This window comes from Nerophis lumbriciformis, linkage group LG01 (assembly GCF_033978685.3).
Source record: "Nerophis lumbriciformis linkage group LG01, RoL_Nlum_v2.1, whole genome shotgun sequence".
Classification (NCBI taxonomy): Eukaryota; Metazoa; Chordata; class Actinopteri; order Syngnathiformes; family Syngnathidae; genus Nerophis; species Nerophis lumbriciformis.
This window is the reverse complement of record NC_084548.2, coordinates 55,676,340-55,748,428: the sequence shown is the minus strand read 5'-3', so window position 1 is coordinate 55,748,428 and position 72,089 is coordinate 55,676,340. Positions and strand designations below refer to the sequence as shown.

Here is a 72,089-nt window from a genome sequence, read left to right as displayed (position 1 = left end):
TTTTGCGTTATTTTTTATGTAGTATCGGCTAGAAACTGAGAAGATCTGAGTGTCGCTGCTGAAGAGGCGACAAAAAAGAGGCGCACCGCGCGCTATCTGTGTGTACGTGTGTGTGTGTGTGTGTGTGTGTGTGTGTGTGTGTGTGTGTGTGTGTGTGTGTGTGTGTGTGTGTGTGTGTGTGTGTGTGTGTGTGTGTGTGGGAGGGGGCGTGTCTGTGTCTACTATCAAGACGTCATGGCGAACCCCGAAGCCGAGTTTCTTAAAATGGAGATATTTTCAGTACGTTTCTTTTATCGACCACAAAGAAAAGAACATTTTAGCTGAATGTAAGTTTCAAATATGCTGAAACAGCGACAAAAACAACATGCTTCGACGAAGCTAGTAAAGAGACACACTCACCTCCACCTCCAACAGCGGCTGGATTTTAACGAGGCACTGCACACGTGAAGGTACACACACTCTGTCAATTCTCTTATATACTCTTTCATTTTAAACTTTTAGAGTGTTTGATTATCACATCACTCTAAATGTTTAGACTATAAAGTTCACAAACCTAGAGAGGGATACTAGTGGGCCAGGCTAATATTTCCTTTTCTCTAAACTAAGTGGGGAAATGTGTAGAGTGTTCTGGGCTTCAGACATGATTTTATTTCATAATTCCTTGAGAAAACGCCTGGTTAGGCTTTATGTATGTAGTGTGTGCCTTTCTTGTTTTACAGCTATGTTGTTATTATGCTGTTTGTTACTTATGTATGTTAAGTTGCAGCTATTTAAAATAGTTTTGTCAATTTGTTCTGGTCTGAAACAAATTGGCCCTTTAAAACATATCTTTGTCTTTGTGTGTTGTATGTAGAGCACATTGCTTAGCAGAGTTCAGTGATGCAAATGCATGTCAAGTTGAACAACAGATTGTATTATTCTCCAGTGCAATAACAGTACTAAAATGAAGGCTAAAAGGGCATTATGGGGCCTTAAAAAAATTAAAAAATATATATATAAGTAACTAAATAGTTACTTTTCACAGTAACGCATTACTTTTTGGTTTAAGTAACTGAGTTAGTAACTGAGTTACTTTTGAAATAAAGTAACTAGTAACTGTAACTAGTTACTGGTTTTCAGTAACTAACCCAACACTGTTGACTACTAAATTGGTTCAATCCCCACCTTCTACCATCCTAGTCACGTCCGTTGTGTCTTTGGGCAAGACACTTCACCCTTGCTCCTGATGGCTGCTGGTTAGCGCCTTGCATGTCAGCTCCCGCCATCAGTGTGTGAATGTGGGTTTGAATGGGTGAATGTGGAAATAGTGTCAAAGCGCTTTGAGTACCTTGAAGGTAGAAAAGCGCTATACAAGTACAACCCATTTATCATTTATCATTTATTTAAAAAGAACTTGATGTTGGAATGAATGCACCGGGTCTCTCTTTTTAACAGATGATATATAATAGTATTATAATAATCACCGTCTATATCAGGGGTCCCCAAACTACGGCCCGCCAGCGTCCAAAATCCGGCCCGCGGGAAGTCCCAAGTAAAAACAAAAAAAAATTGTTTTTTGTTTTTTTTGTATTATACAATTTTTTTAATTTGTCCTTACTAGCCCATTTTCTACCGTCTCCTAGCCACTCAGGCAAATCATATTGTCTAAAAATGCATTTTACCATCGATAACGTGACATGCAGCAAGTGCGCTCTTTAAGTCAATTAGTGCGCGAGGAATATATATATATGAATACATATATGTATATATATATATATATATATATATATATATACATACACATATATAGACACATATAGACACATATATACACATATACATATATATATACATATATACACATATATACACATATACATATATATATATATATATATATATATATATATATATATATATATATATATATATATATATATATATATATATATATATATATATATGTATATATATATATATATATATATATATATATATATACACATACATATATACACATAAAACATATATATATATCCATGGACATATACATATACACACACACACACACACACACACACACGCACACACACACACACACACACACACACACACACACGTACACACACACACACACACACACACACACACACGCACACACGTACATTTACATAATATATATATATATATATATAATATATATATATATATATATATATATATATATATATATATATATATATATATATATATATTTATGTAAATATATATATATATATGTATACATATATATATATATATATATATATATATATATATATATATATATATATATATATATATATATATATATATATATATATATATATATATATATATTTATATAAATATATATATATATATATATATATATATATATATATATATATATATATATATATATATATGTATACATGCATATATATATGTAGTGCGGCCCCCAGCCAAATTGTTTTACCCCAATGCGGCCCCGGAGTCAAAAAGTTTGGGGACCCCTGGTCTATATACACAGTATATGTTGGAATGGGAAACAAAGGGCATCCTTGGTTGCATTCATTCCAATATCAACATTCCAACATTATAATAGTATTTTAAAAAGTGTGTCTTGATATTCGGGCTCATTCCAGGTAACTTATTAATGTGTCCTGTCGTGACCACCAAATCCCATGTTTTCATCGCACCTGTGCCCCTTTGGCTCCCAGGAGTGTCTGACTCATCAGGGACGACATGAACGTCCTCCCATGTTGAGGTTTCCATATTTGTGCTATTTTTCTCAATCACCCGAGTCACAGAAAGAGATGCATCAAAATTCATGTCAGAGGTAAAGATAGATCAACAAGTAGAGGAACCTCTGTCCTCATGTGGAGTAATGTAAGCGTGTGATGAGACAAGCGTGGAGATATCTCACACACAGAGGGGTGGGAGTTAGACGTGGGGTGAATCCAGTGAGTGGAGGAGGTGGATAAAGAGAGGAGCCTGAGTTACTTCCCAGTCTGCTGACTTCTGGAGAGCTTCATGAGCAGCAGGGGTGCAAAGGATCCATCGTGAGGTAGAGGGAAGACCACTGTTGTCCTGTGCTGAGAGTGCTGCGGTTGCCCTGGGATACCGTCATGAGCTTCAGAGCAGTGCTGCTGTCCTTCGTCCTCATGTCTCTGAGCTGGTCCAACGCAGCTGTCATCACAGGAGTGAGTGACAACCTTCTGTTTATTCTAATAGCTGATTTTTTCAATATATTTTTAAAACATATTTTCAATGTTATTTGTGTTGGTCATTTTCGGGTATTTTAAAATAAGGTGATTGTAGCCCATTCAGAAAGGACCCGTGGGTCAAAAGTACCCCAAAAAATACCATAATTAGGAATATTTTGTCAGGATCTGTTTCTGGATTTTACTTCAGAAAAATCGCAATGAACCAACTGGCACACCTTTGACATACTACCTTCATTTTCCCTTGTCTGTATGAAAATTGAATAAATAAATAAATAAAAATATACATCAAATAAATACAAATTTATATCGATTTTATATCGGCTGTGTTGCATTTTTTGCAAATGGTTATATATTCTTGAAGCACATCTACCTGTTGATCATACACACTGTAAAAACAAAAAATACCAGGATTTCACAGGATTTAACACTATTTTTTCATAGTAAATTACTATAATCAAAATGTTATGTCGCATGACATCGAATGACTGTACAAATTACGACAGGCTCATATTTTAGAACAATTCACTTTTATTTCACAGTAAAATGCTGTAATGAGAGTCCTCTGTAATATCACAACAAATTACGGTACATTCAAACTGATTTGCCTCTTAAGGGGTTCCATAGACTAGGTCATACACTCTTATAGCGGGTATGCTGTTAAAACAAGAGAGTAATCAACAATATACCGTATTTTTCGGAGTATAAGTCGCTCCGGAGTATAAGTCGCACCAGCCGAAAATGCATAATAAAGAAGGAAAAAACATATATAAGTCACACTGGAGAATAAGTCGCATTTTTGGGAGAAATTGATTTGATAAAAGCCAACACCAAGAATAGACATTTGAAAGGCAATTTAAAATAAATAAAGAATAGTGAACAACAGGCTGAATAAGTGTACGTTATATGACGCATAAATAACCAACTGAGAACGTGCCTGGTATGTTAACGTAACATATTATGGTAAGAGTCATTCAAATAACTATAACATATAGAACATGCTATACGTTTACCAAACAATCTGTCACTCCTAATCGCTAAATCCCATGAAATCTTATACGTGTAGTCTCTTACGTGAATGAGCTAAATAATATTATTTGATATTTTACGGTAATGTGTTAATAATTTCACACATAAGTCGCTCCTGAGTATAAGTCGCACCCCCGGCCAAACTATGAAAAAAACTGTGACTTATAGTCCGAAAAATACGGTAATTACAATTTTTAAGTTACAGCATCCATCCATCCATTTTCTACCGCTTGTCTCTCTCGGGGTCGTGGGGGCGCTGGAGACTATCCCAGCTGCATTCGGGCGGAAGGCGGTGTACACCCTGGACAAGTCGCCACCTCATCACAGGGCCAACACAGATAGACAGACAACATTCACACTCACATTCACACATTAGGGCCAATTTAGTGTTGCCAATCAACTTATCCCCAGGTGCATGTCTTTGAAGGTGGGAGGAAGCCGGAGTACCCAGAGGGAACCCACGCAATCACGGGGAGAACATGCAAACTCCACACGGAAAGACCCCGAGCCCGGGAATATAGTTGTAATTTTATTATATTTAATTATAAAAGTGCAAATTTAAATTTGCAGCATTTAGTTGTAACTTTATTGTAACTAACTGTTAAATAACAGCTCTACAATTACAGTAAATTGCTTTAAAGATATTTCACAGTAGATTACTGTGAATGTTACACTGCAAAAAAGAGCTGACAAAATATAAGATAAAAAGACTAAACATTAGTAAGTAAGAAAATAGATTTTATTTATACAATTATTATTATTATATAAGTATTATTAGTATTATTATTTTTATTAGTGAAATGATCCGTCCATGCAGCCAGTTAATTTTACTTCATAAAACAGCTTAAATATATCTATACATTAGCAGGACTTTTAAGAAAGAAATACGTATTTTATTCTGAAAACAAGCAATATTCAACTTGCAATACTTAAATTAAGCATCCATGGGATTTTACAGAATCTTTAAACAAGATTTCTATGTGGGGAAAACCCAAATATTTTTATTTGAACAGTTTTTTTCTTAATTTTAACATGTTTAAACTAGAATAGACAACATTGAATTATTCATGCTAAAATGAAAATTATGATGACAAGTCATTGACTAAAAATAAGCAAATTGCTCTTAAAAATAGGGAAAAGTCTAGAAATTATTTTTTTTATCTTGACCAGTGGCAACTAATTTGCAGTGTACTGTGAAAGTAATGCAATTATTATCCAGCAATTTGCTGTGATTTAACAATGACATTGTTATATCGTATTCATGTGAGCTTCTGAGCTTCAGTATCAATACAATCAAACTGCATACACTTGAATGTGCAATAAATCCAAAGAGCACAGTCACTTTTCTTGATAAATGAAGTCAAATGTAATTACACATGACAGCATGAAGACCACATCCTAATCCTCCTCCTCCTCATTCACGTCCACTGGAAACACAAGTGGAAATTATATCATTCCTGTGATTGATACTCATTCATAAATAGATTAAGGAGATGACAGGACAATGACTTGACAGGGCAAATGTACGTGGGTGCATGGAAGCAAAAATACAATTCAACCAAAGCAGGTTATATGGTCATTTGTGTTAACACAGTACGGATTTATTGGCATCAATAACGTCTCATCTGACCGTTCTTTAAATCTGGTTGACTCTTTCTCCTGCAGGCTTGTCAGAGAGACATACAGTGTGATTTTGGTACGTGCTGTGCAGTCAGTCTATGGCTGAGGGGTCTGAGGATATGCGTCCCCAGAGGCATGGAAGGGGATGAATGCCATCCGCTGAGCCACAAGGTGCACAACAAATGAGATATTTAATCCTCACTGCATTACGCTGTATAATTCTCTCTGGCTAGTACTAGGAAGCTGACAGAAGTCTTTAAAAATGCTGCTGATAACGGCACAAGCTATTGATCTTCTGCACCGTGCAGCAGGGCCACACATCATTTAAATTTTAAATGAACCTCAAATATTTGCCCAGATTACGTCGACCTCTGAATCAGGATTTATTGGGCCCCATTCAGCAACCGTTCTTAAGAACACATTTTGTTCTTAGGCCCACTTACGAAGATTTTAAGGAGATTTTTGTATTCACCAATGTTTTCTTAGCTGGGATTTGTTCGTAGGTAAGAACAAAATCTACGAATGCTTCAGAGCACTCTTAGTGTGGCCTATTTGTTATTAAGTGTGACAAGTTCCCTTACTTCTATTGTCTAATGTTACATTAATATCATATATATATATATATATATATATATATATATATATATATATATATATATATATATATATATATATATATATATATATATATATATATATATATATAGATAGATAGATAGATAGATAGATAGATAGATATATGTATATATATATATATAGATAGATATATAGATAGACAGACAGACAGACAGACAGACAGACAGACAGACAGACAGACAGACAGACAGACAGACAGACAGATAGATAGATAGATAGATAGATAGATAGATAGATAGATAGATAGATAGATAGATAGATAGATAGATAGATAGATAGATAGATAGATAGATGGGTTTTGCCCGTGTGTTTGATGTTCGACTTTTTCGCCGGAATTGTGCCCTTATATGGGCGTTAACCTATGCAAATTACGGAATTAAGCGATTTTACATATGCATATTAGGGAAATAAGGGCGTGTTTATATGCAAATTATGATAGACACGCATGCGCTAACCATTTGGCATTCCGCAACTTAAGAACAGCAGGTGGGAACAATTTGGGCGTTTAAGAACACGTCATGAATTTGAATGGACTCCTCTGAGGAAATCACATAGGACGAAAGATAATAGAAAAAGTTAGGGCCCATTAAGAGCAGTTTTAATGAGTTGCATCTAAAGTGAAGAATGATGTCACACTGACCCCCCTCTTCTCACCACGTTCAGGTACCTTACGCGGGGAAGAGGCAGCACCACACCTGTCCCTGTCTGCCGCACTTGGTGTGCACCAGAGTCTCTGCAAACAAGTACAGATGCACTGAGGACTTCAAAAACATGGACTTCAAATAAACGGCCGTGCGTGCAAATCATGGCCGACATTTCACTGTAAAGACTTGCACAGTTCGCGTAGCAACAACACATGTTTCCTCTTGTATTCTTGTGTTTCCTCACGTAACTCAGTTGCACAATACTGTGTTGAATGTATTCACGCACCCATCAGGGAGAGATTAAGAAGTACAACAAACGAGCCATGGAGGACGTAACGCACTTTGTACTAAACAGGATGATTGTTTGATGATTTTGTGAACCATAAATGTATTTGCTGTTTGATTTCCATGCTCACTTTATCATTATTGCCAAGCAAATATGAAAAAACAGTAAAGTAGTCACGCTCATTTTATGTTGTATTATTAGTTACTATAAACAATCTTCCAACCTAAAAAATAGTCAGGTGTGGGGTCTATAACTCCCAAAATATTTGCTTATGTTTCTTGCACTAATTATCCGTTGGTGTGAAAGTCGAACAGTAGTGTTGTTTACACTAACTTAATAAATGCTGAATGAACCGTTTGCGCCTCACCTCTATCACAACATTGGTTCTGTTGCTGCTGTGTTGTGTAATATACTTGTTAATAAATTATCATTCTTTCAACTTTACCATGCACTCCAAATCTTTAAAGATCTTGTCATATATAATGAGTTGTCACATTCCCAAAAATACATCACCTTTCCAATTATCACCTGCTTTCTAGCTCTCTCTCTCTCAACATACATACATATATACAGTATATGCTGTACATATTATATATATATATATATATATATATATATATATATATATACATATATTAGAGATGACAAACGATCAACATTAATCACAGTTTGTTTATAGTTAACTCAAAATTAATAGTGATTAATCGCAGATAAACATAATTTTTCTTCATTAACAAGTGTACCCTACCCAGATCATTTTCTAATTTGCTGTATATCACAATAACCGTACAACTACTTTTCTTTAATGAAATGTTTTTTAAGCATTCTTCTTTTTTAAAAAGGTTAACACAAAAAGGATATAAACACACTTTAATGACAATTAAAAAAAAAAAAAACCTGCAGTGTGTTGGTGTCTTGTGAGATTTTGTATTTTGTAGGAAAACAGAATTAGTATTCCTGCTGTAGAAGTACTTGCATTCAGAGGAGAGGAGCTACACCATGTTTAATTACCAGTTTCACGCATTAATAATACAAAATGTGGATTGTTTCAAACCTGCTTTGATTGTCAAAGATGTTTGGTAATTTAATCGGTGATATTTCTACCTGAATAAATGCTTATGACATATTGTACATAACATGTTGCAAAGTTAATGGTATTCATATCTCTTCATTAATTTGTTTTTGCCATCTCTATTCATTAACAAAATCTAATATTCAGCCTGCTAAACATTCTGTAATTGCGGACTATCAATCAGAACAGATGCATTAACGCATCATGTAGTAACGGTAACTGAGTTACTGAATATAAAAAATAACGTGTTAGATTACTAGTTACCGCCGAAACTAATGGCGTTACAGTAACGCGTTATTGACATTCAAACGCGTTACTTTGTAACGCGTTAGTCCCAACACTGTTGACAGCATGTACTAGAAATGCCCACAAAAGTATTTCCACCTCATTGTGATGTCACAATTGCCCACTGTTAAAAAATGACTGCCAAACCCAGCCGTCAGAGGCATCCAAAACTGCGTGCAAGCTCCAGCCAAATGCATGAACCTTATTATTTGACACTGTGGCATTGTTTAACACAAATATCCAACATTGTAACAACAATTATAATTCAGAAAGAAATTATCTTAGGTCGCCTTTAATCAATATTTTTGTAGAAACTGTGATCAATTGTGATGAATCCAAATTCAAAAGTGATTCATCTGATTTTTGACAGCACTAATATATATCCACACATCCTAACACGTGGTAAAACAATCAGAAGTCATCCACCTCGGCATGACACTGCTGAGGTAACCAAAAATCCCAGAATAAGGAGCTAAGTCATGATGACTTTCCCCCTTGTCTGTTGAAATGAGACTGACATCTGCTTTACGTATGCAGGCTGCAAGTGTGCGCCGTTGGATTCAAAAGCCTCCTTTCATAGCTACCACCATGTGATGGTAACCTGCTGTTGGCCCTCCACTCCTGTCTGTGTCAATACTGCCAAGCTTGGATTGGTGTCATCATTAGTGCTCAAGGGAGAGATTTCTTCTCCCTTGAGGACTAATGATGAACACTAGAGATTGGTGTGTGTGTATGTGTTTCTGTTATTCACAACCTTATGGGGACACATTCACAAAGTCAAGTGTTGACTCCAAAAATCAATAAACTCGGTGCATTAGCCATTCTGAAGTTGCGGTATCTGTGATGGACGGTTTTGGTAATCTACAAAATCACCTGGTTCAGTCGGACTTTTGCACCCTGTAGGTCAGTGTTTTTCAACCTTTTCTGAGCCAAGGCACGTTTTTTTCATTGAAAAAATCACCACCAGCAGAAAACATTAAAAAATGAAACTCAGCAGCCGATATTGACAGTAAAAAGTCGTTCTCGCAATTGTTGGATATGAATTCAAACCATAACCAACCATGCATCACTATAGTTTTTGTCTCAAAGTAGGTGTACTCTCACGACCTGTCACATCATGCGGTGATTTATTTTGAGTTTTTTGGTGTTTTCCTGCGTGTAGTGTTTTAGTTCTTGTCTTGCGCTCCTATTTTGGTGTTGATTGTCATGGCATGTACGGATGTACTTTGTGAACGCCGTCTGCTCCACACGCTGTAAGTCTTTGCTGTCGTCCAGCATTCTGTTTTTGTTTACTTCGCAGCCAGTTCAGTTTTAGCTTCATTTTGCATTGCCATACCTAAGCTTCAATGCCTTTTCTAAGCGGCAGTTGCCTTTTGTTTATTTTTGGTTTAAGCGTTAGATACCTTTTTACCTGCAAACCATCGTCTCATTCCCGACATCTACAAAGCAAATAGCTACCTGCTGCCACCTAATGATATGGAAGAGTATTACACGGTTACTCTGTCGAGCTCTAGACGGCACATACACTCAACAACGGCACATTTGCGGGTTATAATTACTGGTTTACAAAAAATATTTTAACACAATTAGGTGAAATTACATAATCTCCCACGGCACACCAAACAATATCTCACAGTACACAGTGTTTGAAAAACACTGCTGTAGGTGAAAGACAGAGAAGCAGTACAATTGCAGCAACACCCAACAACAAACAAAATATATATTTTTTAAATATTGCGCAAAGTCTGCTGCAGCTGCTATGCCGCCATAAATGGTCCAAGTGTGGGCACCTTTGCTGCCTGCAAAGCCTTCATTGAGGCTGGATGGTTGGCCCAGCCAATGAAATCTACAATATAAACGCCTGGTTTGGAGGCTCAGCCAACCAGTACATAGAGGTGAGTCATGACCTCACTGCATTGCACATGGCGTGTATTTTCCCCTTATTCCGAACCCAGGGCAAACACAAGTAGACTTCTTTGACGTCAACCTCCCCCAAATAAAAGCAATGGGGCATGTTTACGTTAGCTGCAAACCTGTAAAACATACAATCTTCACAGGGCGTGTAAGATTATTTCTCCTACTGGCCCTGCATCTGCTTGTGTTTCACATTGGGAGGACTCCTGCAGCACTATAGCCTACAAAACAAATACACACTGGAAGATGTAAGGAATACTGAAGCCTCATCATACTGACAAGGGTTTCTAATATTTTTCTCAGTTGTTAATTAACTTAGTGACCATAAAAGAAGGGGAGACCCGTTGCATAAACATATTATGCGGCTGTTGATTATAGCGTAGGCCAGTGGTTCTCAAACCCTTTTCACCAAGTACCTCCTTAGGAAAAACATGGCTCTCCAAGTCCTATCATAATGACCGACAAAAAAATACAGTTGTGCAGTCAAATAACCTTGATTAAAGTTAGAAACAGAGCTAGTTTTTAAAGACAGTGGAGTCTTTACCCCGAGTAGAGGAACTATCCATCCATCCATCCATCCATCCATCCATTTTCTACCGCTTGTCCCTTTTGGGATCGCGGGGGGAGCTGTAGCCTGTCTTAGCTGCATTATTTATTAATTAAATTGTAAATGGGTATTTGGTAGGTAGATTTTGAAATGTATTGTATTGTACTGTACCATCCTATCTTGCTGATTGTATTGTACCATATGCATACTTGCCAACCCTCCCGGATTTTCCGGGAGACTCCCGAAATTCAGCGCCTCTCCCGAAAACCTTCTGGGACAAATTTTCTCCCGAAAATCTCCCGAAATTCAGTCGGAGCTGGAGGCCACACCCCCTCCAGCTCCATGCGGACCTGAGTCCGCTTTCTCACAATATAAACAGCGTGCCTGCCCAATCATTATAACTGTAGAATGATCGAGGGCGAGTTCTTGGTTTCTTATGTGGGTTTATTGTTAGGCAGTTTCATTAACGTCCTCCCAGCGCGGTAACCACACACAACAACAGCAGTCACATTTTCGTCTACCGTAAAGCAGTTCGTCTGCCGTAAACAGCAATGTTGTGACACTCTTAAACAGGACAATACTGCCATCTAGTGCATTTGATGAAAGCACTTTTGTGCGTGCCACACAGCAATGCATCATCAGAGAGGGCGTTCAGCATGGTTAGAAAAATAGTGACAGAGAATAGAAAAGGATGGACAATTCAACCCTTAACTCAACAATGAGTAGATGAGTGTTATGTGTGTGTATATGTGTAAATAAATGAACACTGAAATTCAAGTATTTCTTTTATTTATATATATATATATATATATATATATATATATATATATATATATATATATATATATATATATATATATAATAAAATAAATATATATTTTTAGCTAGAATTCACTGAAAGTCAAGTATTTCTTATATATATATATATATATATATATATATATATATATATATATATATATATATATATATATATATATATATATATCCATCCATCCATCCATCCATCCATTTTCTACCGCTTATTCCCTTTCGGGGTCGCGGGGATATATATATATATATATATATATATATATATATATATATATATATATATATATATATATATATATATATATATATATATATATATATATATATATATACCGCAACAGAGAGCTTTCTCTGTTGCGGGTCCCAAACTCTGGAACGATCTCCCTCTCCATGTGAGACAGGCCCCTTCTTTGGCTATTTTCAAGACCCTTCTTAAAACCCATTTTTATTCACTGGCTTTTAACCCAGCATGAGACTTTGAACTGTTTTTAGCTTTTAACTTTTTGAACTGTTTTTAACTTTTAAACTGTTTTTATCTAACAAACTGTTCTTAGGGTAATTTATATTTGCTTTTTAATTGTGTATTTTTATTTCTGTTTTAAATGTTATTTTTTAGTCTGTCCTTTGCCTCTATTTCTTTGTGGTGTACAGCCCTTTGTTTTTCAACTGTGCTTGTTTTTAAAGGGCTTTATAAATAAAGTTGGTATGGTATGGTATGGTATATATATATATATATATGAAATACTTGACTTGGTGAATTCTAGCTGTAAATATACTCCTCCCCTCTTAACCACGCCCCCCACCACGCCCCCCGCCCCCGCCCGCACCCCCCATCCCCCACCTCCCGAAATTGGAGGTCTCAAGGTTGGCAAGTATGACCATATGTCCCGGCAAGAAATCTGCGTTCAAAGAACTCCGGCTTATTAGCGATTCCCAGAGCCCAAAAAAAGTCTGCGGGCTATAGAGCGTTTTCTATTTGGGCTCCAGTACTATGGAATGCCCTCCCGGTAACAGTTAGAGGTGCTACCTCAGTAGAAGCATTTAAGTCCCATCTTAAAACTCATTTGTATACTCTAGCCTTTAAATAGACCCCCCTTTTAGACCAGTTGATCTGCCGTTTCTTTTCTGCTCTGCCCCCCTCTCCTTCTTGGAGGGGGGGGCACAGGTTCGGTGGCCACGGATGAAGCGCTGGCTGTCTAGGGTCGGGACCCAAGGTGGACCACTCGTCTGTGTATCGGTTGGGGACGTCTCTGTGCTGCTGACCTGTCTCCGCTCGGGATGGTCTCCTGCTGGCCCCACTATGGACTGGACTCTCACTATTATTTTAGATCCACTATGGACTAGACTCTCACAATATTATGCTAGATCCACTTGACGTCCATTGCACCGGTCGCCCAGGGGGTTTCTCATTGTTATCCCATTGGGTTGAGTTTTTTCTTGCCCTGATGTGGGATCTGAGCCGATGATGTCGTTGTGGCTTGTGCAGCCCTTTGAGACACTCGTGATTTAGGGCTATATAAGTAAACATTGATTGATTGATTGATTGATACTGTATTTTGTATATTATATGATGATGTGTATTTTAACTGTGGGTCCCTGTCCATAAGCTGTGTATGACCTTTTTGCAGAACGGACTCTGATATTAACAAAATAAACAATAATGAATAAACAAAACCATGTCTGTCTGTAAATAAATAAATAAAAACAAAAACGTCAAGGAAGACAGTGTACCCCCTGGACAAGTCACCACCTCATCACAGTGCCAACACAGACAGACAGACAACATTCACACTCACATTCACACACTAGGGCCAATTTAGTGTTGCCAATCAACCTATCCCCAGGTGCTTTGGAGGTGGGAGGAAGCCGGAGTGCCCGGAGGGAACCTACGCAGTCACGGGAAGAACATGCAAACTCCACACAGAAAAAACCTCCTGGGGGATCGAACCCAGGACTTTCGTATTGTGAGGCACATGCTTTAATCCCTGTGTCACCGTGCTGCCCGTAGATGAAGTAATAATTATAGTTATAATTGTGATGTATTATTATGATAACGATTATCCTCTAATGATAATCCTACAGGAATCAGCTAATATAATGTAATATTATTTTCAATACATTTCTTCATATGTTTAAGATTTTTTTTTATTGCATGTAGACATACTAAGTGTGTGTACTGTACGTAGTGTGGTGACGTTAAGTTTAGGGTGGGGTGGTGGCCCTTCAAAAGTCCAATGGTGAGTAGGTAGGTTTTTATTGTCATTGCACAAGTACAACAAAACTTTGTTTTCAGCACAAACCCGTTCAAGATTAGACAAACAAACAGTGTACAGGGTTACAGAACAGGAACGCCGATGCGTCGCCATAAGGCGCCCCGCAAAAGATGGGAAAAAGGTCAACGCTGGGGGAGGATGAGTAAAAAAATACAATCTAGACTGGGCTCCTAAGGGGGCCCAGTCTGGATTTGGAAAAAACCTCCATAGCAAAGCACATATACATATTGCAACATACATATCGAGACATGCAACAGAGGGGAGGGCGTGTAGGCAACGGTAGCAGGCTGCAGCTCTTCTGGCGCTGCCTAGCCGTCCATCACCCCTAAGGGATTCTCGTCAAGGGCGTTGGATAGTGGGTGGGGTATGTGTGTGTGACGTATATCTTTTGTGGATGCATGTGTGTGTGTAAACCTGCCGCGTGTCTCTGTTCCGTGGCTTTGATGTTCTTGCCAGTCAGTCCAAAGTCAACAACAAAAACATGTGTGTGTCCATGATAGACAAGAAGGGAGTTTGTTGTGTCTTCGCCGCACTGTCCTTCGGGAGAGTCTCGAAGCCAGGGAAACAATCCAAGTGAGAATGTTTTGTATGTGAGTGAAAATAAAATTTGCTTTTCACTCCAAATTGTCTGTGACTGGTCCTCAAATTCATCCTGCAGGGCAGACAGTCCGATGTTATCCAAATCACAAGAGTGTCCACAGTTCTTCCCGCATCCTCTAATCATTTGCGGCAGCCTTGGGGTACTTTGAAGACTGCCAGCAACTTCCAATTTGTCGACAAACCAGAGCAACGCTTATTCCAATCAGCAGATGTGCTGTTGTCATAATTACGAATAGGTGGATATCTTCACGTCAAGGGTCGCCAGGCACGTGACGGACTCCCAAGAGTCTGTCGTGTGTCCAGCAACAACACGACAAGCATCCATCCATTTTCTACCGCTTATTCCCTTTGGGGTCGCGGGGGGCGCTGGAGCCTATCTCAGCTACAATCGGGCGGAAGGCGGCGTACACCCTGGACAAGTCGCCACCTCATCGCAGGGCCACACGACAAGCAGGTTCCCCCAAATCCAAGATCTTGTCAATTTCGTTGAGATCAGTTAATTAGTTCCAATGTTTAGATTTGGAGAGGAGTGCAAAAAGAGGCAAAAAGAAAGTTAAGACTAGACAAGACAAAGAAGCAAGCAGGAGAGATAAGGGAGAGGAAAGGGGAGCGTCCGCCCTCGATGAGTGCCAGTGAGGAAGATATTATTAAATAGGTGATTTTAAGCGTCAAGCGTCACTTATTACTTTGTTTTCTAGCACGTCACAAAAAGGAAGATGACTTGGATTTTAGTCAATTAAACGATCGGAAGCTAAAAACATTACTCAGCACCATCACATTTTATCTTCATCTTCACCTCATTGTTGCGCCGAAATGCCACTCAGTCCTGTCAGTTCACCCGCCTGCTCTTGAGAGATATTTCATCATTTGTAAAGGATTTCACCCAAGAAAATAAGTCGACTAAAAATAAAATATCGAGCGGCTCCCTGAACAGATGCCACAGCCGGGGTCGATTTCCTGTGAAGCATTAATCTAGATAAAGGCTTGAAAGGACAAACACTGATACAACAAAAGATGACATGAACTGATTGCAGAGACGCTATTTCAACCTGTGAATGGAAGTGACATGCTGAAAGGTCTTAAATGTGTAAGGAAAGCAGATGGAACTTGAATGTGTGGAAATCTTCTGGCGAGCTTATCTAAAGCTTTTAAAACTAAAACAGGGGTTATTAATATATGAATTTGAGATAATTAACTCCTGCAATATAAAGTATGACCGTGGTTCTCAAACTTTTTTCACCAAGTACCACTTCAGAAAAAAACGTGGCTCTCCAAGTACCACCATGATGACCATCATTAAAATATAGTAGCGTAGTAGGCCTAAGTATTTATTAAAAACAAGGCTGGGCGCCGGGACGGACGTGCTTAACGGCGTCTTGGCTGAATGAGCGTGTATCGGACGCATCCTCGCTCATCCATACGGACTGGACACTGGCCGAGAGTTGGTGGGCGGTCGAGGGTTGAGTCGGCTCTCCTGGTTACTTTGTTGGGTCTGCTCCTGTCTCTGGTCATGCTCCTCCCACCCCAGCAGACGAAATTATGTTTTTGTTTGCTTGCTTGTGCATGGTGCAATCGGTTAATTATTTTTTGTTGTTTTACTTTTTGTGGCTGTGTGTAGAGGTGGCACGAAAACATTTTCCAAGTTCCTGGACACAGTGGACAGTGAGTACATAAACATGGAAAGCAAGCTAAAGAAGACACTCCAAACTCTGCCTCTGCTCATCATTCAGCACTGAAGATACACACTCTGTCAATTCTCTTATATACTCTTTCATTCTAGACTTCTAGAGTGTTTGATTATCACATCACTCTAAATGTATAGACTATAAAGTTCACAAACATAAAGAGGGATCCTAGTGGGCCAGGCCAATCTTTCCTTTTCTCTAAACTAAAATTGGGGAAATGCGTAGAGTGATCTGGGCTTCACTGAAGACATGATTTTATTTCACAATTCCTTATTTCACAATTCCATATCGTCTGTTCAGATTTAATTTACAAAAGGGAAGTGTAGGATACTTCTCTTGTTGCCTTATTTTTATTTGACTTTATTAAATGTATTTATATTATCATTTGGTGCAGCCGGGCCGGAGCAGGAGGGGATAGAAAGAGAAAAAAAAGAAGACAGAGGGGGGAAATTGTGAGGACAAGAGGGGGATTAGACAGAGAGACAAAAACAACAACAGCAAACACAACAACAACAATAGAGCAACATCAGCAAATACAATATGTACAAATATGATGGTAAAAGTGATAGCAAATATAGCAAAACATAAAGCCGTTAAGCTTTTGTTTAAACAGCATTAACATTGAATGATATTAACAACAACCTACTGATTTGCAGTGTTGGGACTAACGCGTTACTTTGTAACGCGTTACTGTAACGCCGTTACTATCGGCGGTAACTAGTAATCTAACGCGTTATTTTTTATATTCAGTAACTCCGTTACCGTTACTACATGATGCGTTACTGCGTTATTTTGCGTTATTTTTTATGTAGTATCGGCTAGAAACTGAGAAGATCTGAGTGTTGCAGCGCTGCTGAAGAGGCGACAAAAAAGAGGCGCGCCGCGCGCTGTCTGTGTGTACGTGTGTGTGTGTGTGTGTGTGAGTGTGTGTGTGTGGGAGGGGGCGTGTCTGTGTCTACTATCAAGACGTCATGGCGAACCCCGAAGCCGAGTTTCTTAAAATGGAGATATTTTCAGTACGTTTCTTTTATCGACCACAAAGAAAAGAACATTTTAGTTCAATCAATCAATCAATCAATCAATCAATGTTTATTTATATAGCCCTAAATCACAAGTGTCTCAAAGGGCTGCACAAGCCACAACGACATCCTCGGTATAGCCCACATAAGGGCAAGGAAAAACACACCCCAGTGGGACGTCGATGTGAATGACTATGAGAAACCTTGGAGAGGACCGCATATGTGGGTAACCCCCCCCCCCCTCTAGGGAGACCGAATGCAATGGATGTCGAGTGGGTCTAACATAATATTGTGAGAGTCCAGTCCATAGTGGATCCAGCATAACAGTAAGAGTCCAGTCCACAGTGGGGTCAGCAGGAAACCATCCCGAGCGGAGACGGGTCAGCAGCGAAGAGATGTTCCCAACCGATATACAGGCGAGCGGTCCACCCCGGGTCCCGACCCCGGACAGCCAGCACCCCATCCATGGCCACCGGATCTGTGTGTCTCCCCTTCCACAAGGGATAGGGGGGAGCAGAGGAGAAAAGAAAAGAAACGGCAGATCAACTGGTCTAAAAAAGGGGGGCTATTCAAAGGCTAAAGTATACAAATGAGTTTTGAGATGGGACTTAAATGTTTCTACTGAGGTAGCATCTCTAACTGTTACCGGAAGGGCATTCCATGGTACTAGAGCCCGAATAGAAAACGCTCTACAGCCCGCAGACTTTTTTTGGGCTCTGGGAAATCTGCGTTCTTTGAACGCAGATTTCTTGCCGGGACATATGGTACAATACAATCGGCAAGATAGGCTGGAGCTAGACCGTGTAGTATTTTATACGTAAGTAGTAAAACCTTAAAGTCGCATCTTAAGTGCACAGGAAGCCAGTGCAGGTGAGCCAGTATAGGCGTAATATGATCAAACTTTCTTGTTCTTGTCAAAAGTCTAGCAGCCGCATTTTGTACCAACTGTAATCTTTTAATGCTAGACACAGGGAGACCCGAAAATAATACGTTACAGTAATCGAGACGAGACGTAACAAACGCATGAATAATGATCTCAGCGTCGCTAGTGGACAAAATGGAACGAATTTTAGCGATATTACGGAGATGAAAGAAGGCCGTTTTAGTAACACTCTTAATGTGTGACTCAAAGGAGAGAGTTGGGTCGAAGATAATACCCAGATTCTTTACTGAGTCACTTTGTGTAATTGTTTGGTTGTCAAATGTTAAGGTGGTATTATCAAATAAATGTCGGTGTTTAGCAGGACCGATAATCAGCATTTCCGTTTTCTTAGTGTTGAGTTGCAAGAAGTTAGCGGACATCCATTGTTTAATTTCATTAAGACACGCCTCCAGCTGACTACAATCCGGCGTGTTGGTCAGCTTTAGGGGCATGTAGAGTTGGGTGTCATCAGCATAGCAATGAAAGCTAACACCGTATTTGCGTATGATGTCGCCTAGCGGCAGCATGTAAATACTAAAGAGTGCAGGGCCAAGAACCGAACCTTGGGGGACTCCGCACGTTACCTTAACATAGTCCGAGGTCACATTGTTATGGGAGACGCACTGCATCCTGTCAGTAAGATAAGAGTTAAACCACGACAAGGCTAAGTCTGACATACCAATACGTGTTTTGATACGCTCTAATAAAATGTTATGATCGACGGTATCGAAAGCAGCGCTAAGATCAAGAAGCAGCAACAAAGATGACGCATCAGAATCCATCGTTAGCAGTAGATCATTAGTCATTTTTGCGAGGGCTGTCTCCGTAGAGTGATTTGCCCTGAAACCGGATTGAAAAGGTTCACAGAGATTGTTAGACATTAAGTGTTCATTTAGCTGCTGTGCGACAATTTTTTCGAGGATTTTCGAGATAAACGGAAGGTGGGACACCGGCCGGTAGTTTACCATGAGGTCAGGATCGAGGTTAGGTCTTTTGAGCAAAGGATGAATAACCGCTTTTTTGAATGCTAGTGGAACAGTGCCAGAGGAAAGTGATAAGTTTATAATATTTAGCACTGATGGACCTAATAATACAAAAAGCTCCTTAATAAGTTTCCCAGGAAATGGGTCAAGTAAACATGTTGTTTGTTTTGTCCCCTTAACACATCTTAACAATTCCTCTAATGTTATTTCATCAAAGAGAGAGAAACTATTTTGGAGGGCGGTATCCTTCGTAGATACAGTCGTATCTGTGTTAATAGAACCCAGTTGTAGCTGCGATGCATAGTTGAATGTAAGTTTCAAATATGCTGAAACAGCGACAAAAACAACATGCTTCGACGAAGCTAGTAAAGAGACACACACTTCACCTCCACCTCCAACAGCGGCTGGATTTTAATGAGGCACTGCACACTGAAGGTACACACACTCTGTCAATTCTCTTATATACTCTTTCATTTTAAACTTTTAGAGTGTTTGATTATCACATCACTCTAAATGTTTAGACTATAAAGTTCACAAACCTAAAGAGGGATACTAGTGGGCCAGGCTAATATTTCCTTTTCTCTAAACTAAGTGGGGAAATGTGTAGAGTGTTCTGGGCTTCAGACATGATTTTATTTCAGAATTCCTTGAGAAAACGCCTAGTTAGGCTTTATGTATGTAGTGTGTGCCTTTCTTGTTTTACAGCTATGTTGTTATTATGATGTTTGTTACTTATGTATGTTAAGTTGCAGCTATTTAAAATAGTTTTGTCAATTTGTTCTGGTCTGAAACAAATTGGCCCTTTAAAACATATCTTTGTCTTTGTGTGTTGTATGTAGACCACATTGCTTAGCAGAGTTCAGTGATGCAAATGCATGTCAAGTTGATCAACAGATTGTATTATTCTCCAGTGCAATAACAGTACTAAAATGAAGGCTAAAAGGGCATTAAATGGGGCCTTAAAAAAATAAAATAAAAATATATAAGTAACTAAATAGTTACTTTTCACAGTAATGCATTACTTTTTGGTTTAAGTAACTGAGTTAGTAACTGAGTTACTTTTGAAATAAAGTAACTAGTAACTGTAACTAGTTACTGGTTTTCAGTAACTAACCCAACACTGCTGATTTGTATGAACTTCACCTAATAGCATTAGCCATGTGTGTCGCACACATGGCTAATGCACACGGGAGGTCACAGGGCCAACACAGACAGACAACAATCACACTCACATTCACACACTTGGACCCCATTTAGTGTTGCCAACAAAAACATTTTTGACCTTTTTAAAGATATTTGTTTTCAAAACTAAAAGTGCTAACAAATGCGATGTAAAGTGGCCAGAATATGAATTTAAATAATCAGATACATTTTCATTATTGTGATAAGTTTTCCTTTACTTTAGAGTGTAAATTAACGATTAGCTAATAACCATAGGAGTATTATTAGTGGATGATATTAATCATAATAATACATCATTATTAATATTCTGATTATATCATTATTAGTGCATCTCCTGTAAATTAAGCCCCGTTTAAACTAGGCCGGAAAGGGTTATCCAGGGTAAATCACACCTAACCTTATCCGTGTCCACACACAACAATGCCACCTTTTAAGACCCCCGCTCCCATCCGTCCGCCGGAACAACGCAACCTAATATGCATGCGCGAAAAAAATAAAATAAAAGCGTCCATCTGCTCCAGGCTCTCCAGTCGATGACTTTACTTCACTGTGAAGTTTTTTAAAAGAACTATATTGTAAATAGTTTGCTGTGCATTTTACATTTGTTTTCTGTGTTTTGTGTGCAAGTTTTTAAAATAAAATGTATCTCTATTGAACAATATCCAGTGTTTTTGGTATTTCAATTAACTAGAATTCAGTGTGCTGTGGGGCCCTATTGTAGTGAATCACACCTGAGCCATCATAAGTTAATGAAATCTTTAATCGACATGAGAAAGTAGACAATGCGATAAACTGTTTGGGACACAAGGGGATGGTTCCATCTTTCAGCTGCGCGCTAAGATGCGGGCATCATGCACACTGCCTGGCCATTTCACAGACACATCCATAAAGCAATATTTGTAGTCACACACTGCCTATCACGATCACATCCACAGGAGGGAGGGACAAAGTTTTTCGGTAAGTAGAATCACAGGTGACTGTTCAAAAGTTCGAAAGTTCTCTTTCCGTCTGAGAAGTGTTGTATCCGAAATAGCTGCAATCGCCCCGTTGCCTTCTCTTAAGGTATTGATGTGTGATTTCCACAAGCAACTGTACATGTACACTTTCTGGCGTCACTTCCTGTGTGGGCGCGGTCTTCCTGGCGTCACTTCCTGTCCGAACTCACTTTGTAAACGATCAATGAGTCCATACAAAGCTAAGTGCCGGAGATTCAAGAAATACACGGCGCACTTAGCCGTGTAAAAATTTGTCCGAGAAGGGGAACCGTAAACGATGGTTTAGTGTGGCTGAAACGGGGCTTAGGCTAAATCATTATTCGTTTAAGGGGTTAAACGACTTAGTGTAGACATAGCCTTAATATCCTTTGTGTCCTTTGATGTTTCCCTCTTACACACTCTTCCCCCCCTCCCCAGTGTTTACCTGTTTCTCACCTTTTTTTGTAAGGGGCACCGGAAGTTGGCAGATCCGTCGGCGGTCCCGTTCTATCTCCCTGTAATGTTTGTCTGATCTTGCATGGGATTGTGCTGAAAATCTTAATTTCCCCTTGGGGATTAATAAAGTACTTCTGAATCTGAATCTGAATAAATATTCAACATATAACATATTGTTATAAACATGACTGCTACTACATTTTATATAGACTTGTAGTGTGTTGTATACAAAACGTTGGTGGAGGGTTTGGAAGTTGTTTTAGAGGGTTTTGAAGGCTAAAACTGTGACTCCATTTATCCACATCTTCCAAGCGTTTTATATCTGTAAAATCCCCCCAAAAAAGGCAAGTGTGTTCTTGTCTCATAATAATTTTGAACGATAGGCACACACAGTCTTAGTAAATCACTTGCAACACGCCAACTAATAGTACGTGCTTTTTTAGAGATTGCACACGCTAGTAAATCAGGCCCAAAGAATACACTGTCCACCGCAAAACCGTGGTAACAGAAAAATAAACCTCCTGCCCGTGGTGAGGTGTTATCACACACCGCTGCACTTTCATTGGTGCATTGCAAGTATGGAGTACTCCACGCCTCCATCATGCTCAGCCCCCCCGCGGGGAAGGGAGCATCCTCTGCGCGTCTTGTGCACATTCACGTTGGCATACAGCTCGGCGGGTCCGTCCTGAGGGCTGAAATCCACGGTAGTGTAGATCACAGCGGCCGTCTCCTAGAAGCAAAAAAAAAAAAAACACTGTCACCAAACATGGTCCTTGTGTTTAAAACAGAAGTGTGACAAACGTGAGTCACTGAGGTCTCATGTTTCCTTTTTAAACACCTACTGTGGCCTCTTGTTTGGGTGACTCATGCAGACAGTTTCCATACTTGTCTAGAAAGAAATAGGCAATGATTCCATTTTGGAAAATTGCACAATCCACAAAATGTTTAAGATGTTGCGGATTTTGCAAAATGCACACAAACACACACCTCAATGCTTACCTAACTGTTTGGATTTAATCTTGAGTCCAAAGAAAACGGCTCCAATCAAAAAGGAGACAACAATGATGAAACTCACGGACACAACGAGAGCTACCAGTGGGCCAAACGTCCAGACAGTCCTAGAAAGCAGACAAGGATCACCATTGTGTTCAAGCATCACCAAGCTGGCAGTAATGTGCATTAGAGTGGAACCAGTACGTGGGGGGCTCGCTGTGCTCCCGAGCTACTTGTGTACCAGTCGACTCTGGATTTGTGCTCGGCGTGACGGGGTCTTGAGCGGTTTTGAACAGCGTGTCCTTAGACTGGCTGTGGTCAACTGAAGCTTCTGCACATTGAAAGGATTAGATTTAAGTTCTGTTGTTCATTGGTGTTAACTCATGTTCTTAATCATGTATATATACAGATTAATCGCCCAATTAATTTTGACCGTACATGCTCCTTAAACTTTACCTTCTGATGGTTACCTGAAAGAGGTTGTTGTTACCTGAGGGTTGTTAAGGTCGCCTCCATATTTATACTGTTGACTGTCAATCAGAATGTGCAATAATGTTATGTTACTTACTGTGCCTTGTATGTACATTTTTATTTGTATTTTTTATTTTTAGCTAAGTACCGTGTGACTTGTTGAAGGGTGGACTAGCAGAGTAAGATTTTCATTGTACGGCAAACTGTCTGTTTAACTGTGCATATGACAATAAACAATCTTGAATCTTAAACGGTCAGTGATCAGGTCAATGCGTACATCAGTGCAAACATGGGTGAGGTGACTTTGACTGGTGTGCTCACTTTGCAAGCAAGTAATTCATTAACTGTGATTAATCACAATTAATCAAAATTTGAAAGTGGGATTAATCTGTTTTAAAACAAATTATTTGACAGCATTAAATCAAATAAACATTGCCCAACTAATTATTATAGTGTTTTAGCACTAGGGTTGTACTCATGCGATTAGTCGCAAAACATTATCGTAATAATCATGTAAAAAAGTAAAATAATCACACAATTTATTTTGCCGGAAAATTGCACTTCAAAATACAACCCGACTTGACTTGAGATAATAAGGTTAGAAGGTTTTGAACAATGACGTGCGTTTGTGATGGCCCTGCTTAGCCATCACCCGAGGCTTGGGGCCCTTGGGTGAGTCACATTGACTGACGTGTGCTTTCTCTGAGGTTGCCATGGAGACACTTGACTGAGCTTGATTGAGTTTTGCCCTAGTGGAGCTGGGATAGGCTCCAGCCCACCCGCGACCCCGGGAGAAAATGGATGAATGGACAGTTCTCTCTCTCTCTCCCTCTCTCTCTTATATTAAATATGTTACGGTGCATGTAGCCATTCCCTCCGCTGCTGGTGCAACAAGAAGCTCCGCCAGAGAGCAGCCGGAAACACCCCACGACCACGGGCAATCTGCAATCAGCGCACCTGGATCTGATGAGCCTCAGCAGTATAAAAACCAACGCAGCAGACAATCCAGCGCCGGAACGTAGTTCTCTGTTCACAGTAAGCTTCGCGTCTCTGGTTCCTCTCCTGTGTCTGCTCTCCTTTTTCCCTCGCTCCTTGTGCTGACTTGTCCCTGTCGTTTCCCTGTTCCCGCAGTATTCTCCGTCGCCTTAGAAGTGAGCTGTGCGCCTCACTTCTTTGGATCTCCCTCTGGACCCTGACTGCCTCCCTCAATCCTCGACTTCCCTTGCTTTGGACCCGTACCTCAGGGCAGCTCTCTCCAGCCCCACGGACCTCACGCTTGGATCGCGGACCTTTTTCTGCCCAGCCCCTTTGGACTTGTTTGCCTCTACAGCCAACACTAACAACAAACTCCTGGTAAATACTATCTTGTTAATTCTTGCACATAATCTTGCATGCACACACATAGTAGCATACACTCACTTATCAAAAGCTCAATGTACCCAGTTGAGTGAGACTTCCTGTGTTGTGCCGTCTCCTTCCCATCATACATAACAAAATAATTTAAAAGTTTCCCTATTTCGGGTTTGACGGCCCTTTAATCAGGTCGTGATAATTGGGGGCTCGTCCGGGATCTGAACCCAGGACCTCTAAAATCACAAAAAAACATTGTTTGTGAGTGATATTTGGAGACAAAAATTAGATTAATATATTGGGATATATAAAACAATATATAATAATTATGCTCGCAAGTATTTAACCACGGTTAATCAAACTGCAAAAAGTGTGATTAATCTGATTAAAATGTAATTGTTTTTACAGCATTAGTTAGCACTCGTCTCTGAACATTAATATTAGCAACCCGGCTGTCCAGGCTGGTCCACTTAGAGCAGGGGTCGGCAACCTTTTTGGCTGAGAGAGCCATGAAAGCCAAATATTTTAAAATGTATTTCCGTCAGAGCCATATAATATGTTTTAACACTGAATTCCACTAAATGCGTGCATTTTTAAGTAAGACCAACATATTTAGAGTATAATAAGTCTCTTATTATTTTTAATAACATGTTATTCTGAAGGGGCAGCACGGTGGTAGAGGGGTTAGTGCATCTGCCTCACAATACGAAGGTCCTGAGTAGTCTTGGGTTCAATCCCGGGCTCGGGATCTTTCTGTGTGGAGTTTGCATGTTCTCCCCGTGACTGCGTGGGTTCCCTCCGGGTACTCCGGCTTCCTCCCACCTCCAAAGACATGCACCCGGGGATAGGTTGATTGGCAACACTAAATTGGCCCTAGTGTGTGAATGTGAGTGTGAATGTTGTCTGTCTATCTGTGTTGGCCCTGCGATGAGGTGGCGACTTGTCCAGGGTGTACCCCGCCTTCCGCCCGATTGTAGCTGAGATAGGCTCCAGCGCCCCCCGCGACCCCAAAAGGGAATAAGCGGTAGAAAATGGATGGATGGATGGATGTTATTCTGAAGCTAACCAATAATAGATCAAATAATATTTACCAATAAACCCTTAAAGACAGCTGGGATTGGCTGAGCCACCCGCAACCTTGAACAGGTGCGGTAGAAAACGGATGGATGGATTAAAATGCATGAGAATATTTTTAACACTGTGATTTCCCGCGGAATTATTCAATACTTATCTTGTGAAGCAATGTCAGCTAAGATTTATCTGAGAGCCAGATGAAGTCATCAAAAGAGCCACATCTGGCTCGCGAGTCATAGGTTCCCTACCCCTGACTTAGAGTCTAGGCCCGGACATCTTGGGTTGCCATGTCAATATCACAAGTCATAATCAAGTCAAAATATTTGTTTACCTGACAGTGCTGAAGCAAAGGGCTGTGTAATATTGCAAGTGCATAAGTAGACTTACCAGCCACCTGAACAACATAATCTGTGTACATGTAGTTTGGAGCGCTCATCACAGCACATCTGTAGTGGCCTCCGTCAAGAATCCCAACCCTTGATATTTTGAACACAATCCAACTCTCCGTTTCAAACTTGGTGACTCTTCCTCTCAAGAACTGATGGGTGTATCCTGTACTGTCCAGAAGGGCATGACACCCACTTGGATAAACCTTACAGCACGACTTGATATTTGCATTATAAAACGATGGGAAGTCAAGTCTCAGAAAAATGTTGCCAAACTCCTCAACCGTCTGCATCGCTCTTGACCCGGCGATCTCTGAAAAACAAAAGCAATGTCTTAGCCCATCAAAACAGGCAAATAGTACTGACGTTTTTTTCTAGCTTACCTAACAAGAGAAGGAAGATGAAGGACAACTTCATTCTGAAAGTATTTTTCAAGGTAGATGAGTAGTCTTGAACGTCTTATTCTCTTTTTAAACGCTTCCTTGCAAACAAAAGAGGAAGGTGTAAATTTAGCAGCATGGTGCCTGGCAAATGGGATCCTTCTTGCACGTTTGTCATCAGAAATAGTGCCACGACTTCCCTTTTCATGTTAACTTAAACCTACATTGCATTGTTAACATTGCGTAAAGGACATTTGTTGACAATAATTAGGTTGGAGGGCAGCACGGTGGTACAGGGGTTAGTACGTGTGCCTTCGAATACGAAGGTCCTGAGTTCGATCCTGGGCTCGGGATCTTTCTGTGTGGAGTTTGCATGTCCTCCCACCTCCAAAGACATGCACCTGGGGATAGGTTGATTGGCAACACTAAATTGGCCATAGTGTGTGAATGTGAGTGTGAATGTTGTCTGTCTACCTGTGATGAGGTGGCGACTTGTCCAGGGTGTACCCCGCCTTCCGCCCATGTGCAGCTGGGATAGGCTCCAGCACCCCTGCGACCCCATAAGGGACAAGCAGTAGCAAATGGATGGATGGATGTAATTAGGTTCTAGAAACATCACATTTTTTTCTGTAAACAGTAATCCCTCGTTTATTGCTGTTAATTGAATCATTAATTATAAATCAAACATTTTCTTAGCAAGAGCATAAAAAAAACATGTTTGTTACGCTGCAAATTGTTCGCCTCTTGCCAAGATTTAAAAATGTATTTCTAGCAATGTCCTTAGTTTTACAAGCTATTGGTAATTTGTAGTAATTAACTTCACATTATAAACCATCTTAAAACTCATTTGTATACTCTAGCCTTTAAATAGACCCCCCTTTAGACCAGTTGATCTGCCGTTTCTTTTCTTTTCTCCTCTGCTCCCCTCTTCCTTGTGGAGGGGGAGGGACACAGGTCCGGTGGCAATGGATGAAGTGCTGGCTGTCCAGAGTCGGGACCCGGGGTGGACCGCTCGCCTGTGCATCGGTTGGGAACATCTCTGCGCTGCTGACCCGTCTCCACTCGGGATGGTGTCCTGCTGGCCCCACTATGGACTGGACTCTTACTATTATGTTGGATCCACTATGGACTGGACTCTCACAATATTATGTCAGACCCACTCGACATCCATTGCATTCGGTCTCCCCTATGGCGGGCTGGGGGGGTGGGTTGTTACCCACATATGCGGTCCTCTCCAAGGTTTCTCATAGTCATTCACATCGACGTCCCATTGGGGTGAGTTTTTCCTTGCCCTTATGTGGGCTCTGTACCGAGGATGTCGTTGTGGCTTGTGTAGCCCTTTGAGACACTTGTGATTTAGGGCTATATAAATAAAAATTGATTGATTGATTGATAATCCTAATTTGAGTATGAATAATTATATTCGTCTATTCTAGTTTAAAAATTTTAAAATTTAGAAAATAATTATTAAAATAAGATATTTTGGTTTCCCCCACATAGAACATCTTGTTTAAAGATTATGCAACAGCCCGAGGATTTAAGAATTGTTTTCAGAGTAAAATACTTATTTCTATTCTAAAAGTTTTTAAATATACAAAACTTAATTTAAGAGGTCTTATTAAGTAAAATTAACTAACTGCATGGACAGATAATAACCATTTTCCCCCCTAAAATCAAGTTTTTTAAATAATTTATTTTGTCAGCTCTTTTTTGCGATGTTCTTTTTAAATACATTTATCAACATTATGAGATCCCTCATCCCTAGACAAAAAAAATAACACTCTTTAGTCAGCTTTACATTCTTTTAATCCAATATGGTAATGCTTGCCGAGGCTGAGCCATTCAGTGGCCACAATACTGAACAGCTTGTTCTGATTGGTAAGGTCTCATCTAGTGCCAAATTCTACTGTAATATTGATATTTTAGTTAATTTCGCCATAAATATACTTGAAAAGCTTAATTTAGGGCAAAAACTTTGTTCTTTAAAATATATATTTGAAGCGTGATGTGGTGAGGGACTCTAGAGCAGTGGAGATGCATTCTTTGGAGTGATGAATCACGCTTTTCCATCTGGCAATCTGATGGACGAGTCTGGGTTTGGAGGTTGCCAGGAGAACGCTACATTTCGGACTGCATTGTGCAGAGTGTGAAATTTGGTGGAGGAGGAATTATGGTGTGGGGTCCCTTAGTTCCAGCGAAAGGAACTTTGAATGCTCCAGGATACCAACACATTTTGGACAATTCCATGCTCCCAACCTTGTGGGAACAGTTTGGAGCGGGCCCCTTTCTCTTCCAACATGACTGTGCACCGGTGACCTGAACCCGATAGATTGAGATGAATTACAGTGGAGACTGAGAGCCAGGCCTTCTCGGCCAACATCAGTGTGTGACCTCATCAATGTGCTCTTGGAAGAATGGTGGACAATTCCTATTAACACGCTCCACAACCTTGTGGACAGCCTTCCCGGAAGAGTTGAAGCTGTAATAGCTGCAAAAGGTGAACCGACATCATATTGAACCCTATGGGTTAGGAATGGGATGGCACTTCAAGTTCATATGTGACTCAAGGCAGGTGGCCAAATACTTTTGGCAATATCGTGTATCTCAAATGACTTGGTGTTGAGGCACTGACTAGGAATTGAACCTGCCTGTTCTGCACAAAAGGCAGCAGTGTGGGCTAATGAAAATGGATGGATGGATAATATATTCAGTGTCAAACATATACATTGAAAAACAAACTGAGGAATCTAAACAAAGTGTTTTTATTTGGTGTTAGCCTTTAGCTTATTTAACACTTCAGATTCACCAGAGGACAAATGCAAAAAAAGGTACATATGTACATATTCATTCTCAATAAACATATTCTATTCTCACAAATTAAAACATTCGTAAACGCTGTGTAGAATTTTCAAAACATGATAAATTAACCCCCCCAACCCCCAGCCCAAGACAACATTGTCTTGCAAATCAAAACAGCTGAGGCGCATAAAGCCGATAAAAGAGAAGAGGCGGGCTTAAACCGCACGTCCATGAACTGCAGGATGAAGAAAAGAAGTGCAAAAAAAAAAAAAGAGCAAACGAGAGTTGCAGTAAACGGACAATATGTTGAATGCACAACTCAAGCTAAGGTCATGCTCCTTTTTTGTAGTGGTTTGTACATATAGTATTTTTTCGCAAATGGTTGCCGTCTACTCTTCCGTGAAGGTAATTACGCCGTAGTGGATGCCCTGCTGCTGAAGTTGCTCCAACTGCTCGGGTGTTGCTTCCGTGTAGACGGCTTGAGCCTGTGCCATCGCTGTGTCTGCTACTGCTAAAAACAGAGATAGACACTAGTTTAGTTGAGCTTGTTAAAAATGTTTGTGAATTATGTGAATAAAATGTAAACCCATGTGCAACCCTAGGGTCCAAAACAGGAATTACGTGTGTTCCTTATATGATATGATTGTTCAGTTTGAAGGTAAGTGGTCTAAAATTTTGCCATTGCATGATTGCAACATTGTTAGAATAGGATATACAAATTAAGTATACACACACACACACACACACTGAACTTTTGGGGGAATTTTGCCTATAATTCAAAATCACTATGTAACATGCATTCTAATTTGTAATATACATCAAAAATACAACCAAAAACCGCCAACAATATTCCATTTACATGTTGTGACTTGCATATTAACCAAGTATTAGCGATATTGTTATTATAAGTGGTAGAGGGGGATGTATATTGTAGCGTCCCGGAAGAGTTAGTGCTGCAAGGGGTTCTGGGTATTTGTTCTGTTGTGTTACGGTGCGGATGTTCTCCTGAAATGTGTTTGTCATTCTTATTTGGTGTGGGTTCACAGTGTGGCGCATATTTGTAACAGTGTTAAAGTTGTTTATACGGCCACCCTCAGTGTGACCTGTATGGCTGTTGACCAAGTATGATTTACATTCACTTGTGTGTGTGAAAAGCCATAGATATTATGTGACTGGGCCGGCACGCAAAGGCAGTGCCTTTAAGGCAGGGGTGCTCATTACGTCGATCGTGAGCTACCGGTCGATCTCGGAGGGTGTGTCAGTCGATCACCAGCCAGGCATTAAAAAAATAGTCCTAAAAATGAGCGATCATAAATCTTCACTATAACGTCACTTTCGTCACTTGATTGACAATCACGGCACCCGAGGATCTTCTGAGATGACGCGGGCTGCTGCCAGCTCATTAAAATTACCGACTGGAAGGCGAGAAACACTTTATTTCAACAGACTCTGGCGCCGACTGCACAGTTGCATAGTTGCACAGTTGCGCTAACAAAATAAGAGTCTCAGAAAGCTGGCGTGCACAAGCTAGCAAGCTACGGAGTTTGCCGACAATGTATTTCTTGTAAAGTGTATACAAAGGAGTACGGAAGCTGGACAAATAAGATGCCAAAAACCAACCACTTTCATGTGGTATTGGACAGAAAGGAGGACTTTTTTTCTCCTCCATTCGAAAATGCGGACGTTATCAGCACCACTGTCTGATTCCAATCAATCCAAGTCATCAGAATCAGGTAATACACCAACTTATATTCTTGTCTTCATGAAAGAAAGGAATCTATATGTGTTAAACATGCTTGTATTATCTTTAAACACCTTTAACTTATTAACAATATTAACTATATGTGTTAAACATGCTTGTATTATCTTTAAACACCTTTAACTTGTTAACAATATTAACTATATGTATTAAACATTCTTGTATTATCATTAAACACCTTTAATTTATTAACAATATTAACTATGTGTTAAACATGCTTGTATTATCATTAAACACCTTTAACTTGTTAACAATATTAACTATATGTGTTAAACATGCTTGCATTATCTTTAAACACCTTTAACTTGTTCATAAATAAGTAAATATAAATTATATATATGAATGAGGTAGATCCCCACGACTTGATCAATTGAAAAGTAGTTCGCCTGCAGAAAAAGTGTGAGCACCCCTGCTCTAAGGTTTATTGATGCTCTGTACTTCTCCCTACGTCCGTGTACAAAGCGGCATTTGAAAAAGTCATACATTTTACTTTTCGAAACAGATACCAATAATTTTGAAACCGATACCGATAATTTCCAATACTTCATTTTTAAAGCATTTACCAGCCGATATGATAAAGTACAAACAGATAGATATAAAGTTATTAAAAGATTTCAAGCATTGAAAGTAAAAAAAAAAAATTGTGTCCCTTTTGGATCCTTAGACTAATTGTTAAACTAAATCCACAAGAAATAACAAAATAATTGGATTGTCCCACATTTTGACCACCTCAATATTTGCTTAACTTGTTTTTGTTATTTCTTCAAATCAAAACCAAACATTGTTACGGACTTCACTGGGAAGTGGAAAGACGGCCAAAGTTCCAACTTGCTCCGAGTTGCATTGGGAGCGGCAAAACAACAGCAGGGTATTTTATAGTAACTGTAAGTCAAGTCAAGAGTGCAGCAGAGAACACAATCATGCCAAATATCCAAAAGGAGAGCAGACCTGTGACGGCAGAGTGGGCGGCGGCCTCCATATCTTGCTCGTCCGAACTGGCAGGCAAGTACTGGATCTGACTGTCATGGCCTACTGCGATCTGAAACCCCAAAATAAGTGAAACAAGTTCTCACACACACCTCACGTTCTAACACTTGTTGTGTTTTAGGTATATCACCTGTTGCTCCTGCAGGAAGACTCCTTCGTGCTCATACTGGATGATGTGTCCATCTTGCATCTGAGTAACATTTAGTAGATCCACCATCAGCCTCTCATGCATCTTTCAGCTCCTGTGACAAGTGTTACACACTCACCTGTATGTGATTGCCGTCTGCTACTACAACATACTCCTGCGGGATTAAGTGCTCCACTCCGTTCTGGGAGATGATATACTGGACCTGAACACAGGTGTTCGTTGTGAGTCAGTAACTCAGACAACAATCACTAGGGAGGTGGTAGTATTACAGAAAGGCTCCTAACCTCCGTGACCTGGTTTTCTCCTGTCATAAGGTGCTGGACCGTCTGTCCATCTATGGTGGTTATCTGCTGGATGTATGTCCCCTCTTCCTGATGGATGCAAGCGTACAATACAATATTGATATTATATATAGCAGGCGTCACCAACGCGGTGCCCGCGGGCACCAGGTCGCCCGTAAGGACCAGATGAGTAGCCCGCTGGCCTGTTCTAAAAATACCTCAAATAGCAGCACTTACCAGTGAGCTGCCTCTATTTTTTAAATGTTATTTATTTACTAGCAAGCTGGTCTCGCTTTGCTCGACATTTTTAATTCTAAGAGAGACAAAACTCAAATAGAATTTGAAAATCCAAGAAAATATTTTAAAGACTTGGTCTTCACTAACTGACAAAAAAACAGATAACAGATTTGATGTCCAGTTCAAAGTGTGACATGATTTATTTAAAAATTTGAGAGTTGACTTTTGTATTTTACATGAGTTATTGTTTGTACAAACATGGTGCAAAGTAATTTATGATTTGTTAAAAATTTTTAGTGGCTAGCTAGTTAAAATGGGATATTGTGATTTCACAAGACTGACTTAGAAGTGATCATTTGAAAATGTTCAATTTGAAAAATGTGCACTTAGAGAAAATATAAAAATAAACTGTTGCATATTGATATTTATCTGTTTCTATATATATTTATTGTGAGAAATCATTAAGATGATCAGTGTTTCCGCAAAGATAAATATCATTAATTATTAATAATAACATAGAGTTAAAGGTCAATTGAGCAAATTGGCTATTTCTGGCAATTTATTTAAGTGTGTATCAAACTGGTAGCCCTTCGCATTAATCAGTACCCAAGAAGTAGCTCTTGGTTTCAAAAAGGTTGGTGACCCCTGATATATAGTGTCACAGTGGCGCATGTCGGCGTGATCCCACGATGCAAAGAAGGTAGGCAGTGTGTATGGTCCCTTAGGTTGCCACAAGATACAGTCTGATGTGCCGTCTGAGATTATGTAATTTCACCTAATTGGGTTAAAAAATATTTTTTTGCAAACCAGTAATTATAACCCGCAAATATTGTGCCGTTGTTGAGTGTCGGTGCTGTCGAGAGTGCAGCAGAGTAACCATAATATAATTTTCCATATCAGTAGGTAGCTAATTGCTTTGTAGATGTCGGGAACATGGTTTGTTGTCGTGATCACAATATGCAGATGACAGCGGGAGGCAGTGTACAGGTAAAAAGGTATCTAATGTTTAAACCAAAAGTAAACAAAAGGGGAATGCCACTAAGAAAAAGGCATTCAAGCTTAGGCATGGCTATGCAAAACGAAACTAGAACTGAACTGGCTGCAAAGTAAATAAAAACAGAATGCCGGACGACAGCAAAAACTTACAGCGTGTGGAGCTGAGACGGCATCCACAAAGTACATCCGTACATGACATGACAATCAAAGGATAGCAACAACTTAAATAGTCTTGATTTCTAAAACAAAGCAGGTGCGAGGAATAGCGTTTAAAGGAAGACATGAAACAAGCTACTAAAATAGGAGCGCAAGACAACAACTACAACACTACACACAAGAAAACACCAAAAAACTCCAAAAAAGTCACGGCGTGATGTGACGGGTCGTGACAGTACACCTACTTTGACACAAGAGCTATAGTGATGCATGGTTGGTTATGGTTTAAAGTCGTATGCAACAATTGCAAGAACAACTTTTTATTGTCAATATAGGCTACTGAGTTTCATTTTTTTTATGTTTTCTGCTGGTGATGTGCCTCCGGATTTTTTCAATGAAAAAATTGTGACTTGGCTCACAAAAGGTTGAAAAATACTGGTCTAAGAAGCAAGGACAGGTAGGTTAATCAGACAGGCTGTGGAAACAGACAGGAATAAAAAATAAAAAAACATGAAGAAGGAGCGATGACACAGAAAAAAACACGAAACACAGGGAAACAATATACTAAATCTGACATGCTATGGAAGGTCATGACACACAGGTCCCATATCAGCTAAATAATAAGTATCGTATGATTTTAGCTTGCATATAAAATCTCCTATATACCGTATTTTTCGGACTATAAGTCGCAGTTTTTTTCATAGTTTGGCCAGACTCCAGTGCGACTTATATATGTTTTTTTCCTTCTTTATTATGCATTTTCGGCAGGTGCGACTTATACTCCGGTGCGACTTATACTCCGAAAAATACAGTAAGCGCCAATAAAAGCAGTACTGTGGCGTGTTTGTTTGTGCAAAGCTGGACAGCCAGTTAACATCAAAATGTCCTCCAATGACAAGTGTGATTTTTTTCTTGTATTTTTGTGAAATCATTTACAAAAAGTTAAACCTGGTAGGCAAAAGGCTACTTAGCAGCTAAACAACAGCTAAACACATAATAACACACACGCTAGACCAGTGGTTCTTAACCTGGGTTCGATCGAACCCCAGGGGTTCGGTGAGTCGGGCTTAGGGGTTCGGCGGAGGTCAGGACACACGCGACTCATCATGTAAAAAAAAACTTTTCCCTATCGGCGTATTCCGAATACGGCAACAGCAGAAGTCACACTGATTTGCAGGTGTGTAATTTGTTGTGAGTTTATGCACTGTGTTGGTTTTGTTGTTTGAACAAGGTGATGTTCATGCACGGTTCATTTTGTGCACCAGTAAAAAAACATGGTAACACTTTAGTATGGGGAACTTATTCACCATTAATTAGTTGCTTATTAACATGCAAATTAGTAACATATTGGCTCTTAACTAGTCATTATTAAGTACTTATTAATGCTTTAAACGGCATGGCCTTATTATAACCCTAACCCTCTAACCCTGGCCCTAACCCTAAACCTAACCAAATAACACTAAATTAAGTCTTTGTTACTTAGAATATGTTCCCCTAGTGTCCCAAAAACTCTAAATTAAGTCTTTGCTACTTAGAATATGTTCCTCATACTAAAGTGTTACCAAAAACATATAACTTGTCTTGAATTTGAAAAAAAACCTACATTTTATTTTTCACTAAAGAAGGGTTCGGTGAATGCACATATGAAACTGGTGGGGTTCGGTACCTCCAACAAGGTTAAGAACCACTGCACGAGACACATCTAATAGATGTCCCTAATTAAAAGTTAAAGTTAAAGTTAAAGTCCCAACAATAGTCACACACACACACTAGGTGTGGTGAAATTGTCCTCTGGGTCAATGGGTCCCATTTTTATAGTCTTTGGTATGACTCGGCCGGGATTTGAACTCACGGCCTTTCAGTCTCAGGGCGGACACTATAACCACAAGGCCACTGAGCAAGTCAATATAAACAATATTGCAGTCTAAAACTCAACATTTGTCAATAGAAACAATTATTAAAATATTTATAGTTACATATTACTTAGATACAAAGTCTTTAAGGCAGACACGTATTAGAAAGTATTCAGTAACAAACGTGTCTGGATCATCAATAATATGACCACTAAGTGTCGTCGGAAAAAATAAATGACCATTCATATGGGTAAATGTTTTCATACCTACTATAGTTCTTTGACTAATTTTACACGATCAAACCCTTTCTACAACATACACTTTTTGATTTCAAATGAATTATTATTTTAATGATGATTTTATTTTTGTTTTTATGCATCTGCAAAGCACTTTACACATTGCCTTGTGTACGAACAGCTCTCTATAAATAGACTTGCTTACTCAAGGTTCTAGATGTATTGGAAATAAAAAGGCTCTCACCTCGTCTGATAGAGACTGATCTTGGGCTACAATGATGTGCTCCTGGCCAAGAGACTGCAGTTGATCTGGACTGATGACTGTCTGATGGGCCTGCAGGGCTGCAAAACACAAGAGTTGTTACTCTTTGGCTTTACTGTAAATGTGTTCTCTTTGTTATTTCAGATTTGAGTTTCTTACACTGTAATGTGGCAAGAGCCTCTTCATCACTGTTGACTATGATAGTCTGCTGGGATGTGACGGTGCGGCTTTTTTTAGTGGGGTGTTCCTGGTTGTGGAGCCGCTCCATGTGGAACTTTAGGTGGCCGTTGCGGTTGAAGCTGGGTAAAAACAAATACAAGCTATTTTAATCTGTAATTATAAAGGTACAAACATTCAACATTAGCTAAAAAGCTAGCGTAAAACATTAGCACATCAATGTGGAATGCGCTCCCAACAGGTATAAAAGAAAGGGCATCTCTATCCTCCTTCAAAACCGCAATAAAAGTACACCTCCAGGCAACTTCAACCCTAAACTAACACCCTCCCCGGATTGTTAATAATCAAATGTAAACAATCAAATGTAGATACTTTTCTTATGCCTTCTGATCTCTCTCTCTCTCTCTATGTCCACTACTTGCTGTACATATCCTACCAAGTCAGACCTACACTGTTTCAATATCCATTTATCTGTTCTCAATTGTTGATGACTGATGATAACAACCAAACCTAACCCCCCCCTCCACACTCCGAATTGTAAATAATGTAAATAATTCAATGTATACACCCTGATGATTATCTTGTGTGATGACTGTATTATGATGATAGTATATATGATAGTATATATCTGTATCATGAATCAATTTAAGTGGACCCCGACTTAAACAAGTTGAAAAACTTATTCGGGTGTTACCATTTAGTGGTCAATTGTACGGAATATGTACTTCACTGTGCAACCTACTAATACAAGTCTCAATCAATCAATCAATCATGCTAACATTTGCCTATTAAAACATTAGCATACTTCCAAGATAGCACCAAGCATCAAAATCCATGATTTTTAGGTTTAAACAAGCAAAATTATTTAAAAAGCTAGCATAAATAGAACAAGTTAGCGTACTTCTAAGATGGCGCTAAGTATTACAATGCACTATTTTTAGGTGTAAACATACAAAATTAGCTGAAAATTTTGCCTAAATGTTAACATGCTAACATTATCATGCTGATATATGAGACGTTAGCATACTTCCAAAATGGTACCAAGTATCAAAAACTATGATTTTTAGGGTAAAACACACAAAATTGTCTAAAAAGCTGGCAAAAAATGTTAACATGCTAACGACAGCATGCCAGCACGAGACTGGATAAGCGAAATACCAAAATGCAGTATTTGTGGGTGTAAACATACCAAAATAGCAACAACAAAAAAAGCTAGCATAAAACATTAGCATTCTAATATAAGACAAACAAACTTCCAAGATGGCGCCATGTATCAAAAAGTATGATTTTTTTGGGTATTTTGGTTTAAACATACAAAGTTAGCAAAAAAGGTAGCAACTCACACACATGTATATGCATCACAAGAATAATTTTCACTGTGTAACAAAATAACCAAAAAGTTATCTTCAACACCACACCCCAGTACAATCAATTTATTTATTTTCTTCAACTAAGTATTGTCAGGGTCATAGGTGAGCTTTTTACAAGATGCACCCTGGACTGGTCACCAAATTCACAATTGAAATGAGTTGCCCTAACTTTTGCATTCAAAAAAATGTTTTTCTTTTTAATGAGAATAAAGCTGCAAAGATTCATCAATTGAATCGATTAATTTAATTTTTTTTAAAAAGCTTTGATTTGTATTTTCTTTCCGCCCGAATGCAGCTGAGATAGGCTCCAGCAATTTTATTGTTATTTACATTTGTAAGAAGAAAGAATAAGGTTTATCAGAAAAATCCTTGTTCATTCAAACAATGTTCAACAACTTCAGATTGTTTTCTTTGTTTAAAAATGAAACAAGCACATTCTGAAAATGTACAATTCATAATGTTGTTGGTTTTTTTACACTTACATGTTGCGGTTAATAGTATTCTATCTTTATTTGTCGTTATTTATACTTTCTGAATAAATGATGTGATAATGTTCATCAGTCAACTCATTGGTGTTAATTTTCAATCTATCAAGATAAAAAAAAAAAATCAAAATCAAAATACAGGATGTTATTGGTGTAGTTTGCTCATTTTCCTCGATTGGTGCACTAACATCATGTGGTTTATTTCGTTTTACATATGTAGCATAATCTACGAAGATAAAAATAATTGCTATTGCGACATCTAGTGGACACATTTAGAACAGTCGTTTCTTTCATTCAAAAATTTCGGCTCATTTTTATTAAGTTAAAGGCCTACCGAAACCCACTACTACCGACCACGCAGTCTGATAGTTTATATATCAATGATGAAATATTAACATTGCAACAGATGCCAATACGGCCGGGTTAGCTTACTAAAGTGCAATTTATAATTTTGCGCGAAATATCCTGCTGAAAACGCCTCGGCATGATGACGCCTGCGCGTGACGTCACGGATTGTAGAGGACATTTTGGGCCAGCATTTGGGCCAGCTCTTAAGGCGTCTGTTTTCATCGCAAAATTCCACAGTATTCTGGACATCTGTGTTGGTGAATCTTTTGCAATTTGTTCAATGAACAATGGAGACAGCAAAGAAGAAAGCTGTAGGTGGGAAGCGGTGTATTGCGCCTGGTGTTGTGCTGGATAACGCACCCCCGACGTAGAATGCACCCCCTGACTGTTGTGCCGGATAACACAGCCGGTATTTAATTGTTTACATTCCCGAAAGATGACAGTCAAGCTTTACCATTGGCCTGTGGAGAACTGGGACAACAGAGACTCTTACTAGGAGGACTTTGAGTTGGATGCGCAGACACGGTACCGTGAGTACGCATGCAGCTGCGGCTTCCAAACATTTGATCGCTTGCCCGTACGTGCGTGCCGCTATGTGCATGTCACGTACGTAACTTTGGGGACTTTGGGGAAATATATGTGCTGTATGAACTTTGGGGAGGTGAACGGTACTTTGGGCTGTGGGATTGAGTGTGTTGTGCAGGTGTTTGAGTTGTATTGGCGGGTTATATGGACGGGAGGGGGGAGGTGTTTGTTATGCGGGATTAATTTGTGGTATATTAAATATAAGCCTGGTTGTGTTGTGGCTAATAGAGTATATATATATCTTGTGTTTATTTACTGTTTTAGTCATTCCCAGCTGAATATCAGGTCCCACCCGCCTCTCACAGCATCTTCCCTATCTGAATCGCTCCCACTGCCCTCTAGTCCCTCACTCTCACTTTTCTCATCCACGAATCTTTCATCCTCGCTCAAATTAATGGGGAAATCGTCACTTTCTCGGTCCGAATCGCTCTTGCTGCTGGTGGCCATGATTGTAAACAATGTGCAGATGTGAGGAGCTCCACAACCTGTGACGTCACGCTACTCGTCTGCTACTTCCGGTACAGGCAAGGCTTTTTTATCAGCGACCAAAAGTTGCGAACTTTATCGTCGATGTTCTCTACTAAATCCTTTCAGCAAAAATATGGCAATATCGCGAAATGATCAAGTATGACACATAGACTGGACCTGCTATCCCCGTTTAAATAAGAAAATCGCATTTAAGTAGGCCTTTAAGTACCATTGATTGTCACAGACACACACTAGGTGTGGTGAGATTATCCTCTGCATTTGACCCATCACCCTCAACCCCTGGGAGGTGAGGGGAGCAGTGAGCAGCAGCGGTGGCCACGCTCGGGAATAATTTTTGGTGATTGAACCCCCAATTCCAACCCTTGATGCTGAGTGCCAAGCAGGGAGGTAATCGGTCCCATTTTTATAGTCTTTGGTATGACTCTGCCGGGGTTTGAACTCACGACCTACCGATCTCAGGGCGGTCACTCTAAATATACTCAGCAAACTCATCCCCCGGGCCAGATAGTACCTGTTCGCGGGCCGTACGTTTGACACCCCTGTACTAAAGTAATCGATAAATGTAACCCCAAAATAAAATGTTGATAAAATACGTCATGCAAATTGAGTATAAATGTGTGTTTATGTGAATATTTTCTGGGAAAATGGGATCCATAGCTTTCATTGATTTTGTTAAAAGGGGTAATGGGCACCGCATTAGGTTTTGAAAGGCTATCCAATCTTTGACATTGAAAATCCTTGTCCCTACCTTTGCCCACAAAGTTTGCAAGAAAATGGCTTTTCCTTGGTGTGGGTCAGCAAGTGTCTGCGCAGGTCTTTCTTGTTCTTGGAGGCAAAGCTGCAGAAGGAACACTTGTGAGGTCGCAAGTAGGAATGCAGCTCCATGTGAACCTAAAGCAAAAAAACAGAGATTACAAAAGACATCATGTTTGATGTGTGTTTTATTCCTTACATTTTTTTTTTTTTGAATTGTTGAAGTAGAGCACACAACTCCTGAACAAGCAAACATTTTGAAGTTGGAACAGTTTGAAACGGATGAAACATGTGGGAAATGTGGAACTTTGAAGAATGTCCCATTCATTTCAATGGGAATGTACACAAAATTGGGGAATTTCGGTAAAAGCAGGAATTTTTTTGAAAATTGTAAAAAACTTTAATGGTCTGAATGGGTTGAATTTTTCAAATGGGTCGAGAAATGTTTAAGTAGTAACATGTTGAATTGAGGAATGGTATTATGGAATTTCGGGAAAACCTGGGCATTTTTTCCAGTTCAAAAACAGTTTGAATCAGATGAAAAATTTGTGGGAGTTGTAGAACTTTGAAGAATGTTCCATTAATTTCAATGGGAATTTCCAAAACAATTGGGGAATATCGGTAAAAGCGGAATTTTTTTGGAAAATGGTAAAAATCTTGAATGGTTTGAATGAGTTGAATTTTTCAAATCGGTCGAGAAATGTTGAAGTAGTAACATGTTGAATTGAGAAATGGCATTACGGAATTCCTGGAAAACCGGGGAATTTTTCCAGTTCAAAAACAGTTTAAATTAGATGAAAAATGTGGGAGTTGGGGAACTTTGAAGAATGTTCTATTAATTTCATTCGGAATTTCCAAAAAAATAGGGGGATATCGGTAAAAGCGGGAATTTTGGGGAAAATTGTAAAAATTTGAATGGTCTGAATCAGTTGAATTTTTCAAATCGGTCGAGAAATGTTGAGTTAGTAACATGTTGAATTGAGAAATGGTATTACGGAATTCCTGGAAATTCGGGAAAACCGGGGAATTTTTCCAGTTCAAAAACAGTTTAAATTAGATGAAAAATGTGGGAGTTGTGGAACTTTGAAGAATGTTCTATTAATTTCATTCGGAATTTCCAAAAAAATAGGGGAATATCGGTAAAAGCGGGAATTTTTGGGAACATTTTAAAAATTTGAATGGTCTGAATCAGTTGAATTTTTCGAATCGGTCGAGAAATGTTGAATTAGTAACATGTTGAATTGAGAAATGGTATTACGGAATTCCTGGAATTTCGGGAAAAATCGGGGATTTAAAAAAGTGTTACAAAAATAATTTGTTCAACAGACCTTAACCTCAGGCCAAGAGTTTGAGACGAAATCACAGTCAGGGCACTTGAAGGTGTTGGAATCCAAGTGCGCCCTCTTGTGGTTCTCCATGTCAGAACGGCCGTGGAAAGATTCCAAGCATATGCGGCAGGAGAACCGCTTGGTGCTGACACTAGGGGAGCTCATGGCAGGGGGAGAGGAGGGGGCTTCACTACTCAGCTAAAATGAGATAAAAACAACATTAAAGAGGATATGTGAGACATGCAGGTCAGTGTATGTTTTTGTCATTGGATTTTCTTTTCATCAATGGAAACTAAAAAGAAAAAACATTGGTTCATTTGAATTTCACTTTAAAATGCAACAAATTAAATTAGAAATCAAAGCGTTTTTTTATTTTGGTGTCGAAAAGCAAAAACCTTCTAAAAAATCAGTTGTATTTTTATTTTATATTTCACATACAAAATGAATCCCAAGTAAACAGAAATGGAAAAACAGACCAAAAAGGGTCTTTTTGTTCCCCATCTGCAGCCACAGAAAGTTTTTATTTTTAAAGAAAAAGCGGGGATAATTATTATACAGTACCTGTGTGCCTGTGACTCGGGCTAAAATGTCTTTGGAGCCTTACGCAGGAATGACTTTAAACATGGCAAACAAAGACTAATATCTACAGATATCTCTACACACATAACAAAAACTACAAAAATAAAAAATAAAAAATGGAAGTAGTGATTTTAAAGAGGACCAAAGCCAAAGTAGCAATTTTAACCCTTGTGTGGTGTTCGGGTCTGTGGGACCCGTTTTCGATTTTTATTAAAATAAAAATGATACAATTAATTAATTTTTCAAACTGAGACTCACTGGCTTTGGCTCATTTTCTGTGAAGAACATATATCAGAATATATATTTAATGACCACACACCATATACCCCCCCCTACACATTTCTATTACATATAACATGTCCGGGTCCACTGGACCCGGGGCTAATAGAAGTGTGGAAATTGATGTTCTGTGTACCACACACACACACACACACACACACACACACACACACACACACACACACACACACACACACAGCAGGTCTAGACAGGAGGAGGACAGAGTGTAGGTACGCAGAACATCAGAGGGTCAAATGTGCGAGAAAATGAGAGCAGACAGTGTTGACAAACAATGTTGTAAACTTGTGTGGGAACCGCAGGTGCAGAAACACAAAAGAAGAATTCCTGTGGGATGCAGAAACTGGCAGAAAAATTTCCATGCAACGTTCATATTGTTGTTACTCAGCCAGCGTTTGTGGGTCTGATAGACCTGTTGCATTTTGTGGCTTTTAATGCCTCACAATCAAAAACTTTTATGTTAAAATACTGAACAGATGTTTACCATATCCCAATAAACATCTGTTCAGTATTTTAACATAAAAGTGTTTGATTGTGAGGCATTAAAAGCCACAAAATTCAACAGGTCCATCAGACCCACAAACACTGGCTGAGTTACAACAATATGAACATTACACAAGGGTTTAAAGACATGTTGCGGACGAGCCTGTGTGATCAAATCCTTTTTTTGCCTTGACTTTCGAGTGATATGTGCGCAGACATTTCTGTAGATGCCTGTCCTCACACCATGTCTGAAGTCATTTCTCCAAAAATGTTTTAGCAAGGCACACGGGTTCCGTAGTAACTCCGCTTTTACTATGAGAATAAAAACTTCCAGTGTGAGAATATTAAAAAATATCCGTATGAGTCTGTTTTTCCGTTTGTGTTTAATAGAGATTTGAATTTGGGTAATACGAAATGAAAAAAATGAGAATCAAACTGATTGTTAGATGTTGTCATTGCTGTTCAACATCAAAAAAGAAAAACGCTTTGTTTTTTAATTTTCTGTTTTGTTTCTTAAAAATTAAATGTTACTGTTTTTTACATTTTTATTTCATTTTAAATGACAAAAAATACAATTGAAAAATAAAGCGTTATTCTTTTTCGGTGTCGAAGAGCAATAACTACGTCTAAAAACGGTTTCATTTTCATTTTATATTTCATTTAGCAAAAAATGTAATCCCTAGTAAACAGAAATGGAAAAAAACCAGACTAAAACGGATGATTCTTGATATTCTAACATCGGATTGTTTTAATTTTCAAAGTAAAAGCAAGGATAATTACCGTACTACGGTAGCTGTGTGCCTGTGACTCTGGATAAAATGTCTTTGGAGCCCTATAAAGAAATTATTTTTTTAAAACGACGACGACTAACAGCTACAGAAATCTCTAGGCACATATAACACAAAAGTGGAGGAGAAAAGGCATTTGATCACGCACAATAAAACACTATTGTAGAGTATTTTTTCTTACAGGCCTGTCCATGGTCATGTCTATTAATTACAGCTCTGGTGTTAGGAAAAAAAAACAAAAAAACATCTGTTTTGGTCTGTTTTTCCATTTCTGTCAAGTAGGAGTCACATTTTTTTATATGAAACATTAAATGAAAATCTAACTATTTTTTGGATGTTGCTATTGCTGTTTTTTGCATTTGAAAATGTAATTCAAATAAACTAGTCCTTTTCTGGTTTTGAATCTCCATTCTTGAAAAGATAAATACATATTTGATGTCATTACCTCCACCTGTTGCAGAACTCCATCAGGCAGTCCGGTAGCAAGGTAGAACTTCTCACTTTTCAGGTTCTGTGCTTCGGGCTCCTCTGCAGCATGAGAAGACTCGTTTGTCTCTTTACTGCAAGAAGTTTGAGAGTTTAGGCTAGTAAGGGTCACATGAGAAAGTATACTTGGCTGAATGATTTGAATAATTCAAATATTGTATGCACAGTTAGCACTACCTCACCTGCATTCAGAGCTTTGGACTTCTTCTGTCACCTGCTCCACCACATTGAACACCCCTTCGTCCTCGTAGGTTTCTATAGCGATCTGAGCCAGATCTCCTGTCCCAGAGGTGGTTTCCTCATAGTCTTCTTGCAGAACGGTCTCTCCGTTCTCGGACACGTGGACGGTCACGACCTTCTGGGCCTGGCCCGGGGCTGCGGAGACTGCACTCCACTTTCCCTTCTCCAAAACTTCGACTTCAGCACTGCCATCTGACTTCAGCACCGCCACCTGAGGAGCACAATCATTCATGGTGGTTGTAGAGCCTTGTAACACTTTACAAAAAAATAAATAAGTACACAAGCAGTTGCACAAACTTGTAGGGAGTTTCCAACCAATTCTCGAGCATTGCTCATATTCAGCAGCAGGCTCAGGGCATTCTGGGAGGAGAGATTACCGGATTCACCTGGTAGGCAGACCAATACAATAATTTTCAGTGTTTGTCTTGGAACCTTCCAAGTTACTTTATAGTTACACGTGTAACTAATAAAACAAAAATATGTTTCGAAAATACCTTGTTCATAGATGATGGTGGTGTTTCCATGCGCATCCTGAGACACTGAGGCATTACCCATTCTCTGAATGGCCTGAAGAGCTACAGGATCCACTGAAACCTGACATGTGAGAAAAGAAGGAAATCATTCTTACATGTTACCATCATAATCAGTTTGCTAATTATTATCTATTGTAAATGACCATGTAGACCAGGGGTGTCAAACTCAAATACAGAGTGGGCCAAAATTTAAAACTGAACAAAGCCGCGGGCCAAGTTGAACAAATTAACCTTTTAATAGGGACCCAAACAAGTTTTGCATTAAATATTGAACAAGCAAGGCTTATATAACTTTATAGTGACATGCAAAATCGAGTTTCAAATAATAATAATAAAAATTAAAAAATATCAATGGCATATCAAATACAATTTAAATAAAAATTGAATGCCTCTTTTCTATTTGTAGCCTTCTGAGGTAAACATCAACATTAACTTTTTCCATAGGCTAATAAATTTGAAAATAAAATAATGAATAAACCAACCATTCTGGACTTTAAACTGCTCAGTTTGCAACACACTGATCTAATCTGATGTGCCCAAGCCAGGTACCTGCCATCTTTTCTTGGATGCTAGTTCATTGATGTCGGGGCTCAGGCTTTGAGCTGAGGCAACCTTCATATCCAACGAAGGTGTTCATCAGTCATTATATCTCGTATTCCACAGTCTTGGGGGCGTGCCTTACAGGCACTGCTTTTAACGTCCTCTACGAGCTGTCGTCACGTCCGCTTTTCATCCCTTCTAACAACGTGCCGGCCCAGTCACAAGATATGTGCGGCTTCTGTACGCACACATACGCGAATGCAACGCATACTTGATCAACAACGATACAGTTTGCACTGAGGGTGGCCGTATAAGCAACTTTAACATTGTTCGAAATATACGCCCCACTGTGAATCCACACCAAACAAGAATGACAAACACATTTTGGGAGAACATCTGCACCGTAACACAACATAAACACAACAGAACAAATACCCAGAACCCCCCCCCCCCCCCCCACACACACACACACCTTGTAGCGTCCCGGAAGAGTTAGTGCTGCAAAGGGTTCTGGGTGATTGTTCTGTTGGGTTTATGTTGTGCTACAGTGCGGATGTTCTCCCGAAATGTGTTTGTCATTCTTGTTTGGTGTGGGTTCACAGTGTGGCGTATATTTCTAACAGTATTAAAGTTTTTTATACGGGCACCCTCAGTGTAACCTGTATCGCTGAAGATCACGTATGAGTTGCATTCACTTGTGTGTGTGAGTGTGCAGAAGCCGCACATATTATATGACTGGGCCTGCACTTGTTGGACTGGACGAAAAGGGGACCTGACAATTTTCGGGAGGGGCACTGAAATTTGGGAGCCTCCCTGGAGGATTGTCAAGTATGAAAATTAGCGGTGAATGCGGTGTTACCGCGGCACCGCCGCTGTATATAATCGGCGGGCCAGCTCTAGTGTTAATTTGATATCGCCTCAAGGGCCAAGTGAAATTACACGGCGGGCCAAATTTGGCCTGCGGGCCAGAGTTTGACACCCATGATGTAGACTCACAATGGTGTTGGGCAAGACTTGCGTTCCTTCTTCATGTTGCTCCTTAAGCTCCTCCATTTGCTGCAGGGTGAAAAAAGGCTTGCGTCGTCTCTTTGTGGGTTCGGTGGGGTGAGAGATGGACCACTCATCAAAAGCTTCCGGATGGCGACACTGCACGTGCAATCGCAGGTTCTTCCTGTGCTTTGTGACGAAGTGACACATATTGCAGCAGAAAGGCTTCTCTCCTACAAAGAAGTCACGTTGAGAGCTCCAGCCGAACCTTACTCATAACAGTTTTAAAAGCAACAACAAACCTGTGTGTTTAATGGCCAGGTGGGACACGAGGAACTCTTCTTTAGAAGTAGAGTATTTACAGTAATCACACTTGAAGGGTCTGTCGATAGTGTGGGATAGTTGATGATTCAGCAGCAGCTTCTTGTTGTCACAAGTGTAATCACAAAACTCACACTTGAACCTGACAAATGCACAGACTGGGTTACACATTCAATGCAGATTTTGGCTACATTGCTTGATAGCAACTTTTTAGAGATGACCGCGACAACATAATGCAGCAAATATGTATTTACATCAGAAAAAACAAAGAGGATGCATTACTAACTTGCTGTCTCCCAGAGTCTGAATGTGGGTAAGGAGGTGCATTTTGAACGTGTACCGCTTCTTGAAGGATTTACCACACTGAAATAACACAAAAGGATTAGGATAAATTCAGAGTAGACTACCTTCTTGCATTTACAGTTTAATCTATTTTGAGGCAAAAAAGGAGGTGCAAACAACTAGACAGTAAACAAGAAAAAAATGCTTAAAACCATCATAAAATGAAATGATGTGGTTCTTAGTTGTCAGACCTTGTCACACATATGTGGTTTCTCTGCACTATGGGTCTTCAAATGCTGGGTGAGCCTCTTCTGCATGGGATAAACCTTGTGACAAATAGGACATGGAAACTCGGACATTGTCATCACCTGCAACATTTTGACAGAAAGTCACAAACAAAAAAATTGCGCTCGACACACACACACATATCTACTGACAATAAAAAGACAGCATGGCAGTGAGAACTGACAAAAAACGCCACCTATAGAAAAGTCCACTTTGGAAAAAAACTAAATTCATTACAATTATTATAATCTATCCATGCATCCATCTTCTTCCGCTTATACGAGGTCGGGTCGCGGGGGCAGCAGCCTAAGCAGGGAAGCCCAGACTTCCCTCTCCCCAGCCACTTCGTCCAGCTCCTCCCGGGAGGATCCCGAGGCGTTCCCAGGCCAGCCGGGAGAGATAGTCTTCCCAACGTGTCCTGGGTCTTCCCCGTGGCCTCCTACCGGTCGGACGTGCCCGAAACACCTCCCTAGGGAGGCGTTCGGGTGGCATCCTGACGAGATGTCCGAACCACCTCATCTGGCTCCTCTCGATGTGGAGGAGCAGCGGCTTTACTTTGAGCTCCTCCCGGATGACAGAGCTTCTCATCCTATCTCTAAGGGAGAGCCCCGCCACCCGGCGGAGGAAACTCATTTCGGCCGCTTGTACCCGTGATCTTGTCCTTTCGGTCATGACCCAAAGCTCATGACCATAGGTGAGGATGGGAACGTAGATTGACCGGTAAATCGAGAGCTTTGCCTTCCGGCTCAGCCCCCTTCTTCACCACAACGGATCGATACAGCGTCCGCATTACTGAAGACGCCGCACCGATCCGCCTGTCGATCTCACGATCCACTCTTCCCTCACTCGTGAACAAGACTCTGAGGTACTTGAAATCCTCCACTCGGGGCAAGATCTCCTCCCCAACCCGGAGATGGCACTCCACCCTTTTCCGGGAGAGAACCGTGGACTCGGACTTGGAGGTGCTGATTCTCATCCCAGTCGCTTCACACTCGGCTGCGAACCGATCCAGTGAGAGCTGCAGATCTTGGCCAGATGAAGCCATCAGGACCACATCATCTGCAAATAGCAGAGACCTAATCCTGCAGCCACCAAACCAGATACACTCAACGCCTTGACTGCGCCTAGAAATTCTGTCCATAAAGGTTAAGAACAGAATCTGTGACATAGGGTCTGTGACATAGGGCAGCCCTGGCGGAGTCCAACCCTCACTGGAAACGTGTCCGACTTACTGCCGGCAATGCGGACCAAGCTCTGACACTGATTATACAGGGAGCGGACTGCCACAATAAGACAGTCCGTTACCCCATACTCTCTGAGCACTCCCCACAGGACTTCCCGGGGTACACGGTCGAATGCCTTCTCCAAGTCCACAAAGCACATGTAGACTGGTTGGGCAAACTCCCATGCACCCTCAAGGACCCTGCCGAGAGTATAGAGCTGGTCCACAGTTCCACGACCAGGACGAAAACCACACTGTTCCTCCTGAATCTGAGGTTCGACTATCCGGCGTAGCCTCCTCTCCAATACACCTGAATAGACCTTAAATAATTATATTAATATTAACATCAAAATTAACGTAGCCTAAAAAAAGAATATCAAATATAAAAACATTAGAAAATAACTGAACACGCTGCGACCATTGTACTTAAGCATGAAGGTACATATTGGAAGTGTTACTTTAACATGAATGTCATCGGACAATGAAATAACAAAACAAAACTTACCATTATTTTCTTCTTTTTCCTAATGGATGACAATAAATGTTACAATTCGCAAAATTGACCTCTTGGAGTGTTTTAAGGTTTTCATGTGTAGTTACAACAGGACCTACTTGTCTTTGCTATGAACTGCTGAGTGACGAACAACATCTTTTCTGTAGACACTTGAATAATCGCACGTCTCACACTTGAAAGGCTTCGTACCTTCATGATTGAACATGTGCTCCTGCAAAGACACAAGCGAGATGTACATACTGTATAAGCTCAGGTGAGCGTGCAATGAGTTTAAAAAAAAAACAACCAAAAAAACCTTGAGAGAAGACCAGCGCTTGCAGCGATAATTGCACTGGAGGCATTTGAAAAGTTCTGGGTCGTTGCCCTCGTGGGAGTCCACGTGGAAGCGCAGATCATCTTGCGTGAGGAAGCGAGAGCCGCAGATACAGCAACTGTGAGGTCTCAGGAGCGGTTTGAGAGATTTGTAGTACTGACTAAAAGAAGAAAAAAAGGCTTATTTTAATAGTTTAAGACAGTACTTGTTACACGAAGATGATACTTTTGTACGTTAAAAAGATTCTAGAACAGAACAAGTCAGTTGATATTTACTTTCGATTCAAATGCTTCCTGTACTTCTTGCGAAGAAAGCACTTGGAGGGGCGACCACGTTTTCTCTCAAAGAACTCTTCTGGCTGCGGGTTGGACGATGGGTCTTTGTTCTCAGAGTCCGATTGGCTTACTGCTGCCTCCGCTGTGTCCCCATCAGTCGTCAGAGCAGGGCTGTCATTGTCTAAGCCAGAGGAGCTCGCCTCATCAGCAGCACTTGGATCTGCATTCTTTATTAAACTCTCTGCCTCTATGACAAACAATACACAGTCAAAGCTTTCTTAAGCAGGCTGGTGGCTGCTCTGCTCATCTTTTAAAAATTGACGACCCACCTTTGCTGCTGTCCTCTTCTTCCAGAAGGATGTATTTCCTCGGCCGGCCAATTTTACGCCTTGGACGAGATTGCGAGGAGGACGAGATAGGAGGAGTTTTTTGTTTCAAACTGGATGAGAGTTTAACTTCGCAGTCCTCTTCCGTCGGTTTGTAGTCACTATCCACTGAGGAACACATGAGCATTGTTAAGTATGGCTCTATATCTTTATAAGGAACTTGCATGATATGTCTGTGCTTGCACGGCTTCCTCCAACATCCAGGAATTTTTTATTTTTTTTTATCAGAAACCAACAAATACAAGAGATTGAAAAAAGGTGCTATGGAAATCATGCATACATATATGACTGCTCCGGGGAACTTCATTATGATTTGTTTTAGACAAGTCACACCGAGAAGCTACGGCAACCCCGACAAAGGCTGAAACTGTCAACAGATAATAGGCATCTCTTACTTAGAAAACTGTTTTGTCTACACATAAGAATGTTGTCCTTAGTCGATTTTAGGAAGACATGATGAACATAATTGATCTACTTGTAAGTAATCACAAAAGAGCAAGTAAGAGTTCCACACAGACCTTCAGAATCATCAAGAGCACCAGCATCAGGTACGTCATCTTCCTCCTCCTCTGCTTTAACAGATCCGGATGCCTTTGCCGGTGTTGCCTTCTTCTCTGCAGCTTGATGGGCCAGTGCAGCACTTTTGGGAGGTCGTCCGCGTTTACGCTTTGTTTGCAAATCCCCTTAAAGTTAAAAATATATAAGATTAATACAAATAATAAATTGATCATTAATCCCAGTTGACCATACAAACATACTTGTAGGTTTAAAGTGCTTGTCCCTCATGTGGTTAATGAGCGTGTCTTTAGAGACACTCTTATATGGACACATCTTGCACTTGAACTGTTGCACAATCACGACTTCCATCAACTCCTCCAACTCAGCCAGGTTGGGCGGACGGTTTCCAGAACCTTCTGCCACTGCAGATGCCTCCATTTCCTGGCCTGCTGCAGCTTCCCCCTGAGGCTGCCGGGAACCCTGAGGCTCATCCGAGCAATGTGGGGCCACCCCGGGTTCTGGGATGGCGATATAGGTGCCACTACTGCTGATGTATGGACCTGGCTGGCTCTCGCTGCACTCCAATGCCTCAGGGACCCCCCCTGAATCCGCGGTGTCAACCACAGGGTGGTCTGACGAAGAGCTGTCATCGGTATAGAGCGATGCATCAGGGCCATTGCTGTTCTCGGTGTAACAAGAATGCTGGGGCTGCTGTTGGGAGTGCTGCGGCTGATCGGGAACTTGGTTACGATCATCATCTTCGTCGTCATCCCCACCATTCCTTGCTTGATACTGTGAACACCCAGGTTGCTCGTAGTCGGCAGCTGCAACACACTCGCCGCTATATTCAACCGCATACTGCCGGCTTGACTGGGTCCCGTGATCTGCACTGCTGTCGATGTAGGCGCGTGAGTGATGTGGCAGCTCTTCGTCATCCACAGCACACAGATACCCAGCACTGCACTCCACCACACAGTGCCCCCGGCTGGTGGGGTTTGAATCCGCCCTGCTACATTCTACGTATCCAGGCAAGTCTTGGTCACTGTTCTCTCCACTGTAGTCCGGGAAGTCTGATTGTGAGCGCGTCTGGTCAGGTTCTTCACCTGAACACTCCACATAGGATGATGAGGACTCCCCTGTTTGGTCTGGGCCATCTGCACTGCAGTCCATATACTGGGAGGGGTGAGAGTGTTGGGGCTGATCAGGCTGATTGCCGCTGTCTTCTGGGTAACCGGAGTGTCCAGGCTGATCGTCGGGTTGGTCGGGCTCCAGGTTACTCTGTAGGTCTCCCTGGTCCCGGCAGGTGGATGTGGGGCCCTCAGAAAGTGCTTCTATGGCTATGCGATTGGACAAGGCTGAGGATGACATGTGGGCTACCATGGGAGCACCTAAAACAGACACACACACGTTAACAGATTGTACACATTTTCAAGCGTGTTTAGGAGTTGACACACAGATGATTATTTGTTTGTCTTTGCTGACTTATAAATGTTAATAAAATGTTGGATACTAGTGTTACACAATGCAAAAGCATAAAATCATTAAGTTCATGCATTTTGGATGCCTCTGTTCGCGGGGTTTTGCAGACAGTCTACATCATAACGTCACCATTGGACATTTAGCTCAGCCAGAGGAAAATGAAGTATTCCCCCTCAACTCCAGGCGGTGTGGAAACACACAAAGAGGTAAAAAAAATAACAATTTTCATCTGATCCAGGCATGTGCATAATAACACCTATGTGCAGCATGCGGTGACATAAATGATGCCAAAAGCAGGGTGCGGCATGGTTTCATTTACAATCTATTAACGCCTCCACAAACGATGATAAAAAAGTGGGTTATAAATGTGACTGTAGAGCAAAATTTACACAAAATATACACAAGCTAAATCAGGGGTTCTTAACGTTTTTCACCTCGGGGCCCAATTTTTCTACTATAGAGGGGCCCGGGGCCCACTCAAATATTAATGCTGAATTACCGTATTTTTCGGAGTATAAGTCGTACCGGCCGAAAATGCATAATAAAGAAGGAAAAAACATATATAAGTCGCACTGGAGTATAAGTCACATTTTTTGGGGAAATTTATTTGATAAAACCCAACACCAAGAATAGACATTTGAAAGGCAATTTAAAATAAATAAAGAATAGTGAACAACAGGCCGAATAAGTGTACGTTATATGACGCATAAATAACCAACTGAGAACGTGCCTGGTATGTTAACGTAACATATTATGGTAAGAGTCATTCAAATAACTATAACATATAGAACATGCTATATGTTTACCAAACAATCTGTCACTCCTAATCGCTAAATCCCATGAAATCTTATACGTCTAGTCTCTTACGTGAATGAGCTAAATAATATTATTTGATATTTTACGGTAATGTGTTAATAAATTCACACATAAGTCACTCCTGAGTATAAGTCGCACCCCCGGCCGGCCAAACTATGAAAAAAACTGTGACTTATAGTCCGAAAAATACAGTAGTAATATTGCTATTAAAATGTCCTAGAAGGGGGGGTAACCCACATATGCGGTCCTCTCCAAGGTTTCTCATAGTCATTCACATCGACGTCCCACTGGGGTGAGTTTTTCCTTGCCCTTATGTGGGCTCTGTACCGAGGATGTCGTTGTGGCTTGTGCAGCCCTTTGAGACACTTGTGATTTAGGGCTATATAAATAAACATTGATTGATTGATTGATTGATTTAATAATTATATCTAATTTACTTACAGTTTAACAGGAAAAACCTTGTCAAATGATATGAAAGCATGTGTTAATTAAAAAATATATTATCAAGGCTTAGATCAGGCATATTACAAAAAATTAATTAGAATCAAATATACTACCAAAACAGGACTCATAAAAACAGATGAAAAATATTTTACATTTTATATCGGCCCTCTTGTGTGAATGTGAGTGTGAATGTTGTCTGTCTATCTGTGTTGGCCCTGCGATGAGGTGGTGACTTGTCCACGGTGCACCCCGCCTTCCGCCCGTTTGCAGCTGAGATAGGCCCCAGAACCTCCCGCGACCCCGTAAGGGACAAATGGTAGAAAGCGCTTTGAGTACCTTGAAGGTAGAAAAGCGCTATACAAGTACAACCCATTTATCATTTATATATTCTTTTAAATCACATACAATTATGGATTGCTAACATAAATATATTTAAATAAATTAATAATAACTAAACTCTCAATAAAATTAAAGTGAAAATAGAAATACAACTTCACCCCTTTAGTCATATTTTTTGCGTTGAAGAAACTTCAGCTACAGACTTCTTCTGTTTGTTTGATATTATAATTACTGCCACAAGTGGTGGAAAAGAGTATCACAACTAAGTGCTGCTGCGGCCCATATGGACCACAGCTGAAAAACATATTTTCGGCGGCCTTCTGGGGAGCGCTCGTGGTGCAACACGGACAACGGGCCCCTTAGTTAAGAAGAAATGGATCTAGACCACAAGGAAGTGTTTAAAATGTAGATTATAATAATCACAAACCCCATTTAAGTAAATGAATGCTGTTGGGAATAGCATTGTTGGAACATATGTAAAAATGCACTGAAAACAGAACTATCAGAACTAGTAATGCACAAAAGTAACACTCTAGATAGCTTCTGGATTTCCTTGTGTAATGCATACAGGGGATACTAATACATTACAATGTCAATCCTGTAACTAACAAAAATGGTCACAGATTAGTCAGAACTGAGTTCATGTCATCATGTAGTGTTTCATATAAATATTCCAAAAATGTGTTACTTGTTACATTCACACAAATATTCATAGTGAAGCAACAGCAAATACATGTCATATAATGGGATACATTTGATCAATTAGTGCTCACAACACATACCATCATCTGGACCTTGTAGTATGAGATATTGGGTCGGTTCTGCATCCCTATCTTCTGCACTAGTCACTGCGATGCAACCTATTGCGAAAAAGGAGCAGACAAGATCTTTTTTTTTATACAAACAATCAAAATAAACCTGCTCTATCAGTGCAACAATAGGATGTCAAAATAGATACCATTCATGATGTCAGGACCGATGGTGGACTCAATGATCTTGTCTATGGCAGAGCCAAGGTCTGATGAGGTAGAGGCAGTCGAGTCCGAAACCATCATAGCTCCCTCCGACACAGCACTGGAGTGGACGAGTACTTGGGCTGACTCTGATACCAGCACTGACTGAGTCACTGTGGACACGCTGGACACACTGGTGGACTGGGCCACCGAGGACGAGTCTGGGAGGTGAACTGATGACACTCTGACATCTGTACTCGAGCTGGTCTCTGGGATGAAGACCTAAAGAGGCAGTGAAAAGTATGAATCGTTAATGAGGCATAATGGTTTTCTTTTTGCATTTGTTGATATCATTTGACAAATCTTACCACAAGTCCCTCTGAGCTCTGTCCTACTTGACAGTCGGACTCTGGTGCTTGTGCATGAGAGGAGGCAGCATCACTGCTGTCTGCAGACATGGCCTCGGATGATTCCATGCCCATGCCGCTTTCAGACGGCTCCTCCATCCCAGAGGGTCCTGCATCACTGCTACTTTCCACCTCATTCTCCTCTGAATCCATGACTGCTCATAAAGAAAAAGTCAAGAAAAAAAGTTAACGATCAGCCCAGTGTTTTAAATTAATTCCTAGCAACAAGGACACGGAAAGAAAGTAACTTGTGAATATACTCATTATTTTGGAGATTTTATGTTAATTATGTTGTTCTTATAGTAAGAATTAATGTATACATATGCTTTATTTCAACAATGTACAACAAACACACTTGCACAATCCAATGATCCTCTGCAAGAGTAGTATCAAAAGGTATGCCGTTACAAAAGATTCATCCATCCATCCATTTTCTACCGCTTGTCCCTGTAGGGGTCGCGGGGGGTGCTAGGGCCTATCTCAGCTGCACATGGGCGGAAGGCGGGGTACACCCTGGACAAGTCGCCACCTCATCACAGGGCCAACACAGATAGACAGACAACATTCACACACTAGGGCCAATTTAGTGTTGCCAATCAACCTATCCCCAGGTGCATGTCTTTGGAGGTGGGAGGAAGCCGGAGTAACCGGAGGGAACCCACGCAGTCACGGGGAAAACATGCAAACTCCACACAGAAAGATCCCGAGCCTGGGATTGAACTCAGGACTACTCATTGTGAGGCACATGCACTAACCCCTGTTCCACCGTGCTGCCCTTTACAAAAGATATGCTGTTTTGATTGACACTGTACAATTTCAACTGCGTAATTTAACATATGATACAAGACAAACTATTTTTTAAAAACCCTCCTAATAATGACGCAGCAAGGTTCAAGACTACAGCATAATAAAAAATAAACAAAATTGTTAATGTAATTATATATATATATATATATATATATATATATATATATATATATATATATATATATATATTTATTTTTTTATTTTTTATTTTTTTTATTTAATTTTATTTTATTTGTAAAAGCATAATTTGGTTAGATTTGTGTATTTAACCTCATTAGATTGTGCAAAGGGCCATGATGCGGGTTTAGGTTTATGCCAGTTCTCTTTAATACTCTTTCCCGTGGGGTAAATAGAAGTGAAGTGAATTATATTTATATAGCGCTTTTCTCTCATGACTCAAAGCGCTTTACATAGTGAAACACAATATCTAAGTTACATTTAAACCAGTGTGGGTGGCACTGGGAGCAGGTGGGTAAAGTGTCTTGCCCAAGGACACAACAGCAGTGACTAGGATGGTGGAAGCGGGGATCGAACCTGCAACCCTCAAGTTGCTGGCACGGCCGCTCTACCAACCGAGCTATACCGCCCAGAAGTCCATCTATTTGCATTCACTTCTGCATGTATCTGCATGCATATATGCATGTATATGCACTGTGCAAGCATGTGTGCGCAATATGTGTTATTTAATACTGTTTGTATTGGTTTGTCGTTGTTTCACTTATGTAGATGAATTTAGAAATAGTGCCGCTGGTTGTATCAGCTCTATGTTCTTTTAATGTCTGTTTTTTCTTTTCTTTGATGTTTCTCCTTTGTTTTCACATAATTTCCATATTGTGGGATACCTAAAGTCTATCTTACCCTATCATATGGACACCAGTCTTGATTAGGAGTGGCTTCTCTTTTTTATTGTATGTAGGATAGCCTGAAAAAATTAAACAAAAAAAGCACAAAAACGCAGAATGTAAATAAAAAAAATTCAGAAATGTTGAAACTAATAATAAATCAAATGTTGTATTTAAATGTTTTGCTTTTTTTTTTTTTTTTTTTTTTTTTTACAAAATATAAAATATATACCAATATTGAAATAGGTTCCCTTGCATCTTTCAATTATTTTAAGTATGCAGAAGTTTGGATTGCCCTGGTCTGGATTTGTTTCTACAATATTGCTGTCTTGTCAGTGATGTTGTGACTTCTACATAAATAAGTGGCACTATGGACACAACATTGTGCAACGTTTATGTTCATGTTTATACAGTATAGGACTAATATGTGACAACAATTTGCAGCTTTTATGCTGATCTATATAAGATAGGCAGTGTATTGTTACCTAAAACGCTTTAATGACACATTCATGAACATTGTAAACACTGCTTGCCCGTTTATACTTAGCAACAACGGTGTACAGCATAAACAGCCATTGCTGTCGACTGTAATAAATAAAGGCGCTACGTCCGATTGTAAATCACAATCATGCGTGTAAATTTCACATAGTTGACGGAAGTAAACCAATTCAGCATAAACGTAGCAGCAAGCTTCAAAACAACGCGTATCTTAGCATTAGCATGTAGCATCTTGGGGCCTAGCTGCCCTTGATCCTGCCTGCGCTGCGTCGCCATTTTCAACAGGCGGACCTCTTTTACATCAGGCATTCTCAAAGCTCTACTGGGGACCTCGAGGGCCTCTGGTTGCGCCAGACCGACCTAACGATCTCCCTGAAGAAAATAAAAACTCATAACCGTATTGCGGGTGTCCGGTATTTTTTTCTTACCTTGTGTTTGCGAGTAGAAGCGTGTGCTTAAGCGTAGAGATGTCGAATAGCGCTGGCGATGGTAGGAGGTGATTGTAGCTTCATTCTAGTCGGGCGCCATGAGAATCTCCTTGCTTCCTGTTCGTTTGGCCGGGTCTTATTTATTGTTTTGCCTAAACTGGCCAGAATAACCGACGCGGCCATGCTTTCAAATTCTGTCATTTCTCGAATGTTTATAATATGACGTTCTATGCAACTTGTGTTCAGTATTTGTCGTGATATTGGGAATAACCGAATGGACTATATGTGTCTCAGTCTTCAGTGGAAGGCGTATCACACGTGTTAGTGCGGAGGAATATTTACAGGCTTTAACCCACAGGACAGCCGTCGAAGGTCTAATTTTAGAAAAATAATATATTTTAATGTTCTCAAGATGTCGTTTATGTGAACTACTTACACCCTATATGTATTTATTTAGTTTTCGTTGCATTATGAATATATAATTTTTTGCAGTGAATGTAATGTATTGTTTTTTAGTCGGGCCCCAGTACTCGAATTGATTGATTGAAACTTTTGTTAGTAGATTGCACAGTACAGTACATATTCCGTACAATTGACCACAAAATGGTAACACCCCAATAAGTGTTTCAACTTGTTTAAGTCGGGGTCCACGTAAATCAATTAATTTGTTAGTAGATAGGCAACTACAACCCTAAACTAACACCCTCCCTTCCACATAATACCTCTTCGGATTGTAAATAATCAAATGTTGACACTTTTTCTTATACTTTCTGATCTCTCTCTCTCTATATCCACTACTTGCTATACATATCCTACCAAGTCAGCCCTACACTGTTTCAATGTCCATTTCTCTGATGATGCAATTGTTGATGCTGATTGTTGATGACTGAAGTGTTGATACCAACCAAACCTCCCCGCCCCCCTCCATATCCCACACCTCGGATTGTAAATAATGTAAATAATTCAATGTATATACTCTGATGATTATCTTGTGTGATGACTGTATTATGATGATAGTGTATGTCTGTATCATGAATCAATCAGTGGACCCCGACTTAAACAAGTTGGAAAACTTATTCGGGTGTTACCATTTAGTGGTCAATTGTACGGAATATGTACTTCACTCTGCAATCTACTAATAAAAGTTTCAATCAATCAATCAATCAATGGCAATGCCCTCCCGGTAACAGTTAGAGATGCTACCTCAGGAGCATTTAAGTCCAATCTTAAGACTCATTTGTATACACTAGCCCAGTGGTTCTTAACCTGGGTTCGATCGAACCCTAGGGGTTCGGTGAGTCGGCCTCAGGGGTTCGGCGGAGGTCAAGACACACCCGACTCCTCGTGTAAATAAAAACTTCTCCCTATCGGCGTATTACGGACACGGCAACAGCAGAAGTCACATTAATTTGCAGGTGTGTAATTTGTTGTGAGTTTATGCACTGTGTTGGTTTTGTTGTTTGAACAAGGTGATGTTCATGTTTAACAGGGTCAATTATGTCTTGTAAATAATGTATTTTATAATGCTTTATTATTGTTATCCATCCATCCATCTTCTTCCGCTTATCCGAGGTCGGGTCGCGGGGGCAGCAGCCTAAGCAGGGAAGCCCAGACTTCCCTCTCACCAGCCACTTCGTCCAGCTCCTCCCGGGGGATCCCGAGGCGTTCCCAGGCCAGCCGGGAGACATAGTCTTCCCAACGTGTCCTGGATCTTCCCCGTGGCCTCCTCCCGGTCGGACGTGCCCTAAACACCTCCCTAGAGAGGCGCTCGGGTGGCATCCTGACCAGATGCCCGAACCACCTCATCTGGCTCCTCTCGATGTGGAGGAGCAGCGACTTTACTTTGAGCTCCCCCCGGATGACAGAGCTTCTCACCCTATCTCTAAGGGAGAGCCCCTCCACCCGGCGGAGGAAACTCATTTCGGCCGCTTGTACCCGTGATCTTGTCCTTTCGGTCATAACCCAAAGCTCGTGACCATAGGTGAGGATGGGAATGTAGATCGACCGGTAAATTGAGAGCTTTGCCTTCCGGCTCAGCTCCTTCTTCACCACAACGGATCGATACAGCGTCCGCATTACTGAAGACGCCGCACCGATCCGCCTGTCGATCTCACGATCCACTCTTCCCTCACTCGTGAACAAGACTCCGAGGTACTTGAACTCCTCCACTTGGGGCAAGATCTCCTCCCCAACCCGGAGATGGCACTCCACCCTTTTCCGGGCGAGAACCATGGACTCGGACTTGGAGGTGCTGATTCTCATCCCAGTCGCTTCACACATAATATATATATTACAATATATTATTGTTATAATTACACAAAATGTGTAAGTTACATGTAAATACCTGAATATTGTTCGATGTTTTGTCAATGTGGAACCATTGTCTCGTTGTCCCTCCTACTGCAATAATTACTGTGACACCTGTCTTTATATATGCATTGGACACGCCTTCCAACTTCCCTTTTGTCTACCATAACGGGAGAGGTAGACGTCCATGCGACGACAGAAAATGTATTGTCATGTTAAGAACTTCAGTTCACTTTCTTGTTCTGTATTGTATTTTGTGTAGGGACTCGACGATGGCAAAAACTTATTGACAGCAATTGTATTCTGTGTTTTATCAGTAAAGTGCAGCTGAACAATCCATGGTGTCGGTCGTGTTTCACAAAAGGCACACAACGCAGAGGAAAAGACCACCATCATTTTGTGCGCCAGTAAAAAAAACATGGTAACACTTTAGTATGGGGAACATATTCACCATTAATTAGTTGCTTATTAACATGCAAATTAGTAACATATTGGCTCTTAACTAGTCATTATTAAGTACTTATTAATGCCTTATTCGGCATGGCCTTATTATAACCCTAACCCTCTAACCCTAACCAAATAACTCTAAATTAAGTCTTTGTTACTTAGAATATGTTCCCCATATTAAAGTGTTACCAACAATGTATAACTTTGTCTTGAATTTGAATTTTTTATTTTTATTTTTTCACTAAAGAAGGGTTCGGTGAATGCGCATATGAAACTGGTGGGGTTCGGTACCTCCAACAAGGTTAAGAACCACGGCACTAGCCTTTAAATAGACCCCCTTTTAGACCAGTTGATATGCCGTCTCTTTTCTGCTTTGCCCCCTCTCTCCTGTGTGGAGAGGTTATTAGGTGACCACAGAAGACGCGCCAGCTGTTCAAAGTCTCTGCGCTGTTGATTTGTCTTCACTCAAGATGATCTCCTGCTGGCCCCATTATGGACTGGACTCTCACACTATTAACTAGATCCACTCGACGTCCAGGGGGGTTTTCCTCTCCCCTCCTAGGGTTCTCATTGCAGCCCAGTATGTAAATATTACATATATGTTATATTTTATATTGCTACATTTTTAGTCTATTTTATACCTGCCTTATCTTTTCCATCATTACACTTTCCATTTTTTGCAACTGAGCTACTGTGTGGAATAATTTCCCTTGTGGATCATTAAAGTGTGTCTAAGTCTAAATCATTGGGTTGAGTTTTTTCTTGTCCTGATGTGGGATCTGAGCCGAGGATGTCGTTGTGGCTTGTGCAGCCCTTTGAGACACTCATGATTTAGGGCTATATAAATAAACTTTGATTGATAATGTTATGGACTAATGATAATAATAATAATACAGGCGTTCAAAAAATGACAATCGAGGACGATTTCTTGGCGTGAATGTTTATTGCATTGAAAATGTAAGACTCAGAAAACTCATACCACTTTTAAATAATTTAAGATGAAACAGCCATGCGTTGTATTCCAGTGCAAGTACTGGCTTAGAAGCCATTTTCCAGAAAGACATACAAAGCATTATGCATACAAATGGTAAAGACACATAAATACTACAGATGGCAAAACAATCAAATACTGTTAAAAGTCTGCACCGGTCAGACACTTAAATGTATAAATTATTCAGACAATCTGGAATTTGATCCAGGTGGGTTACATTTTTGGTGTTGTTGACACGCTAGAGAGGCTAATGTGTTTGTCACATTAATAATGCCTTATGAACAATCCAGAGAGCACTAACTCATCAGGCATAAACACCGATTTAGGCTCTCCCCGATTTCCTGCACAGGCAGAACATAAGTGTGTCATCACATCCACAAAAGATCTCCTCACAAGGGACTAGTTCAAGAATCGGAGCACTTCAGGATGTCGTATTTGACATAACCAACACGATCCACCTGCCGGCGGGAGTTCATGCGCCAGTAGAATTGGTCCCAGTAGAAGTAGACGTGCCCTAAAGCAGAAACATACATTTCAATCATTAAGAACTTTGTCAGGTCCTGTTAATATAACAACCGTTACCGACAATAAATAGCATTTACCTTTGAACTGGAACACATCCTGGGGCGTGTTAGGAACACCACCGAAAACAGTGTGTGTGTATCGGGAGTAATCTTTTTCAACGGTTTGGGTCTTCACATCAAATCTGTTCATAGAAAATAATCCAATATTAAAGTCGTGACTAGTGTAATTGCCAATGTTCCAATTTTAAAATCTTTTTCAAGAAATTGAACTCACCTCCAGTATTTATCCCCACTGAAGAGCAGAACTTTGTTTTTCCCCCTCTGCAACGCTCCCTCCACCTTCTGCAGGCTACTAGGGAGGCCAAGTTTCTCTATGCTGCGGGGGCCAAGAACATTTTTCCCGCTGTAAACCCAGAATTGGCGCCCTAGAAAGACACACCGTTGCTTGTTAGGTTGTCAGTTGTTTGGATGTGCCTTGCATAATGCACAGCGCTTTCTTACCAGAGAAGAAGTATAATTTCTTGGTGACAACGTCTTCAAAAGCAGCATCAATGACTGCAGGCAGCGCTGACCAACCCTCTGCAATTCTGAATGCACCTTTGACCTCCCCATTATCTCTGATGGGTTTCTTCCAGTAATATCTATTGACAGAAAATAATATTTCATTTTCTTGCCTCTTTAAATCTGTTGCCATTTTTATTTCTTACCCGTCACTAAAGAAATGTAGATTGTTTCTGATAACAGTGATGGTGTCAAATTTGGTAATTTTGCAGGCATTTCTGGTTGGATCAACAGGTTTTGGGGTGGTGGTAGTGGGTTCAGATGGGGTCGTGGTTGGGGTGTCAGGCATAGGAGGTGTAGGGTCTGGACCTTCTCTGCGTCCTGAACAAAACATAGAGCTTCAGAGAAAATACAAAAATGCGCATGATAAATATGAGGGATTTTTTGCTGTCGTACCATATAGATACTGAATGCCTGCAATATCGTCTCTATGCAGGGAGAAGTTTTCCACATAGCTGTACATGGGATACATAAGCGCATCCCGAATACTGGAGTGATCCAGACCGAGGGCGTGTCCGAACTCATGGGCGGCCACTAGGAAGAGGCTATATCCTGCATCGCACGGGGGATAATTCATCAACAAAGCAGGTAAAATAACTGAAGGTTCTGTTTTGTGTTTCATTTCTCACCGGCATCGCGACAGAAGCCCCATTTCGTGTCCTCGTCGTAGCTGCCGGTTGTAGCGCACCACAGTTTTCCGTCACTGCGGCCCTCGCTGGTGCACGTGTCGTACTGCTGACCCAGGAAAGTGAAGGGAAAGTGACACGGCTCTCCCTCGGAATTTCCACCAGATACAGCAGTGTCTAAACAGTAGGAAAACAAGGGTTATAATCTCTTTGTATTTGAATTGTATTTCTGGTCTTGTCGTCCCCTCCCGGGTCAAGGGAAGACACGGCTGCGTAGTTGGATCAAAAAATAGACGTCGGAGACCAAAGGTTGCTTTATTACAAGCTGGAGGAATCTTAGTCAAAAAATGGAGGATTCCTAACTGGAAAAACCAAACTATCAGTTGATATATTCCTTCTTTGTCTGTCTGGGTGTGCGCTAAGTCTAAACAGCACCACCTGACTATAAAAGGAGATGTTTGTGTGTAAGTGTCTGGAACTTAAAGGTTGGTGTTTGAACTAGACAGGTAGTCTCCTCTCAAGGATATGGATGATGGATGATGCCAGTCACCCTCTGCATACCGTTGTTAGTAGCCAGAGGAGCCTGTTCAGTGCTAGGCTGCTTCATCCCAAGTGCAGGACTAATAGACTAAAAAAACTCCTTTGTCCCACACGCCATTAGACTGTACAACTCCTCTCTGGGAGGGAGGGGAGGGTACCAGGATGTGATGTTGTGTCGTTGGCGAACGATTTGTTTGAACGAACGAATCTTTTGAGTGAACGTACTGAACCGAATCACTTCATAAACTGATTCGTTCTTTTCTCAGTTCAGTTGAGCTCTGCTGCGACCATGCCGGTATGAGTGGAACTGGCGCATTCTGTGACTCACTGAACCCTCGACGTCGGCGAACGACTCAGCCAGCTACTCATCATGGGGGCGGGAGGAGGGACTGAGCGAACGATTTGTTCACCGCGGATTAACGACATGAATCACTCAGTGAACGACAGAATCAGGACTCGCGAACCTACTGACACAGAGAACTGACTGTGTCGCGGATCAGGACGTCACATTGAGGCTCGCGTTCAGTCACTGTGCGTGTCGTTCATTGGGTGCTGAGGGCTTGTGTCGTTCACTGTCTCATGATTCGCTGACCTGCACACAGAACTGCTGCTGCAGAAGTGATTCTGGTTCACGTACTGAACTGTGCTGAATATGGCGCTGTGTCAGTCACTCACTGCCTGGTGTACTGCATGCACAGAGCTGTGTAGGGACTCGCGTTCACCCTATTTGCTGCTTCTCCCATGAATGTCTGCACTGTACTGTACTACGCACGCCCCCCCCCCCCTCCTATTTGGGGGGGGGGGGGGGGGTATTCGGTGAACAAATTTTTTGAACGACTCAATTTAAGGAACTGATTCTAGTGATTCAGTACAGTCAAAATAACTGCCGATCCCATCACTACTAGGATGACAGGGGATGCAAAACAATAACAGTGCAATAATTTATCATAACATGGTCACTACTGCCTAGTTTCTCTTGTTATATTCTTATTTTACTGTTATATTTTTATTCTCATTGTTGCTTTTTATTTTTATTCTATTGTAATATTTTTCTATTTTGTTTCCATTCACACCCCAATTATTTAATTTTTACTTTTTCAATTCGATCTCAATTCTGTACGCTGCTGCTGGAATTTTAATTTTCCTGAGGGAACTCTCCTGAAGGAATCAATAAAGTACTATCTATCTATCTATCTATGGCTATCACTTTTGCATTCTGAAGTCCCAATTAGGGCCTCCCTCCTATGAGAAGTGATCCAATTCACCTGCGAATATCAAACTAAGAGGCTATATCTTATCATGTGCTCAAACTGAAATACCGCTGTGTACTCAAACTTGAAGGTTTGCTTTCTCCAAGATGAATCTGAGCATTCACCATATGTAAAACATTATATGAGTTAATTAATACACTTCATATGCATGCATCGTATTTCTTGTCACATACCTCTACTAGGACAGAATCCATATTTCTTGTCCTTGTCAAAGTTGTCTGTGGTGGAACACCAGCGGTAGCCGTCATTGCGGCCCTCTGTGGTACAGCTGTTGTACTCTGTCCCCAGGAACTTAAATGGGAAGACACACGGGGCTGCGTCGGCGTTTCCTCCAAAAGTGTAAAGCACTGTTGGATATAAACAGATACGTTTGTATGGCTGACTGTTTGTTTGCCCATGATTTCCTCAGGAATACTTACGTTCACTTGGGCAGAAGCCATATTTTTTGTCTCTGTTGAAGTCAGCTGTGGTGGAGCACCATGGGAGGTTATCTGAGCGGCCATCAGAGGTGCACGTTGTGTACGATTTGCCCTCAAAAGTGAAGGGAAAGTGGCAAACTGCACCCTCTGCATTCCCGAATCGAGTCTTCACAACTGTCGGTCACACGAAGAGTTAAAACAATGCCTTGCTGCGAATGGTAGAAATGAGCAGCAGAGGGAGACAAACAACTAAATGAATGCACTACCTGGTCCTTTTCCCAGTGTCCAGTTTTCGTCATCATCAAAGTGGGCGTCCCCTTGCACACCCTCACCAGGGGGATACGCATGGGCCAGGAGGCCATCTTTTCCATCAAAGGGGTAGGGGTCTCCGTGATCTAAAAAATGCCATGATGATGAGGCAGAGTTAATAACAGTGAAGTCATGCAGGGGGACCACAACCTGCATGCATGTTTTGGAGCGGTGCTTCTCAAACGTTTTGCATAAAGTACCACCTCAGAAAACACTTGCTTCTCCAAGTACCACCATAATGACCAACATTAAAATACAATAGCATAGTAGGCCTAAGTATTCATTAAAAACAAGGCAGATGTTTTATTTAAGAAATACATTTCATATTTTTGTCCAATGTAACATCACACATGGTTTGAACAGTAACACTGTGTTTGTATATAGGAAAATAATCAGGTAATTATTTGGCGTACCACTAGATGGAGCCCTGTTTTGGAGAAATATGAATGAGAAACAAATTATTCAATAATTTTTTTTTTTTACGAAATAACACAATAATATAATAAAATAACTATTTTTGGGGTTTTTCAATACGGCATTAAGTTTGAATTTTAAATGCCTGGGAATTTAACCATGCCTACTGGAATAAAACACTTGACACTTGAACCTTTGCGCTACCAGGGACTGCAAGTACCTTAGCTACAATTTGAATTTTCATTCCCTTAGCCCAGGGGTCGGCAACCCGCGGCTCTAGAGCCGCATGCGGCTCTTTAGCGCCGCCCTAGTGGCTCTCTGGAGCTTTTTCAGAAATGTATGAAAAATGGAAAAAGATGAGGGGAAAACAATCTATTTTTTGTTTTAATATGGTTTCTGTAGGAGGACAAACATGACACAAATCTCCTTAGTTGTTATAAAGCACACTGTTTGTATTAAACATGCTTCACTGATTCGAGTATTTGGCGAGCGCCGTTTTGTCCTACTAATTTTGGCGGTCCTTGAACTCACCGTAGTTTGTTTACATGTATAACTTTCTCCGACTTTCTATTACGTGTTTTATGCCACTTCTTTTTCTGTCTCATTTTGTACACCAAACTTTTAAGGTTGTGCATGAAAGGTGAGTTTTGTTGATGTTATTGACTTGTGTGGAGTGCTAATCAGACATATTTGGTCACTGCATGACTGCAAGCTAATCGATGTTAACATGCTATTTAGGCTAGCTATATGTACATATTGCATCATAATGCCTCATTTGTAGCTATTTTTGAGCTCATTTAGTTTCTTTTAAGTCCTCTTAATTCAATTTATATCTCATGACACACTATCTGTATGTAATATGGCTTTTAATTTTTTGCGGCTCCAGACAGATTTTTTTTTGTATTTTTGGTCCAATACGGCTCTTTCAACATTTTGGGTTGCCGACCCCTGCCTTAGCCCAAGTCTTAGTCAACAACATAAGTACCTTTGAGTGGCGCCCTAGACTCCTCTTGTTTGGATTTTTAAATTTGTTGTACTTGTTCGTGATTCATTTTGCCGTGTGGAGGCCAACTCGCTCTTATCTTGCATCTGACTCCTGATGGGTCAGCTGTTGCGTGCTGTCAATCATTGTCACGTTGGCAAGAAGGCAGCCCCAGAGAGCCAATCAATGAGCTTGTGGGCAATCTAAAGGGACAAGTTTTCCGCCAGGCGCTAGTGTTTGACTTGTCTCCATTAAATAGCATAACACTCTTTTTTTGGACGTTAAAAAGTGCAAGGGTCAAAAACTGCTTGTTGAAAAAGTGCAAGGGACATTTCCCCCCCTCGCTTCCCATCCAAATTATGTCCATGTCATGCCATCAGTGTGATCAAACGTAAAGTAAATGACTTTCTGCAAACACATACCTCCTTTTCCAAATGATACCATGATGTCGGCTGTCCCTTCAAAGAGGCGGGTAAATGTCAAAGGAGTCACGTCACTCCACACCTTGAACGCTCTGGCAAAAGCGTCGTCAGTCAGAGAGATGTCCAAGTCTGGAGAGTAGTTGACAATCCTGTGGAGGAGAAGAGCAACGTAACCTCGGTAAATCATTTTTTTGCCAATAAATAACGTTTCTGCACACACGCATCTTCACTCACCTGTATGTGACATCATTATGATCCCATTTAAGGTCTCCGTCGAATGTTTTGTAGTTGGCCACGTCAGGCAGGCCACAGCGAGGCCGCTTCATGACCTCCAAAGTTGCAGAATCCAGCTGACCAGTCTCCTTCAAACCCATCTGCTTCTGCATCTTCTTCAGAGCATTGGAGGTGGACACCAGTGATTGGAAGCCGCTGCGTCGGAAGGTGTTTATGTATCCAAACTTATTCAGGTAACTCTGTACAGAGAAATAAGTCCAGATAGAAGATAATCAAGCAGTTGTGCTTTCCAATCATCTCTTAAAATCATTTTGCTTGAAAAGAGAATGATATCACGTCGCCACTCCGACCTGGAACGCAATCTATCTCTTTTAGACATCAGGCAATTATTTCCCTAGGCGGCTTGACTGCACACTGCTTTGAGAATTTAATAAATGTACCGTCTGCTATACTCACTTCAGCCAACTGCATATCAGTCATGTTTTTGATGATGTCTCCTGGAAATGTGACATGGACTGACTTCAGTGGAAGGCTCCATCCACCCTGGATGCTCACCCCCCAAACCAGACACACAAGTAAAGCGCAGGATCTCATCACTGAACCTGTCCGTCGGCCAACAGGGACAAAATAAAAGAATCGCTCCGTGAAGAATTTTTCAAACTTGAAATCTGTCTCTTGTTGTCTCCTTGGAAGATGTGCCCTTGCTGAGACTTGCAGACCTTTTTATGCAATTTGAAGTCTTAGTCACTTAACCTCATCCCCGCCCTCTACCAACCTCAACCCTCCCCCTCTGATCTCAACACATGGTATCAGTTCAGGGTACTCTGGGAATTTCCAAAATATCCACAGCTTGACCCAACAACAAATGTGTGGTCTAAATAAAATATGTGAGCACAAAATGTGGATGCAGAAAAATAATAGTACCAGTCAAAAGTTTAAACACAAACAACAGCATGAGGAGGTGTCTCCATTCAAACTTTTGCATGGAAGTGCAAGCGGTGCCTTCGATGTCATGTTTTTATGTATTCAAAGAGAATTGTTTACATTATAAACACTATGTAAACTTTTAATTTGGCTTATTGGCTATTTAGTTATGCCTAATATGTATATATTCAGGAATCCATAATAAGAACAGCATTGTGAACATTGTAAAAATAATTGGACATGTGCACAAAATGTGCTGGATGGACTAATGCAGTGCTTCTCAAATATTTTCTGTTGCACCCCCCCCTGGGAAGAAAAACATATTTTGTGCCCCCCCACTCTCCACAGTGAATATAAATATTGTATATCGTGTCTATAATATTGTTATAACTATACCTCTGCTTAACATTGTAAGCTTATTAACATTGTAGGAAACAACATACAGGTATTTCCTTGTGAAGCCAAGTGCTACGTACGCTTCATTATATTCTGGTACAAGAAAAAAAAGCATGTTCCCCAATGTCATACGTTCCCCTCCCTGGTATCGTGCGGTGCCCCGTTATCTGAGAAGGACTGGACTAATGCAAGGTGCAAATTGTAGCTTTAAATAACAATATTGCTGCTCATAAAAGTATTCTCATCGCACTGTTGGAGGACATACGCGTCATGGGACTCAGCCAGATCACAAGTCATGCAGTCTTTATTTTATTTACTTCACTTTTTTCACAAATAGATGTGAATTTCCTCCACATCTAAAGTTGGATCTAAAAAAAAAAAATCCAGAATTAGGTCAAACCAAAATCAAGGGACTGAACATGTTTGAAAAAAACACTCTTGTTATTTTATTTTCATGAGATACATTTGAATATTCCTTTGTTGTTTTCTATGCTTCTTAAAATGCAATATTTACTCCTCGTCCTTTGTAATATGAAGAAATATTATTCGGAAATACAAACTTCATCATCACTGATGCAACGTCGTCTCTGGCTTCATCTCCAGATGACACAAGGCATTACAATAAACTTGCCTCATATCTGGTAGTGAGTATCAAGAACATACCATTACACAACAAACAATAATATTAGTAAATCTAAATATGAACTCTATCAAACAATTAATTAATTATTCAAATTAATCACACTTTTGAAATAGGACTGATAATGGTTACACGGGTCGTGACTCGCCCAGGTTCTACTCGCCTTCCACCTGAATGCAGCTGGGATAGGCTCCAGCCAGCCCTGCAACTCCAAGAGGGAGAAGCGGTAGAAAATGGATTGATGGATGATTACACAGGTTATTACTGGCTTTGCATAATTGAAATTAACTCAAAAAGACTCCAATATTTGGACACAAATGCAATTTTACCATCAGAATGTCTTACAGGAATTTCATAGTGTTTTACTTAAACGCATTTACTTGCTCAAAACCTGGTAACAGTTTCGAGTAAAGTCCTGTTGGGGTTTATTTTGGAGTGACATTTGTACGGTCAAAATACATTGGCGATTAATCTGCGTATAAACATGATCAATGCAATATTTTTTGTGATTAATTGTATGAGTTAACTTGACTTTGATAGCCCTCGTGTTGACACTTGTGTTTATGCTCATGCGTGTGTGTTAGTTATTTGTTGATATGAGAGTATCAGAAGCCCATGTATGACTCACGCAGTGTTCCCAGCTTTACTGCCAAAGCTGCAGACGAAGAGCTTTTTTAATTGAGTGCACTGCTGACATCTTTTCTTTCTGTGCAAACATGTTTAGTTAAGTTCTTTCACTGCATTTCTACGTGAGGTCAACAACAGATTTAGGAAGGTCTTTGTTGGTTAATAATCTTCTGCGTCTTGCTGTCTTACAACGCAAGTAAAATAGAACATTTCATTGCGAAAGATTTGAAAACCTGACTGCATGTCCTGGTTCTTTGCAATTGACCTTATATGGTAAAGCAAATGCACCTGCACTGTCCTAAGACATAGGAGGCTTGATGATTTGGAGATGTGGTTGGATGAGTTCAATTTCCTGATGTGGTTGATGTATCATTCATTTTGACACATTGTGAGGGACGTCCGTCATTCATTTGCTCACTTTTTGTTGATATGTCTGAGAAATGTTGTCATCTTGACGTGCTCAGTACTTCTCCATTGTGATACACTTTGCTCAACAGTCAGTCCATTTTAAGTAAGTTTGTTTACGCATGTACTTTTTTTTAGTAATGTCGTACGTAAGAAATGTATACAATCTACATGCACAAACAATTTTGTAACATTTGCATGACAATATGACCAGCAATGGCTGAATGTGCTTTAATTTTGGCTTACATTCAACCAAAAATTTAGTTACATTTTGAGTTAAGGTGAAACTTTTTTTTTTCAAATAGGTTTACTTGAGCTGGAAGTGAGACAAGAAAGTGCACTGCTAAAAAGAGCTGACAAAATATAAAATGAAAAGAATAGATTTTAAGGGGAAATATACTAAAACGTAGTGAAATTATCTGTCCGTGCTGCCAGTTAATTTGACTTGATGAGACATTCTAAATTAAGATGTTTATATCTAGAAATCAGTAGAACTTTTAAGATAGAAATAAGTATTGTATTTTGAAAACAAGCATTATTTAACTTGCAATTCTTAAATAAAGCTGCAGCATTTTCCAAACAAGTTTTTCTATGTAGGGAAAACCAAAGTATCTTATTTGAATAGTTATTTTTCTCAATTTCAACATTGGATGGATGGATGAATTTATATACTAGAATAGGCAAAATATAATTATTCATGCTTAAATCAAGATTATGATGTAAAGTCAATGACTAAACATAAGTGAAAATAGCTCTTAAAACTGGGGAGATTTCTCGAAAAAACATTTTGAATCTTGGCAAGTGGCAAACAAATAAGTGTGGAAAATACGTTTGGGAAGTTATATGATAAATACCATTGTAAAGAATAATGGTAACATCTAGCACAGGGGTCGGCAACCCAAAATGTTGAAAGAGCCATATTGGACCAAAAATACAAAAAC

General features: G+C 40.3%; 2 protein-coding genes across 2 annotated transcripts; one reads left to right on the top strand and one right to left on the bottom strand.

Moving 5' to 3' along the window:
• The first annotated feature begins 3,059 nt into the window (after positions 1–3,059).
• Positions 3,060–7,348, top strand: prok1 (prokineticin 1). The gene is made up of 3 exons (XM_061971949.1): positions 3,060–3,203; positions 5,919–6,044; positions 7,173–7,348. Exons 1-3 carry the CDS (start codon positions 3,129–3,131, stop codon positions 7,293–7,295), a joined length of 324 nt encoding a protein of 107 aa, XP_061827933.1. The 5' UTR covers positions 3,060–3,128; the 3' UTR covers positions 7,296–7,348.
• Positions 7,349–21,476: 14,128 nt separating this feature from the next.
• znf335 (zinc finger protein 335) lies at positions 21,477–68,850 on the bottom strand. Its single transcript, XM_072914100.1, is given in 47 exon segments — positions 21,477–22,894; positions 23,007–23,053; positions 23,164–23,282; positions 23,362–23,488; positions 26,440–26,751; positions 26,801–26,821; positions 30,009–30,128; positions 32,325–32,415; positions 32,494–32,553; positions 32,630–32,713; positions 32,796–32,882; positions 36,515–36,612; positions 36,692–36,831; positions 40,735–40,877; positions 42,068–42,265; positions 44,660–44,774; positions 44,883–45,151; positions 45,238–45,326; positions 45,435–45,534; positions 47,010–47,233; positions 47,303–47,463; positions 47,608–47,684; positions 47,855–47,971; positions 49,616–49,634; positions 49,723–49,835; positions 49,920–50,097; positions 50,213–50,459; positions 50,542–50,706; positions 51,117–51,281; positions 51,357–52,484; positions 54,957–55,034; positions 55,133–55,409; positions 55,496–55,689; positions 55,890–55,909; positions 62,248–62,368; positions 62,457–62,560; positions 62,653–62,803; positions 62,880–63,019; positions 63,086–63,260; positions 63,336–63,491; positions 63,569–63,742; positions 65,550–65,723; positions 65,796–65,969; positions 66,062–66,190; positions 67,923–68,071; positions 68,157–68,395; positions 68,613–68,850. Coding segments are annotated over 47 exon segments (7,578 nt in total). The 5' UTR covers positions 68,751–68,850; the 3' UTR covers positions 21,477–22,723.
• Between the last annotated feature and the right edge of the window lie 3,239 nt (positions 68,851–72,089).

Excerpts from the sequence above, each read along its gene's own strand:
- prok1 (XM_061971949.1), top strand. The coding sequence starts at position 3,129 with ATGAGCTTCAGAGCAGTGCTGCTGTCCTTCGTCCTCATGTCTCTGAGC. Across the intron at positions 3,204-5,918 it reads ACGCAGCTGTCATCACAGGA|GCTTGTCAGAGAGACATACA; the intron begins GTGAGTGACAAC and ends TTTCTCCTGCAG. Across the intron at positions 6,045-7,172 it reads GCCATCCGCTGAGCCACAAG|GTACCTTACGCGGGGAAGAG; the intron begins GTGCACAACAAA and ends CACCACGTTCAG.